Source organism: Zalophus californianus, chromosome 3 (genome assembly GCF_009762305.2).
Source record: "Zalophus californianus isolate mZalCal1 chromosome 3, mZalCal1.pri.v2, whole genome shotgun sequence".
In the NCBI taxonomy this organism is placed as follows: domain Eukaryota; kingdom Metazoa; phylum Chordata; class Mammalia; order Carnivora; family Otariidae; genus Zalophus; species Zalophus californianus.
The window spans coordinates 31,140,635-31,212,723 of record NC_045597.1 but is presented as its reverse complement, the minus strand read 5'-3'; positions in this window follow the sequence as shown (position 1 = coordinate 31,212,723).

Sequence of the window (72,089 nt, the reverse complement as noted above, 5' to 3'; positions counted from 1 at the left end):
AGAGTGGGAAGCTGATGCCATGTCCCCTGTGCAAGGCACTCCCCTTTCTGTGGTCTCTCTCCGTTGGCCTGGGCACTAGATCTGAGGCTGCATCACAAAGGACAGAGGGCTGGGCAGGTGCTCTGTGGCAGTTCCTTCCTTACACTGCACACTTGCTGCTGCATGAAGGCTGACACAGGTTCTGGGGTCATCACCTCCTCTTTGGCATTGTTCTGGTATTGCAGCCTAAGCTGGCTGTTCTCAAACTGGATCATGCATCAGAGTTACCTTCAAGGTTTGTTAAAACAGACTGCTGGTTCCCACCTTCAGAGATTCTCATTCAGTAGATCTGGGGTAGTTTCAGGAATTTGCATTTGTAATCAGTGCCTAGGAGATGCTGATACTTCAGGTCCAGACCTTTAAATATAGCATTTCTCACTTTGAAAATCACTGACCTAGTCCATAGCAGTGAGCTTGTCGTTCTCTTTGCTTCAGCTTAATGATCTTGCAGCTTGCTTCTGTTCCCTTCTGTTGGGGAGAAGGGAGAACAGTTGTGTGACTGTCACAGCAATCCAAGCCAACAAAGGTTGACAAGAGAAAAAATGGAAAGTGGTCACGATTAGGGGTATATTAGAGATAGTGCCCATAGGACTTACTAGGGAATTGAATGAAGAGTAGAGGGAAAAAGAAATTATGGATATAGGTCTGAGCAACAGTGAACGATGTTTGTTGAATTGAGGAGGTAAGTTAGGACAGTGGGGAGTGGAGGTTGGATATCAGTTCTGCTTTGATATTGAATCTGCGATGTCCCTTCAACATAAGAGTGGAGATCTCAAGTAGGGAGTGGATGTGTGAATCTTGAACTCAGGGAGGAGACATAACTTTAAGGATCAACAGAAATCAAATGATATTAATGCCATAGGTCTGGAAGAGACGTGTAGACTTGGAAAAATAAGGGGTGAGGAAATAGTTCTGGAGCACTCCAAGCACTGGCCCTTTGGCTTCATTATCTCATACAAAACCCTCAACATGCTCATATTTTAGATGAAAATAGAGATCTGGGAAAGAGGAAGCTTGACCTACAGTTTGTAATTGAGCAGGGTGAGAATCAGATCTCCAGTGCTGAAAAGTAGAAAAGGCTATAGTCTTAGCCACTATGCTACCATGGGAGTGTCGTTAATGTGATGGCTAAGTACTAATTAAAATCCTTTTTAGACCATCATATAAAAATATGTACAAAAAGTGTAATTGGAAACATAGACTAATGACTTAAACAGTGAGTACAGAGTGTTGTAATGTATTTTTACTTGATCCTTGGTAAGTCTGAGCAGTAATAAGGATTATGTCATTTAGATCTTAAAAGATTTATCTTAAGACTTTGATAAATGCCAAGTCCATGATTGCAGTTGTCTTAAAATAACTCACTCAATTAATTTTAAGTGTGTGTAGAGGGGGCAGGGTATAGAAATGGGATCACTGTATATGAATGATGGGTAGCTTTTGGCATGCTAACAAGAGCAATAAAGCAGGAATGGAGGATGTCAGCATGCACACTTACCAACACACAGCTGCCACTTGCAAATTGGAAAGAAAAATAATACCAGCCTAGTGTGAGCAAAGCTAAACCAGAATTTAAGAATTGCCAAAAGCCTAGAAAATCCTCAGAGAGAAAAAGAAGAAAGAAATGAACCAAGAACTAAATAATTGAGGGCGGCATTCTGCGAAAAACACAAAATGCCTTAAAATATTAATTTAAAATACCTAAAAAATGGAAATAAAATATTATTATAAAATACTGAGGTTAACTATTGAGGGTATCTGTTTGTCTCTGACAAAATCCAGACTCTAGACATGTCCCGTTATCATGTAACACATTCTAGCCAAAATTGTTCATTAAAAGCAGGGAAAGGTAGATTTCTGCAATAATCACATTTTATTATCTAATATATTTACAGCCTCTCCCTAATGCAAGATCATTCGTGAATTTATTCTAGACAGATGCCCTGGTTTCCATCTCTGCTCCCCCTGACCAGCTATGTAAACTTGGACAAAATAGTTAACCAAGCATCAGTTTCCACAAGTAAAAGGAGGTAATAGTGTGGCACCTGGGTGGCTCAGTCGTTAAGCATCTGCCTTCAGCTCAGGTCATGATCCCAGAGTCCTGGGATCGAGCCCCACATCCGGCTCCCTGCTCTGTGGGAAGCCTGCTTCTCCCTCTCCCACTCTCCCTGCTTGTGTCTCGCTCTCTGTCAAATAAATAAATAAAATCTTTAAAAAAATTTAAAAAAGGAGATAGTAGTAATATCACCTTGTCAGCCTGTTAAGAGGATAAAAAGAAATAATTCATGTGATCTGCTCTGCAACATGACTAGGCACTGAACAAATAATGGCTGTTGCTATTAGTCATAGATGCTGATCTCTAAGATATATGATCAAGTAGAAAGAAGATTAAACTCCACCTCTAATGTGAAGCAGAATAAGGTAAACGTCAAATGAGTATAAACAGTGATGTAGAAATTCAGACAAAGGAAGTAATCCCATTCATCATGGCACATAAGGGAAAGAAGGGGAAAGAACGATGTCTCTGTCTGGTCTGTAGTAGTTGGCCAAGACTGCCATTGAGTCACTCAAAGAAGTTGAAAGTCTATCATTCCTGGCATTCAAAATCCTGGCAGGGCTAGAGTAGAGGAGAGAACATAATTCATCCATGGTGTGATATGAGAAAGCTTTTGGAAAGTTTACTAGTTGGCATCATAGAAGCATTTCATAAAATCATTATTTGTTTCTCAAGATAAGAAGCAGGATTTTGTTCCAGGGCTCTGTAAAAGTATTCTCCTTAGGAGCACCAATTCCAATGATCATTTTTGGGATTTCTTTTTTTGAAATGCCTTCATACATTTTTGGAGTATTCCAGTTAGTACAATATCTTTAATCTTTGAGAGAAGATTGATTTTTTTCCTTGACCACAATCTACCTGAACTATATATTGAATTATATCAGCCATTAAAATAATTCTGGCTAAAAACTAAGTAGTTCTCTAATGACATGTGACATTAAAAAAAAAAAACAATTTGTACATTATATGTCAAGTCACTATGTGCATTTGACTGTGTATATTTTTGCATGTTAATTACCCATTTATTACCATTTCTTTATAGTCTTATCTTTATATATGTCTATGATGAGAAATTGTGATACAATTATTGGAGAAAAAATATATCTAGAATGATGCCTCCTATGATTATCATAGGGGACTGCTATGTGATTCAAGAACTTTCTTTTGCCAAAGCCACAAAAGATCCCCTACTTCCTTCAAAGAGATCAAGACCAAATTTATCACCGCCAATGTGATGTACCATCCATCTTTTTCAGGCACCTCATTTTCCCTGTTTTAGCAATCCTCCGCTAGCTCCTTGAAGACTATACTCCTGACAGCTCCCACAATTCACCAACACATCTGTTTCTGAGACAGTCTTGACATATTGATGCAACACCACACATAACCTATTTGATTTAAAATTTAAGATTTCAATATGAGGAAAGCTGTAACACCACAATTGCATTTAATTCCTTCAGCAACCAACAAATCTATTAACATATTTCAAAATCAAGGGAGGTTAAAATTAAAACAAATTGAATAAATTGTAAAGATGAGCAAGAATACTTTGGTTGAAATTGTTGAATATTTCTTTCACTTCTTCTAGTTCAGTGAGTCTAAGACTTACAGTGTGTGAGTATCACTACATATTATAGGTGATTTGAAGGATTTCCTAGGAGTAGATTTGAAGTAGATTTTATTTTGACCTTAGCTCTGATTTTAGAGCCAGTGCCTCTCTCCTTAATCCCCACCCCCCTGCATATGTACACACATAAGATTTACCTCCATCTTGACTTCAGGTCTTCATTCTGATGTGCCTTGGAAGTAGACCACATTCCTGGATCATTCCCTAAAAGCTTACTTCCCACTGTACCTTCTTGTGCCATTGTGGAACTGATACCTTTTTGGTCTGGTAACATTTTTTTCTCCTGTTAGTTCTGGGCCCCTGTCTAGTCCTGAGACCTGGTCTGAACCTCAATTAAGTGGACAGAGCCCTGCAGCATGGACTTAACCTTTGTCACTTTCCTTCTCTGAAACTAGAGCATTGACTCCACCACCCTGAGGGCCTCTCATTTGACTCTTTTTTTTAAATTTTATTTTATTATGTTATGTGTCCCCCTCCCCTCTAAAACCCTCAGTTTGTTTCTCAGAGTCCATAGTCTCTCATGGTTCATCTCTCCCTCCGATCTCCCCCCCTTCATTTTTCCCTTCCTTCTCCTAATGTCTTCCATGCTGTTCCTTACGTTCCACAAATAAGTGAAACCATATGATAATTGCCTTTCTCCACCTGATTTATTTCACTTAGCATCATCTCCTCTAGTCCCATCCATGTTGATGTAAAAGTTGGGTATTCATCCTTTCTGATGGCTGAGTAATATTCCATTGTATAACTCCTACCTCAGCTCTTTGCTGGGGTCCACCTCTATAGTAATATTCTGAACCAGCACTGACTTGCCTACTTTTTCAGTTATTATTGCCAACAGAATATGACTAGAGCCAGTTTTGTTTTCTGAGCTATTATAACCCCAGTGTTTATGTCTTACCCAAGAATCTAATTTCCTCCCTCTTCTCAGTTTTGTGGACTTTCAGAAAGAAAATAAAAACTGTATTGCTGAATCCATGGATAAAATATAGCTAAATTCTATATAATGGAAGACTTTTTGAGTGGTGTAGTAAAGAAGACAGTGGTTTGAGTTCTCCTACTGACTAGATTCTAACTTTACCACTAATTAGATTTATAATTGCGACGAGTAACCTATCTTCTCTCCCCTCAGTGTCCTCATCTGTCAGAGTTATTGTGATAATTAAATATGATCATGTATGCAAGGTGCCTGGCAGGGATTAGGATTATGTGGTTTATTTTCCAGTGTCAAAAAAACTTATCTCCCCTTCCTTCATTTCAGGATATGAAAAAGGGGAGGAGGTGGCTCACTTTTGTCTGGGGATCAGAATCCTCTTCCTAAGTATGGATTTCCCACTTGAAATAGAATATGAAAATTTTTAGAGCCCAGTTTGAGTCCAACTTGGTTAATTTAAGTTTTTGTTTTAACCTCTATAAAATTAGCCACTTACTGCTCTCCAGAAGTATTTTCTCCAGTGTTAAATCCCTCTGATCTTCTGGGTTGAAAGAGGAAAATAGAATTGTAGTAACTGTGTACAGGAGGAGGGCTTAGGCAGATGTAACTGATATGGTAAGTGAAAACTGCTGAGTTGAGCTAAAAAGCAAGACATGTGGAGTTCATTTGCAGATTAGTTATTATTTTAATACAAAAAGAAGTGATATGTATATTCTCCAGCTAAAAAATAAGTTCAGGATTTTAGGACAAAGTGGCCACTTAACTTTTATTGATTTTTTTCTTTTTCTGTCTTTTAGGAGAATCTGATATTTTCTTTGTGTTCCAGCACACAGTGATTTATGTCCTGACTTATAAATTAAGCACACAATAGATGGTATAGGTTTATATGTTAAATATCATTCTATATGTAGGGAGAAAGGTCTAAAAAGCCTATTGTGCACTAAGACTTCCTTTTTAAATTGAAAATTAAATTATTAGCAATGTTACAAAGAAGGTAGATAAATAGACACGACAGCTTTCCATTAGTCACACAGAGAACCACAGCAGAGCTGGAATCAAAACATGCATTTCTCAACCAAGGCAATGTAGGTAGCTGCCTACATGGTATAATTTGATGGTGAGATTTTCCTTCCCCAAAATACCTCTACTGAAATTTTAGTTACCAAACTTAAGTTAACCAAACTTCTTTTGGTTAACAAGCTAATCTTAGACAATGTAAATATTCTGGAAGGGTTACGACAGTAAGGAAGCTCACAGACCTTAATAAAAGCACAATCACAGAAATATAACAACTTACGGTTACAAGGGATCTTTCATGACATTTAGTTCAGTTCCTCACCCGATTCCTAAAGTTCCTCTTTTTCTGCCTGGTGGCCATCAAGGCAATATGCTCCCAGTAAGCTCCTCTCCTCAGAAAGCAGACCATTCCATGGGTGGCCATCTCTTTTCCTTTTTCAGCTTTTTTGAGATGTAATTCACATACGACATTGGTTCCATGTGAGGTAGACAACGTTTTGATTTGATATATGTATGTTTTCAAAATGATACAAGATGAGGATGATACCACTTTTTTAATTGCAAAGGATGCCTAGATTTGTCATGAAGTCAGAAACTTGGGCATCATCTTGATCCCTCCCTCTCCTCTACTTCTCATATCAAATGAGTTACAAAATCATGTTGATTTTGGTGGCCTTCTCTTATGTTGAGAAGACTTTTTCTTGCTTTGAGGCACAGTGACGAAGAGCAAAGTGCCAGGACTGTGGAGTTGAAAAGTCATGGTTATTAATCTTGGTTCTGTCCCTTTCTACCTCGTGTAAACTCGGCATGTATGGCAAATTTTTAGGACTTTAAATCATTCATCTAGGAAAAAAAGAGATAAAATGCCTACCTCATAAAGTTGTTGGGGCTGGTTGAAATAAATTATATAATTGCCCCTATGTAACACCTGGTAATGATTCAAACCTGAAATGTTGTTTTTTTCTCTTTACTCATCCAAAGTGTCCCTCATAGTAACTTCTCCTAATCAGTTTTAATTTTGTCTTCCGGATCCACAAATAATAGGTTTTGTTTCTCCCTTCATTTCTCTCTCCTTCCCTTCTTCTCTTTCCCCTTTTACTCCCCATTTTTCCTTACTTCCTATTTTTAACAAGGAGAATGCCAGTCTCTTTCTCTATTTACCAGTGTCATAACTATGTGAAAAAAAATGGTTATTTTAACATAACTTCTTCTACCTAAATTGCTATTAATACCCCTAATTACCAATATATTTTTTTCTTAGTACCCAAAATCCATCTGCTTGACCACTGATAACTAATCCAGACTTTTACCTGCTATTGAATGAGCTATTTTCCCTTAAAATTTCCTTTCTTCCTTTTCAAAATAAGGATAACATTTGCTCATATTCTTGTACTTGACACATTTACTTTAATATTGTCCGTAGATAAAGTTTGAAATGTAATGGCCTATTGATAAGGATTCATTCAAAATATCTAGAAAGTCTTATCATTTACTGTTTGGTTTTCTACTCTATTTTATTTGGTTTATTGTTTACAGTTTGAAGATTTTTCTCTTAGGTAGAGAAAAGTCGGATTGTTTTGTCTTCTTTTTATCATCTGTTAGCATTAGACCATCTGTTCCAAACACTGAAGCTATTCCTTTTTTATTCTTCTTCCCAAAGCATAAATAAAATTAAATAAAGCCCTTTTAGTTCTGTGCCATTCTTTTCAAGTCTGAGTTCATTCTGGGTTTTAACATTCTTCAGGCTGAGCTTGGGAGTATCATATTTCTGTTTATTTGTTCTTGGATGTGGACTTTTCCTTTTCATGTTTTGTACTTGTGCTTTTTTTTTATTTTTAAAGAGAGGGAGATGGGGGAGGGGCAGAGGGAGAAGGAGAGAGAGAATCTTAAGCAGGCTCCATGGGGGCCATGGTTGGGCCCTCCCAACGCCAAAATCAAGAGATGGTCGCTTAACCGACTAAGCCACCCAGGTGCCCCTGTACATGTGCTTTAAAAACCAACACACTTAATAGAAGGCCCTTAATGCTACTCTGGCTTTCTTTTTTTCTTCATTTGTATTTGTATACTCAGAATTTAATATTTAAAAATTAAAATTAAATCCTCTCTTGAGAATCATAGAGCCTTCTTAGGATCTGAACATGAGATCATACCTTGCTCTGATAGGCACCAAATTGTATGAATTAACTCCTAAGTAATTAGGATGGTCCTTTTGTACACATCTGTTTCTCACACTGGACTCAAACTTCTGAGGGCAGGAACCGCAACTCTTTTCTTAGCATAGTCTTTCTCAACAACGCACACAAGGCCTAGAACATAAAACGAATTCAGTGTGAACTCACTGAATGAGATTGTTTAATAAATATTAGCTTCAAGTGTATGCTGGTCTTCTGCTTTGCCCAGAGCTCAGATACTTGAGTCCTCTGAACAGACAAAAGGCTAAAACACAACACAATAGATGATGTTCCTGTTAGGAGTCAGAGGAAAGTCCAACAAGCTGACATGAGAATTGTTTTCTTTCTTTCACTCTTCCTCTGCTAAAAACTCTGCTACAACTTTCACACATGTCGGCTGTCAGACCAAGGGCACACAATACTTCCATTTCACTTACGTATTCATTTTTGCAACCCATGAATCATTTATTGCCAACCCAGCCCAAAGCAGCAACATGAAAAGCACATTTCAGCCTCACAGTCATTGTCTGACCCTTTTGTGTTGACCAGGTGGATACAGTCAAGGTTCAGTAAGACAGTGCCTCACACCCAGCTCACCGGATGTTGTGTGGAAAAGGTCCAGATGTCACTGACACATAATGATGAATTTGCAGCAGGCTGAGCAGGAGAAAAGAGCTGGAGTCACCATGACTGGTTAACTTGGAGAGACCACTTAAGTTTCTCTTCTTATATTTTTTCTGATTATCTTAAATCAGGAGTGTTTCCAAAACTAAGGGACCAAAAAAAAAAAAAAAAAGGTATGGCTGAATACAATTTAAAAGTATTTCAATAGATTTTGAATAACTTTATCCATGTGGAAGGAATTGACATTTAATGCAGTAGAATTTGAGGTGAAATAAAAACAAAACTCCTAACCTCTGAACTACAATAAATGGTTTTTCGAGTGTGATGTTGAGCTTACAACTATATTCAGGGATTGTCAAAACATGGCAAGCTGAGCTGAAGCTTCCTTCCAAAAATATTATATGGAATAAAATAATTAAAAATTGCACATTTTAGCTCCATAGGAAAGACATCCTCAGGAACCAGGGTAGGAGGAAACCGATGGCTCTGGGATGTAAGCTGGGAGTTTCTGACCTGGATTGAAGGTCCAGAGACCCATTCAGGGACGAGATTTGGGGTCTGTTATCCAATAGATGCTACTCTGTGTGTTATGCTCTCCTTATCTCTAAACCTTCAGTGAAGGAAGGGTCTTTTAAAAACCACAGACTGCTTTTTGCTCTGCTTTAGGGAATAGGGAGAACAGAGCTCCCTCCCTGAGGAAAGAGCAGGGCTTTGAGGCTCTCCAGCAGAGGACAGACAGTGCAGCACTGGGGTCAGCTAAGCTGTGACCATCTCAGGGGACTGAAGACTGAGGCATGCCACAGAGCAGGAAACTCACAGAGAGCCATGGGGCAGGTGTGTGAACTTTGCAGGAAGGGAAAATTCTTTTTATTTAACCACTTAGATCTCATGCCATAATAGTATAAGAATGGGGAAAAAAAAAACATTTCTTTATTTGGAAACCAAAAACAAGTAAGCCTTCTGATATGGGCGACACATAAACTAGAATGGAAGGAGCCTTAGCATCTTTCTACTTTATACATAGTGAAACTGAGTACCACAAAGATTCCTATGTGTTATGGAAAAGCTGATGCTAGGAGCTAGGATTCTAGCTTCTGGTCCATAGTCTTCCCTCCACACTGCACTTGCTTTGTGGCTGACTAATGGCAGGGATCATAAAGGGATGACCTAGGAAGCTAAAAGACAGGGTTCTGAAACCAGTGAGCCTTAGTGTGAATCCAGGCCCTACCCCTTCCTAGAAGGACCCTAGGCAAGTGACTTAACTTCCAGTGTCTCCGTTTCCTCAGCCGTAAAAACGGGATACTAATAATACTAAACTCATATTGATGTTGAGAAAGTTAAATGAGGCTGACACATGTACTTTAATGTAAATGTCCTCAAGTATTCAGAAAATCCTAGATATTACTAGGAGCTATGATTTGGCTCCAACCTGCCTTCCCTGCCTTATCTCTTCCACACTCCACTCCCCATAACACCAGTGTTTTGCTATGTTGACTTTCTTGTTCTTTCCAGAATGCCCATAGGCTATTCTCTCTGCCTGAAATGACTTTCTGTTTCCTTATACATATCTCAGTTCTGAGATAAAATCTTTTACTTCAAAATCTTCCTCCAAACGTCTTCCTCATTCTCACTTGCAAAGCTAAATGTTCTGTCCTATTGGCTCCCAGCTGCATTTCATAAATACTCCATCTAGTACTTTCCATACCAGATTATCATTATGGTGTTATGTCTTTGGTTTTTCATATGACTGTGATCTCCTTGAGGGTAGGTATATGGTTTAATCATCTTTTTAGTATTAATATCTTGCTCTTAATAGTCTCTCAGAAGTTGCTAATTTCAACATAATAAGTATATGCCTGCCCAGGCCACCCTTTTTAAATGAAAATACCTAACATACTCACATACACATGTGCAAGTGTGTGTGCACACGCACGCACATGCACACGCGCACACATGCGCGCACACAAAGCACACATGCGCACGCACACACACATGCATGCGCGCACGCACACACGCATACACACGCACGCACACACGCTCACATGCACACACGTGCGCACACACACACAGCACACAGGCACTATTCTGTCCTTGCCTGACTTCTCTGCTTAGCCTATATCACCATCTAACATACTATACATTTTATTTATGCACTTTATATATTGTAATAATTTATCTAAAATATTTAGAATTCTGTATGGCAAACATATGTCTTGCAAATGTTGCTCACTGTTGTTGTTAGTTGTTGATATCATTCATTATTGGTAGCTCTGCTATTCTGAATGGTGACAGCGTTATTTGTATTTACTATCATTATTATTGCCCAGCTCCTGTCATTCTAAATGGTAAAAGAGAGCAGACCCTTCCTTGTGCTTTATTAAATTCTGTTCTGTGCAAGCACAATTGATATATTTTGTTTGTAAACACAGTTAAGCCATTACATTTTTGCATAGAAATTTCTCATTTGCAAGTGAATAATTTGGAAAAATACCCGACTAGGAACCAAAGACCCAGATTTTACCAACTGTCTGACCTGAGGTGAGCTCCTTTATCTATCTTTAAAATAGGTGGTTGGGAAAATCAAGGGAAGCTAGTATGTTGACTCCACTCTCCTTTTCCAGTGGCAGCACTGCTCTTCCTATTGAGACTGGTTAGGGCCTTGAAGTCCTTGTCACACAGTCTTTCAGAGCAACAAGTTTCTCCCACTCAGAGTTAGAATGCAAGGTATGACTTGCCAGCCATCCCTAGATGACCCTCAATCCTTTCCTGTTTCATCATTCACTATTGGACAAGTGAGGAACACAAAGAATTATGTCCTCTCCCCACCAGATCCACAGGCTCCAACTCACAATTTTTAATCGGATTCTCCTAAAATATTTTTTAGCACAATCCACTCTCCTCTCTAAAATGACCTGTCTAGCATTTTCTAATCAGTGTGGTTCAGGACTAAGGGTAAAGGCCACATCTGTCTCCACTTCAAGGATATTATTCCCTAGAGGAAAACATGAAATTCTCTGTTCTTGTTTTTATAGATCCAGAGGCATACCAGTTCCCTCTGGGGCATGGTCAAGACAGTTTTCTCTGCAAAAAGAAGTGCTTGGGCTCCATCTTCCTTTAGAAAGTCAGGGAAGATAATAGCTTCTTTCATCAAACCTGTGTCATGGCGGTGTTGTGAGATTAATGAGCTAATGTTTATGAAGTGCCTTGAGGAAAAAAGATTAAAAAGAACAACTCACCAAAACCCCTTCATTTTAAGTAAACCTTTTCTGACTTGCTCATTAGAGCTCATTTCCAGCACTGAGATTCTTGAAAGCCTGTATGAACCACTTGCAGTTTACCAGAGGTTTTATTTTCATATTTGAGAACAGGGAATAGTGAGGTTTCTCTCTCTAGTTTTTTAATTTTGAATTTCTGCTTCCTTACAATATTTCTTCCTGTTTAGTGCAAATGGAGGATGGTAAAAGAAAATGATTGTTTTGAGAGTGATAGCATGGCCAGTCTGCAGGCCAGGAATCACTAACTGCCACTACCAACAATATAATAATAAGCCAACATCTTAATTAATTTCTTTTTCAACATGGAAGAATGATATTTCCCCATAAGTCTAGAAAAATACAGTGAGGGAAGCTTCTCTTGAAGAAACTTTGGTAGCTTTGCAGAAACCCCTCATTCAGTCATAAGCTATTCTACTGAATTCAGTGAATCCTCACTCTTCCCTCAAATTAAATTTCCTGAGTACACATCTGTTATATAATGTATTGTGATTACACATGACCGCTAAAATTGTTTACAGAGAGCTTTTTACATCTGTTCGAATGGCTGCCTCACAGAGAAACCATGTGAAGAATTAGTTACAGTTTATAAATGCTACAGCGACAGTAACTCATTAGTGTGATCATCATGGGTCTGGGATTGCCACTTGATTCTCTGTTGGGAAGCTTTCCAGAGGAAGTTTTGGCCCAAGAGGGAACCCGACCTAAGAATGTCTCTTTCCTTTACTACTTAATTCAACTGAGTCACAGGTAGCTCCTGGATCCCTCTTCTACCATATTTTCTCCTTCCCAATCTGGAAATACACACACACACACACACACACACACACACACACACACACACACACACAATCATTGGACTTTCAAAAGGCATTGTGATACTTGTAATAGAAGATTCAAACATTCCTGAAGGAAAAACTATCTTTAAGCTATAATTATCCTTATCCATAATGGTATTATATATGTACATAATACAAACATATAAAACTTATCCATTATATACAACAATTACATCATATAGGTATGTGCATATGACTTGATCAGTAGATGGATAAGTTGATTTACCCACCTTTTAGTGAACTCTAACAATGTCTCTAAAATAATCATCTGATAAATGTTGATAAGGAAAAGTAACATGGTTCATTCAACTCATACATGAATGTTTCCTTTGCTCATGGTATTTCTGTTATGACATGATGACTTAAAAGTTAGACTAATTAGAGTAAGTTTACATATCTAATAGTTTCCCAAAAAAGGAGGGGAAGGAACATATGCGCTTAACTAACAACATAGAGGATAACGTAACTGCAGACAGAGAACAAGACCTTCTGTGTAGGAGGACAGAGGTTGCTTTAGCTTGAAATGGAAAAGGGAAAGTTTCATGGAAGAGATATCATTGCACTGGATCTTGGATAAGGGTTAAAATTTTATGGTGGGAATGCAAGGAATGGGCATTCTAGCCAGAATGAACAGCAAGGGTGAAGGTATGGAAACACGAAACTTTCCATATTTATTTAGAACATGTTTAAGTGGAATATAAGGAGCAAGCAAAGAGATAGTGGAGGATAATGTAGAAACATTTTTTTAACCTAAACCATAGTGTTTTTTACCCATGAAATGGGCATAAAAATAGTTGTATCTATTTCATGAAATTGTATGAGTTGATGCAAGTGAATTTCTTAGTGCCAAACACATAGAAAGTACTTGATAAATGGTAGCAACTACTTCCATATTGCAAAGGTTTGTAAATGAATTTAAAAGAAAGTGTATTCTCTGTTTACACGGAACTATGGTCAATTTCTTTTTTTTTAAGATTTTTTAATTTTTATTTATTTGACAGAGAGAGGGACAGTGAGAGGGAACACAAGCAGGGGGAGTGGGAGAGGGAGAAGGAGGCTTCCCACAGAGCAGGGAGCCCGATGCGGGGCTCGATCCAAGTTTGGTCAATTTCTATCAATTAGATCAAAGATACTTTATTTTTCAGATCTGAACTGTGGCCTTCAAAGACTAAAATATTTACTATCTGGCCCTTTACAGAAAAAGTTTGTTGACCGTTGGTCTAGAGAGAGGCGAAATTTAAGTTTCTTGTTACTATTTTGTTTCTGAATTTCTTCTTGTACTTACAGCAATTTTTAGTATTTGTATTTGGTTCTGTGTTATCTGATGCTTAAATATTCTTCATGGTTTTTAATTTTTATCATCTTTTGAAGTCACTATTTGTCTAATTTATTTATGTTTTGCAATTAAATTTATCTGATGTGTACGTTATCAACTTCTGACATCCCCTTGTTTGCATCTATTGTCTCTTTGTTTGCATGGGTTTATCCTTTTATTTTTTTAAAAGATTTCATTTATTTATTTATTTATTTGAAAGAGAGAGAGAGAGAGTACAAGCATGGGGAGGAGCAGAGGGAGATGGACAAGCAGAGTCCATGCTGAGTGCTGTGCCCAACATGGGGCTCGATCCCACAAACCTGAGATCATGACCTGAGCCAAAATCAAGAGTCAGATACTTAACCAACCACTTGTGGCTGGTGCTTTTTCGTGGGACACATTGGTTCCATTGTGATCTCTGTCAGAAAAATGGATGCTTTGTACTTCACTTCTCTCTTTCTCACTTCCATGTTCAAATCTCAGTGAATGGGTATGTCTGGTGGATGCTCACACACATCTGGAACCCTAACATATGGAAGTCTGGGAAATGTTTGTCTCAGCTATCTGTTCTCTGTAATATAGAGAGACATTTAAAAATATATAAATGTTGAGCAAGCCAATCCACCATATTCATCGCCTGGTATTCTTTGCCACTTTAAATAATATGCATAGCTTTGAATAATATAGATGAGTTTAAATAATACATATACATTTCTGTTTCTTGATTTGTCCATATTAATTGGGACATATTGCCTCTCAAATATGAAAAATAAAGTATCCAACTCACTCTATTTCTCTGAAATATGAAAGATGAAGCAATAAGCTAACTTCCACTCCCATGTTTTTCTTCATCTTTTTCATACTTTTATGTTAATCATATTACTATTTTTAAGTGGTCAAGATTTATAGCATTTACATTCTGCCCTGTAACTGTAATTCATCCAGTGATTGGCATTAATTCTATACTTTTATAGCTTTAATTATACTGACAGTCTTTTCATACTATAGCATTTTCCCTTCTGACTTATTTAGCTTGGTATGTCTTATGCTTGGATGTATTTCATCAACAAGTTTGTCTACTTTATAGCATATTAGTAAAAATTTGAAATAATTGTATGTAGAATGACTGGTACCTAATCGATTCTCAATGGAAGGCTATTCCTATTGTTATTTTTTATTAATAAAGGAAAATAAATTGAAAGGACAAAACTGAGAATATAAATAATGGTAGAATACAATTCATGGCATAAGGTAAATAATGAATAAATTTTGAGCCCGTTTATTTCTGAGCATCAAGAATGCTAGATTTGAGTCTTTCCTGTGACACTAATCTATATCATGATATATATTAAACTAGAGAACTTGTCCAAGGCCACAGAGTCATTGATTTTCTGAAATATGACCCAAGAAATTTTAAAGAGTCATCTGTGACCTTAGGCAAGTTATCTAGTTTAATGGGCCTCAGTTCAGCCATCTATAAATTGAAACAGCAGTGTTGATAATCCCTTCAGCCTCTTACTACACTATATTGTATTTTCCTGACTCTTGGTGGATTGCCTGTAACTATTTTTAGAATCTAAGTTTGCCTTCTTCCAGGTGCTCTGAATGCTCCTTGACATATTTTCTGTGCTGTCAGTTGATGTGTGTGACAAGGAATGCCAACTAATTCTAATATTAATTTAAGAAACCTATCATTAAAGCAGAAATTCATGTCATGTTTATCAAAATCAGAGAGTAGAGATCTTTTGCTTATTTATTGCATGCTGGCCATGTTGTTGCAGGTCTTCTGTAATATGTAAAATAAAAATACAATTTTATTTGCATTCAAGTCCCAAATAGTATTTTTGGAAACTCTGAAACCATTTTGGATGTTTATTTTTTAAATGTCATTGGAATATATATATATATATATATATATATATATATATATATATATCCATTGGAATACATTTTTTTTTCTGATGGTTTCCAACAGACTGAAAGGCTCATTAAAATGAGGGATATTGCTGAAACTAAAATAAAATAAGACAAGAAATAAAGAAAAACCTCATGACCTCATAAATGACTTTGGTTATTTTATAACAATTGTATAGTGGTTACAGGCTTCTAAGGCTGTGGTCTGGAACATTCTATTGCAAACCCATAACTGGATACCATGATATTGGTTTTCTGAAATATGATCCAAGAAAATTTAAAAACACTTAAAAACTAACACAGCAATGATTTTTCAAAACACTCATATCATTGAAATTGGAGATGATAAGGAACAAATCAGTACAAGTAAAATATTAACATTTGGTAGGAAGACATTTTTTCAGTCTGCAACGTGGTTTGGAAATTTGATTAAGAGGTAACTTCACAGTGGCCAATCATAACCAAGGTTATTACAGAAAAGTTAAATTGTGTCTGCATATTTTCACTAAGTCTATGTTTAGTGTCTGGAATTCGTGTTAGTTCAAGTACCTATAAATAAAAAACTTGCTGCCACCCAGGCAGCTCTGACTTTGGAATCCCACAAAAGAAAGTGCTAACAAGAACCCATTTGCAAAATTTGAAAATGAATCCCGTATTTCTTGCAGCACAGTGAGTTTTATGAATTGTTTTAGCACAAAGATAGCACCATAAACAGTCATAGCAACCAGCTCAGAAAAGCCAAATCCCTGGACAACGGTTAAACCTCAAAGAATGTTAGGTTCCTCCTCCTCCTCCTCTTCCTTCTAAGTAGCATCTGTATAATATTGAATTTGGGAGGAAAACTCTAAATTATGTGTGTGTATGTTGGTATTGCACAAGTTCTTCCATCTATCAGCATGTGAATTTGGGGAAGTCATTTCATCTCCTTGAGCTACCTACTGTGATTATTTGAGATTTATTTATTTATTTATTTATTTATTTATTTATTTATTTATTAAGATTTTATTTATTTATTTGAGAGAGAGAGAATGAGAGACAGAGAGCATGAGCAGGGGGAGGGGCAGAGGGAGAAGCAGGCTCTTCGCTGAGCAGGGAGCCTGATGTGGGACTCGATCTCAGGACTCTGGGATCATGACCTGAGTCGAAGGCAGTTGCTTAACCATCTGAGCCACCCAGGTGCCCCATTATTTGAGATTTATAGGAGAAATTCATGGGAATGATAACAATCTATGTGGTTATAACATTATTACACAATTGCATTTTGAAAAGAGTGACATCACAAGTTATTTAAACACATATCAATTAGAAAAAAAGTTTTTTTAAGCAATATTTAAATCCAATGCAATACCTTATTACATGAGCATTAACAATTCTTATCACTGTTTTCTTAACTACAGTTAACTTTTAATTATCAGCAATGGATTACCTACATAGCAGTTTATCAGCAGTGAGAATTCATCCCCTCAACAGAAGCATTGTATTGGGATATAATTTGATTACTTATCAGTGGGATTTTAATTAAAATACAATGTGCAATGCTGGAGGTATCTGCAAGGTGAAACTGTTAGGTTTTCTCTCTATATTCCACTAAACCCAGGAAAGGATATTTAAGACATATTTCAGTTTTACCCAAATCTCAACATCCTACAGGTTATGAGAAAAGCCTCAATTGGAAAACTATTTAATAGTCATATCTTGAATATCTCCTGTTTGCAAGACATTGTGCGGTGGCCTTTGAATAGTAGTTCTCAACTTTGCTGTGCATTAAAATCACCTGGAATACTTACTAAAATACACACTGCTGGACCCCACTCTGTTTCTGATTCAGTAGATCTGGATCAAGGGTTAGAAATCTACATTTTTAACCAGTTCCCAGGTGATGTTGAGACAGCAGATCTGAGAACCACAAGTTGAGAACAACTATTTAGATAAAGAGACAAGGGATAAAAGGAATCAGATCTGAATTATTTATTTGTTTATTTATTTCTATTCATCCATCCATCCAGTCCAGTATAATTAGCATACCCTGTTATATTAGTTTCAGGTGTACAGTCTACAACATAATTATTCAACAGTTCTATACATTACCCAGTGCTTGTCACTGTAAGTATACTCTTAGTCCCGGTCAGCTATTTCACCCATCCCTCCACCCACCTTCCTTCTGGTAACCACCAGTTTGTTCTCTATATTTAAGAGTCTAAGTTTTTTGTTTTTCTCTTTTTTTCTTCGTTTGTTTTATTCCTTAAATTCCATGTATGACTGAAATCATATGGTATTTGTCTTTCTCTGACTGACTTATTTCACAGAACATTATACTCCCTAGATCCATCCATGTTGTTGCAAATGGCAGGATTCCGCTTTTTTATGGTTCAGTAATATTCCATTGTATATATACCACATCTTTATCCATTCACCTATCAGTGGACACGGGCTGCTTCCATAATTTGGTTATTTTAAATAATGCTGCAATAAACATAGAGGTGTATATATCATTTCATTGATCTGTTCTATTGTTTTTTTAGTTTCTATATAGTTTATTTCTGCTCTAATCTTTATTATTTCCTTCCTTCTACAGGTTTTGGGTTTCATTTGTCCTTTTTCTAGTTCCTTGAGGTATAATGTTAACTTGTTTATTTGAGATTTTTCATGCCTCTTGAGGTAGGCCCATATTGGTATAACCTGGTTCCCTCTTAGAACTGCTTTTGCTACATCCTAAAGATTTTGGATGATTGTGTTATCATTTTCATTTGTCTCCATGTATTTTTTATTTGGATTTTTAATTATGACTTGAATTCTTAATTATGCTTTGGTAACAGATAGCAATATGTCTGAGGTAAGTCATATAACCTCTCTAAGACTCTATTGGTTCATCAGGGTTAGGAATGCCATTTCTGCTCCAAATAAACCAGATTGTCCTGAGAGAGCCCTGTCTCCTTGGCTAGTGCAGGCAGACATAGACAAAGCTTACTTCACTGACTCATCTCAAGCTAACCACCTGCCCCTGTATGAGATAGTTCTTATTTATTATGTCTGTGCTTTCAGGTAGGGGTCATCCTGCTGTAACACACCCAGGTGCTGGCTCTTAAATGACTGCATTTCTCTTCTCTGTTCTTATCTATTATGTGGTGATTTCTTAGAGTGACATATTTCTCATCTTTCCAACTTCTTGAGTGCATTCCTCTCTATTATCCAAATATGATTCTCAGAACTTTTTCTTTTTTTAAAATATACTACCTTGTTTATGAGAAAAGACTAACTCCTCTGCTCTCTGTATTGGGTTAATTGAGACAATAAAATGAGATGAGCTCTGTCTAAAGGCTTATAAGCTACTATATAATGTCAGATAAAGACTCAAGAAAGGTATTTGTTAGTTATTTATGTGGTAGAACAAAAATCAAATGAGTTTGGCTTATGTCAAAGAGCTAATCTGGAACAACAACAACCAGGTAGATCCAGGGCCTGTGGCTAAGTGGGGCACTGAAGGTTAATATAAGCTGCATGTCCATTTGGCTGGACATGTCTTATAGCCCTTGGAGAATATCAGATTGAAAAGAGGGCTACTTTTATACAGATGAACCTGCACCTCTTGGTAATCCAAAAACCAACAGTGTTATTTCAGTAAATCTCTTTTTATTTTAAACACTTCTTATTGATGATAGATAAGACTGTGTCAACTACATTCTGTATTTCACAATGTGTTTACATTTTCAGTGGTGCACATGTATGATTATTGGTTGATAAGCTGATGTTAGCTCTTCACCCTTCTCTCTTCTCCCTCATATCCCAAGTCCCCTATTGACAACTGAAATTTCTGCAGGAAGGGTGCTCTTAACCGGAATCAAGGAAATGTGATAGAGGCAAATTAAAAATGATCCCAGAGAAATGAAAAGATTAAGAAGTAAAATGAGAATCTTCCCATCATGAAATAACCACTCATAGAGGGAAGACATTCTCCTCTCAAGGTTCTAGTTTCATAGGGTTGGATTAGGATGTTGGAACTCCGGGGAAACTACATGAAAGGGGCAAATCCTGGTGATTTTTGAAGTATGGAAGAGACCATTGGGTCATGTTTTTCTCTCTCTCTGTTTTCACTTATCCTGTGAGGTACTAAGAACTGGGGCTGGCTGTGCCTTATGGTTGAAAAATACTTTTACTCCTACAGGACTAAGGGGCCAGGATGACCCAGGAGAAATTTTGGACTGATACTTAGAAGAAAGGAGAATGGATTTGAGAGTCTAATTAGTCTTATTCAAGTCTTATCCAGCCTTATTCACTAAGGAAGAAAAGCTAAAGGAGACTCAGGGGGAAAAAATTCCTGTACCTTCCTAGAGTGGCCCCTCTGGTGTATCTTTCAGGAATTTAAGTTCATAGATGAAATTATATAATTCCTGAACTTGTTTCACAGCAATCCAGGGAGGTAGGAGGGATATGTGTGCATGGATATTCATGAAGCAGGTTTTGCCATGCATTGTTTATTGTGGAAACTGGGGAAAAGTTTCATTTTACTATTCTTTCTACTTTCAAATTCTATGTCAAATATGTCTAAAAATGAAAAAAAGAGAAATTATTAACTGATTTGATGACCTGTAGATCCAATGGAAGAAAAGAAAACCCTATACTTAATATGAAATAAATTTCATCCAGCTAGATTTTAAAATCATTTCCTTTAAGAAATTTTCAAAACATTATATAAACTCAGTATTCATTCAGATTGTAACACTGTAATTTTATGATACCAAAAATAGCTTCTCTCTATTATAGGAATAGCTAAAAGTTTGTATTTGATACTAACTTTTGAGCCACTATATGATTATTTGATGTCATTAGGACACTAAAGTTGTAAGTATAGGCTATCAGATGTGAAAATCACATCTAAAAATATAGCTTGTCATTTGGATGTTTCTAAACATTCCATTATTTGATAAAATATGTATAAATCTATATTTCTAGCAAATTTTTTAAAATCCATGGACTGTTTGAAAATATGAAGAAACATCTCTAGAAGATTTCTAGTGTAAATGACTAGACTGGCTTGTTGCATTTGCAAAGACAAGTGAAGAACTGACAATTAAACATATAATTTGAGAAATTGGGCTTTTCATATAAATTACCTAGATTGGATCTTTATGTTAACTGAATTCTCTAGATAAAATCAGCTCTTCACTTTCTTTTACCTTTATAAATACTGTCTCCCTTAATTTTATGTGATAGAGATAAAGTGAGCCTTTTCTAGCACTAAGCTTCAACTTAAAATAAGCACTAATTTCAAGTAAAAGTGTGGAGTAATTTGGGAACGTTTCTTCTGTGGCTTTAAATGTGTGCAGACTGATTACATAATTATAAAAGCAGTCAGGTGGCTTAATTGGATGCAAGAGTGCTCACTGGGGCAAAACTAGGAGTCTGTACATGTCTATAATACATTTCTACATTTTGTACAATATCCATACATCCTTCTAAAGTGAATATTTCATGATTATTTCGCAGAGCTTATTAGTCCCCAAACTTGCCCTGCACATTAGTATTTTCTGGACCAAACATACCTACCATACCCTGGCTGGCAACTAAAATTCAGGAAACATGGAACCAAAAGGAGCTGATGCTGCTTACGTATCTGACCTCATTCTGTTCAGTTTGAAACTAAAATATTCTACTTTAGGGTATTTGCATTGGCAATTCTCAATCACACGCTTGACTCCTAATTATCAGGTCTAAACTCAGTACTACTCTCTCAGAGAGGTCTTTTAGGACCATTTAATCTAAATGTCTATTTAATCTAATCTAAACCCAGCCTTTTCACCCAGTCCTTCCCCAGTGAATCACCTGGTGTCATTTTCTTCATTGCATTTATCACTAGTGAAAATTGTCTTGTTTGATTATTTCTGTTTATTTTCTACCTTCCTTCACCAGAATGTAAGCTCCATAAGAACATGGACTTTTTTTTTTTTTTTTTTACACCATGGTGTTTAGAACACTGCCTGACACATGACTGGTGTTCAAAAAGATTTGTTGAATAAATAAATGACTAACTAAATGAAGTTCATGTAGGACTTTTTTCTGAATCACAGAGTCAAATATTTGTGAGACATTGGTCATCAATAAAAAATGACCACACTTTCATTGGGATGAATAAATAAGGCCCTAGATTAAATCAATCATTGAAACAACGGCAAAGCTCTGTAATTTGTCACATAAACTTGAACTATTTACTACAACAGCAAAAGCTCAAGTGCTTGGTAATACACACAGTGCTTAGAATTTTGTCAGACAGTAGCAGTTCTGCGTTTGCCCTAGAGATCACCCCAGGAAGCTGCGGTGTTGGGGGAGGGCTGCAATTAGAACCTATTACAGTAAATGTGGAAGGATGGCATTCTAGACTTAACAGTGGATTGTAGGTAAGGAATGAGAACATGATGACTCCAGTGCTCAAAGATGGCGGATTCAAAAGGTGAGGATGCCCTTAGTGATGCAGAAGGTTAAACACTGCTAAAGAAAATCATAAGCTATATGCATGGGATCTACTCTAATTTATATTACCTTATGTGAACTAGCTCTCAGATCGGTTGTTATCTCTTTATAGGGAACTCCACTGGATACTTCAGAGATCCCTAACACTGGAGGTCTGTGACCTGCAGTTTCACAGACAAAGATGAGTGTGTCTTCTTTGGCCATGCTTACTGATTGCCTCCCAAACACCTTCCCTGCTCCACATAAATGTCTTTGTTAGTGGGTCTACTAAGGAGAAGGCATTGATCCAATATGATTAGCGTCCTTGTAAGAAGGAAACGCACCCTTATCTAAAACTTCTAATAGAATAGTAGCTATACATATAGTTTTGCTTTACTCTGCAAATAACTCTAAACAATATACTTAGAGAGCAGCAGTTGTCAAAAAGTATGAATAAGAAATGATAATTTGACATTTAAAAGAGTAAAAGTTTTACGCCATTAACCACAGAGAAATATGGGAGAATGAAACAATATCTATCAAAGGAAATATTTATGAAGTAGTTGGAGTTCAAGGACAACTACATTTAGCATGGAAAAAGAAGTTGGCTGTTTTTTTATACAGCTTTGCCAAAGATTGACTTTCACCCATTTTCCCTCAGAAAATGAGGGGCAGTTTGGCTATTTACAGGGTAGGATTCCAGGGATCCATTAAACCTTTCAAAATATCATTAATGGCGTAATCATACATTTTTATAAGAGGTAATCATTTCCTCAGGTGGATCTTGTTAGTGAATTTTCACACTCTATATTAGCGTCATTATTGAAAAGGATAACAAGGTAGATGCATCACCATTAGAGTATCAAGTGAACACCAGCATAGCAGTTTTATGAGTCACTGATCTGCTGTCAGCAGTAAGCAGTCTATCAGTGGGAAAGTACCCTTGAAATGAACTTCACTTTATCTGTAATGTTTCATTCATTATAGACTCCTTATAGTGTAAGGTATAAAATGTAGATGCCTTCGCTGAAAATATCATAAATAATTTCACATAGTATCATTTAGAAGCAAAAAAGTTCATTTGAAAATAATGAAGCATTTATTTTAACAGAAAGGAAGAATTTAGTCAGACTCTGTTAATTTAAACTTGATTTGTCTACTTTTATGGTTTTCTTGTCTGCTATATTTATATAGTAACCAGAGAGATGAAAATACAATGTCATTACATTTCAAGTTTTTAGACACATTTTAATGTACAAAAAGATGAAATTTGTCAACTGACTTAGATTAACCAAGTTCAGTTAAACCAAAAGTAACAGATTACATTGAGCTTTCAACATATTAGATCACTAGCACTCAATTACCTTTGAGCCAAGAAAGCAAAAGCTTTCTGTATCAGCATTAGCTGTCACATATAGCTGTAGACTCATAGATGTGTGTCTGACAGTAGCAAGAACACATGAACATGTGTTATAGTTTAGATGTATACACAAAAATACTTTAATAACTTATATTTCACATGGGCAGTATAACTATGAGAATAATCAATTAGATAATTCACAAATAAATTCAATGGGTATTTCAAGAATGTCATCTATTTGCCTATCGAATGGGTAGCACTCAAGAAGAAAATTATTATACCGCCACCTTTGTCTGAAATATTTTATAATTGAGGCAGGATGTTTGGGATTTGTTTTTCTCAGATTTATTTTTTATACTTGTAGTTCCCAACTTTATTTTGCATTTGTGGGCTCAGCCTGAGGCCAATCATAGTCTGGTAGTAACTATGGGTTATTAGACTATGTCTGTATGCACTGATTTTATTGAGCTGAAATGTTCCATCAGATCTAGTTATTATATTGAGGGTAAGATCCCTATATTATAGACATATTATTTAGGTGATGTAGTTTTTAATCCTTTGACGATTACATAATAAATAATAATTGAGTAGAATGAAATATGTATGATTCTTTGCTTATCTTTTTTTCTTAATCCGTTGTCTGCTAAAAAACACAAATATATTGGAAACTTCATGAACTGCTATTCTTAGGGGCCAAATAGTGAAAATATTTCAGGGAAGATAGTGTTGGTATTCTAGCAGTAAATTCTTGGCAATTCATTATGACTAAAATGGAACTGATTTCTCCACTCTGCCCCTCCCCCCAACAGAATATCATTTACTCCCTATCTCAGTTCATGAGTTCACCAATTACCCATTCTCCCAAGCTGGAAATCCTGTTGTCATCCTTGATAGCTCCTCCTTCCTCAAATTTTTTTCTCACCGATTTCTATCAATTCCATCTCTGCAATATCTTTCAAATTACTCAACTCCATTTTTTCTTCAATTTTAAATATATATTCATCTACAGGCTTCATAGGCGATTCCTGGGACATCATTTGTTATGGCATGAAGGAACATCATAATGCAAGGGTAGAAAGATGTTATTAGCATGGAGACAACATTGACTCCATTGCAATTAATTAAAATGAAATGTTTACTAAAATATATATCTCAAAATTGATTGTTGCACATCACTGGGTGTTGGCAGAATAGTTGAGAAATAAGATGCCCTAAAATATTCTGCACTCTATTTCCAATTGTTAAAAACAATTTTGATCATGTCAGTCTCTTTCATTCAAACTTTACAAGTTCTGCATTGCCTGTAGGATAAGGTTCAAACTCATTGATAAACCATACAAATTTTAGCAACACAATCTTTGTATATTATAGGATATCTATCCTCTGTGAGATAAATATATATATTATATATACACATACACACACACATGAATATAATGCACATATATACACACATACATACACTGTAAGATATATGCACACACTTAATATGTTTAATATATATACACTTAATCATTAAGTATACATATATGTCATGAAGTATCAATGTATTACAGTTGGTTTTACTGTCAATGATCTAATAATTATCAGAGGTCAGCATTGAAATGACTGCTGTCCATTTTAGTTAGGTCAGCACATTCCCAAGAAAATTGTGCCATGTCCACTTTAGTTCTTTTTCTATTGCATTGTGGGAATATATCTATCCACGAGGTAACTTATGAGATGTTTTACTTTCAATCTCAAGGTGTTTTGGTCCTTATAAATCCTAGTGTTACCTCAGAGCTTTTATATTTCATTAATTTTAATAAAATGAAAAAAAAAACTTGGAGACATCAACAACAAATAATGAAGTCAAGTTGAAAATCAGGGCAGACAGGGATGCAAGAGACATTATAGAAATATTATCTGTACCTCTGAAAGAAATAATGCAATATATATTAAGAAAAAAAACAGAAGAAGAAGATAGCAGGAGGGAAAGAATGAAGGGGGAAAATCAGAGGGGGAGACAAACCATGAGAGACGATGGACTCTGAAAAACAAACTGAGGGTTCTAGAGGGGAGGGGGTGGGGGGATGGGTTAGCCTGGTGATGGGTATTAAAGAGGGCATGTTCTGCATGGAGCACTGGGTGTTATGCACAAACAATGAATCATGGAACACTACATCAAAAACTAATGATGTAATGTATGGTGATTAACATAACAATAAAAATTAAAAAAAAAGAAATATTATCATTGTAATCCAAGGCATCCTGGCACTAGACCAAACTTGCTATTCTGTTTTATTTTCTTCCTGAATACTTTTTCCTGCCAAATATTTCCTCCAACTCTAATAAAATATTTCTTTTTAATAATGGAATATATTAAAAAGGTACATCATACCTAAAGTTAATTCAACGATTCAAATTAAAGAACATTTATTCGACATTTATTGTTAACAAAGCACTGTTCTCAGTGCTAACAATTATAACTTTCTAAGAACTCACATAATACTTAAAAATATATATATATATAAATATCTCTGTACAGACAGAAAGACTAGAGACAGAAAGACTCATTCTCTTCCTGTACTTTGAATTTTAACTGCTCAGGCATGCAAGTTATAAATCTGGAATATTATTTTACCTACTTCTTTCTATTTTCTACTTCAAAAACAGTCAACAACGCCAATGAACTCTATTTCCTACCCAAGTCCCTGCTGCTCCCTAGCATTCTCTACCTACCTACTTACCCTCCCAACTACATTCATGCATAAATAAATTCTTATTCCGGGCACCTGGGTGGCTCAGTTGGTTAGGGGACTGCCTTCGGCTCAGGTCGTGATCCTGGCATCCCCGGATCGAGTCCCACATTGGGCTCCCTGCTCAGCAGGGAGTCTGCTTCTCCCTCTGACCCTCTTCCCTCTCATGCTCTCTATCTCTCATTCTTTCTCTCTCAAATAAATAAATAAAATCTTTTAAAAATAAAAAAAAAATTCTTATTCCTTCATTCTCCTTATTTAACCCATCATCATGCTCATTAATTCTATCTCCAAAATAGTAAATGTGTCTCACCACTATGGCAATTGTCAACTCTACAGAATACCAGAATAGGATTCTAAAAAGTATATTGAATCATGTCCACTGCCAGCTTAAATGCAGACTTTTTGCCATTGTCTGTAAGAATCTGCATGCTCTTACCTCTACCATTACTCATCCAGTTAGCACATACTTGTTGAGAACTCACTGTACGTCTGGCTAGATGTTGAATATGCGGTGGTAAGACACATATACTTTCTTTCAACAATCTTATATTCTAGTGGAGAATATAGAAATAAGTATGTAAATAAATAAATAATTAAATTATAATGTATTTTGATGACTGATATAAAAGAAACAAATTTGATACTAAACCATAATGGGATGGAGGAACATCAATTTGAGACAGAGTATCCAAAGGAGCTGATAAGGGGCTGTTTAAAATAAAATGGCATTTTGAAATGGGAGGGGGATATGAACCATGAGAGACTGTGAACTCTGAGGAACAAACTGAGGGTTTTAGAGGGAAGGGGAGTTGGGGGACGGGTTAGCCTGGTGATGGGTATTAAGGAGGGCACGTATTGCATGGAGCACTGGGTGTTATATGCAAACAATGAATCATGGTACACTACATCAGAAACTAATGATGTACTGTATGGTGACTAACATAACAATAAAAAAAAAATTAAAAAAGATAAAGCAATTTCATAAAGCACATAATTGGAAATATGCAAATTATTTTTGTCAATTATATTTTGGGACATGTTTTAGATTTGTAGTGTGTATAATTAATAATGAATATTGAGTTAATATAATGAATAAATAATGAATGCATATCAAAAATAAATAAATAAATAAAATGGCATAAATTGAGATGGAGTCGGCCACAGGAAAAGTGATCCAAACAGAGGGATCTGCATGTGCAAAATTCCTGAAGTGAGGATCGGAAAAAGAGGGCCTGAGTGTCCAGATCTAAGTGATATAAGGGGAAAGGGTCAGAAAAAGTGGTAGAGAGTAGTTAAGGGCTTGTATTAATTTTCTATTGCTGCATAACCACAAAATTAGCAGCTTAAAATAACATATATGTATTATCTACTTCACAGTTTTCTAGGAATCAGGAGTCTGGATACAGCTTAGCTGTATCAGCTCAGGGTCTTAGTCTGAAAAGACTCCACTCATAATGCTGGCCTCCTTTTGGGGCTCAGCTCACATGGTTATTGGTAGATTTCAGTTCCTTGTGCCTGCAGGACTGAGGTCCCCATTTTCTTGCTACCAGGGACCACTCTCCGCTCCTAGATGCACCCAAAGTTCCTTGCAATAAGGCCTTTATACAGACTCTCTCATAACATGTTACCTGACTTTTTCAAGGTGAGAGTATCTTTCACTCCCCCATCTGCTATGATGGAGTCTTATATAATGTAATATAATTAGAGAGTGTCCTATTGTCGTTGCCAGATTCTGTTGGTTAGAAGCAAATCAGTTTCCACTGCGCTGCAAGGGAGAGGATGATACAAGTACAAGACTCATTGGCGATTATTGTGTTTCTGCCGCAGGGTTCAGTCACAGAAGTCATGGTAAGGAAGTTGGATTTATTTTAAGTGAGATGGGGTTTTATTGAAGGGAAGGAAGAAAGGCAGAAGGAAGGAGGATTAAATCCTATCCCAGGAAATTAAGACAAATGGAGGAGATGATTCTGTGTAGAGGCCTGGAGGTAATTACTTGGAGAAGGTGGCCCTGGGCTAACAGGCTGATGGATAAGTACAGAAAGAGACAGTATCAGAGGAAGACTGTATCTGTGCAAAACCTGCAGGTGGACAAGAGCAGGGTGTGGCTGAGGAAGAGCAAGAAGCACATAGGTGTGAAGTGCTCAGGATGGTAGGGTCAAAAGGAAATAGAAACCAAAAGGATTTTAATGTAGTGGGTGATTTGGGATGGTCTTAAAAGAGATCTATATTATCAGACATACCAGTTTGCCAGATAGCCTGGTGCTGACAATAGGGAGAATGAATTGGAGGAAGAACTTGAAATAGGTAAGGTGACTACTACGTCCAGTGAAATTTAAAAACATTTCTAATACATTTTGAAATCTTTGAACTGCACAACAAGCATCAGAACAATTTTATTTCTTTTTTTTCCTTTCTTTTTTAACTGCTTTATTGGGGTATGCTTGACATACAAAATAACTGTAGGAATTTAATGAGTACAACTTCATTTATTTGGAGGAAAGTGTGTGCCCATGAAACCGTTATCACTATCAATGCCATAAACTTATCCATCACCTCCAAAAGGTTCCTCCTACCAGGCCTCCTTTTTTTGAACAACTTTCTTTAAAAAGAGCTGCATCATAGTTAGTAATTGGAATAAAACTTTCCTTAGTTTGCTTTCAAAGATTCTTTTGAAGGATCATGGTTTTAAGGGCATCTCAAAAGAACTAGGTGCCCTACCTTTAATTGGCAATTTCCAGTTTCAGGTAAAAAGAATTAGGGTAAAGAACTAGGGCTTGCAATCTCTGTATCTTCTAACTAGAAGATTTTGAATTGCTTTGGGACTGGAAGTCTGGCTGCCCTGCTTATTTTTGCATCCTTAGTCCCTGACACATACTAAATGCTTCAAAAATATTTTTAAGTGGACAAATAAATGCATAAGTTGTCACATCAAATGATATTATTCCAGTTACTAGACCACTACCTTTTTCCACCCTGTCCTCTCTTCCCAGCCTTTCTTTTCTTTTTTTTAAATTTTATTTTATTATGTTATGTTAGTCACCATACATTACATCATTAGTTTGATGTAGTGTTCCGTGATTCATTGTTTGCATATAACACCCAGTGCTCCATTCAGTACGTGCCCTCTTTAATACCCATCACCAGGCTAACCCATCCCCCACCCCCCTCCCCTCTAGACCCTTCGGTTTGTTTCTCAGAGTCCATAGTCTCTCATGTTTGTCTCCCCCTCCGATTCCCCCCCTTTATTTTTTGCTTCCAATTTTTTTTTTTAACATATAATGTATTATTTGTTTCAGAGGTACAGGTCTGTGCTTCATCAGTCTTATACAATTCACAGCACTCACCATAGTACATACCCTCCTCAATGTCCATCACCCAGCCACCCCATCCCTCCCCCACCACTCCAGCAACCCTCAGTTTGTTTCCTGAGATTAAGAATTCCTCATATCAGTGAGATCATCTGATACTTGTCTTTCTCTGATTGACTTATTTCGCTTAGCATAATACCCTCTAGTTCCATCCACGTCAGTGCAAATGTCAAGATTTCGGTTTTTTTTTTATTATTCCAGCCTTTCTTTTCCTTCCTAATGTCCAAATTCATCATTAAGATTCAAGACATGTTTTGTCTCAAACTCTCGATGCATTCATTTTGATCTTGTTTTGTGTTAGAATGAAATTATGTAGACTGCCTTATCCACAGATACTATGTAATGTGTGAGATCACTCTCAGTATGGAAGGCAAGCTCATGCCAATTGCTTGAGTACTAGTGATGACTATACTCGAATTTGCACTTTGGAACTAACTTTAGATGATTTGTCATCTCAAGACCTCTATTTAATGCCAAACTGATCACTAAATTTTGGGTAATAGAAGAATATCCCCTAGGATATTGCTTCTGAGCTAATAAGTAATGATTGTGAGATAAGATAAAGGAGAAACCCATGTTTACCAGTGCATGATTAAAGATATGCTTGATATTTAATTCAACACAAATATTTAAATATTCTTTCTAGAATTTCCTCAATACATAGGATATTAGGATTTAGAATTATTTGGAATGTTTATGTGTACTTCTTAATTCATATTTATTAATATTAAAGAAGAACGAGTCTATTTTTTTCACCTAATAGAATTCTGGCAAATAAGATGTTTCTCTTCCATTAGCTCTGTGCTTGATACCTAGAAATCACTAATAAATGTTTGTTAAATAATTTTAATCTTAAAAACTCAAAGCTATATTTATCTGTCATTGTGGATTGAGTATATTACTTAGAATTAATAATATAAACTTTACATCAACTGCTTCACTCTAGGTAATTTTAATATTTAAATTAGTATTTTAAATACACAAATAAATATGTAATATTTAGTATTTGCTTTGATAAATTATTTCCTTTGTAAAAAAATGTTAAGATTATATGTGAGAAAGATTATCCAAATAGGCTTCAGTTAAAATATGGCACATTTGAAGTTTGAAAACCTCTGAGAATTTTCTAATGTAGGTTAGTGTACTAAGAGGTTTGCCATTGTAAATGATGTTTACAGTCTGAGTAAACCACAGAAAAGTAGAAGCAAACTCAGAGGCTGCCCGTGATACACAGCAGAGCTTTAGCAGATTCTGAATGTGTATGACATGTGTGAAGTCTGTTCTACTGAGAATGACCCACCATGCATAAATTTTTGTGATGATATGCTGTAATTCTTTTTATTAAAAATAATAATTTTCCATCACCAAAATAAGGTATTCTGATTATGATTAATTTGAACAGTTCAAAAAATAATAACAGAAAATCCATCTATGGCCTCATCATCCAGGAATAAGCACTCATAACATTGTTATCTTTCTTTTCAGTACTTCTATGCGTCATTTTTTACCTAGCGGTGCTTATATACTATGTGCATAAGTTTATAGTAATTTAGAGGGAAAGCTATAAAATTTGGAAAACACGGGAAGGATAAGGAAAACATCCAGAATTCCATGAACAGATATAGACTCTTAACATTTTAATGTGTTTTCTAATTTTCTTTCTTTCCTATGTATATTGACATCATCTTTTATATTCTATGAAGGGTAGTTATCAGGGGGATATTTTTTGATGGGAGAAGATATCTATTGGGGCTTGCTGAGAGGATATTTCTGTGATTAATTTGATTTATTAGTTTTTCTCAATGAACGAGAACAAGTAAGATTTAAAAATATGAAATATATTTTCTCAAGTTCTTTGATAATTTTCTACACAATTATGATTTTGCGACGAAAAACCCCTTAGTGTTGCAACTATTTTATTTTATTTTTAAGATTTTATTTATTTGTCAGAGAGAGAGAGAGCACAAGCAGAGGGAGCTGCAGGCAGAGGGAGAAGCAGGCTCCCCCTTGAGCAAGGATCCCCCCGAGAAAGGATCCCGTTGCAGAACTCGATTCCAGGACCCCGTGATCATGACCCGAGCCCAAGGCAGTCGCTCAACCAACTGAGCCACCCAGGCATCCCTGTCCCAACCATTTTAATGAAAGCAATAATATATAGGGTTTAGGATAAGATCCAGGTCTGTCCCTTAGAAGATGGGTAACCTTGGACAAGTTATTTACTCTCTCTATGCTTTGTGTTCACATTGATAAAGTGGGGATAGATGAATTAATATGTGTGAACTGCTTATCAGAGGGCCTATCACTTGGTAAATGCTATATAAGGTTAGCCATGACTAGTAAGTTCTGGAAAAGAACAATCAATATCTTCTTTACTATTTAAAGGGGTTATATGTGGCCATAGACATTGTATGAACTATGCAAACAGAAAGAGCTGAACCAGTTTCGACACCAGGATACAGTTAATTAATCTAAACCTGATGTTGCAGTTCAAACATAGCAAGGAAAAGCTTTAGTGTCGTGATTAAAATTGTGAGTTTAATTTCAAGCAAGATATTTATAAGCTGTAGCAATCTTCGGGATTGTTCTACCTCAGTGTATTCACTGTAAATAGACAAATAAAAATGTTTATGTGAAAGCTAGTAGTAAAGATGAGATAGTTCACATGTAGTACTGGGCACAAAATGAGCATCCAATAAATATTACCTGCTATTATTCTTAATTGTAACGGTAATAATAATAATAGTTCTTAATAATTCTAAAACTTTTTGTATCTTTTTTTAAGATTTTATTTATTTATTTGACAGAGAGAGACACAGCAAGAGAGGGAACACAAGCAGGGGGAGTGGGAGAGGGAGAAGCAGGCTTCCCACCGAGCAGGGAGCCCGATGCGGGGCTCGATCCCAGGACCCTGGGATCATGACCTGAGCTGAAGGCAGATGCTTAATGACTGAGCCACCCAGGCGCCCCTAAAACTTTCTGTATCTTTGAATTCTGAAATTTCTCTCACCTCTAAGTCATCTGGAGTCAGTAATGTGGTTGATGATGATGTTTTTGAGTTTTTATGTGCTTGAGAATTCATTTCTGTTTCTTTTGCTAATGAAAGATAATTTGAACGCATAAGCATTTTCTCTATTCCATCTCATTGTCTCAAAGGACTATAGCTTTGTCTCCACTCTCCCCTTTATGATAGGGAAGTCTGAGGTTTTGTTTCCATAAGGAACCTCTTTGTCTGCCTGGAACTGGTAGGATTTTTTTTTTTTTTTACATGTGTTTTTTGCCCTGGTAAGGCATCATCTCTTTTGACTAACTTCACCTGAAATATTATGATCCTGTTTTAGATCTCCTTAAATTTTTCCAGTTGAGATATTTTCTCTTCAGCTATGTCTTTTCATATTTCTTCTATTTCAAATGCTCATGTTCCTCACTCTTCTCAACCCTCCTCAGAAGCATGTCCTTTCCAACTTTTTCCTTTGTCTGCCCTTTTTATTTGCTTTTAGTGAGGACTTTTCAAGTTATTCGTCCGATTTGTGTATTTAGTTTTCCTTAATGCCATTGCAGATTCAAACTTTGTAAGATGTTATTAGCTTCCTTTTTGACTCTTCCTTATCTTACTCTTCTCCCTTTAAGTTCCATATTTTAATTTTAGCTTGTTATTTCCATATAACTTTCTATTCATTTTACACTGAAGGCATTATGTCTTCTCACTATCTAACGTGGACGTCAAACTCTACAGCTTCTTTCTTCTAAATAATATAGTTATTAATTTGAAATTTTCCTTTTTTTGCTTAATATGCTTCTTTATTGTTTTTTTATTGAAGTATAATTAATATACAGTGTTATATTAGTTTCAGGGGTCCAATGTAGTGATTCAACAATTCTGTACTTTACCCAGTGCTCATCGTGGTAAGTGTAGTCTAAATCCTCTATCTATTTCACCCAGCCCCCACATCCATCTCTCCTCTGGTGAACACCAATCTGCTCTTTGTATTTAAGAGTCTGGTTTTTTTGTTTGTCTTTTTTGGCTTTGTTCATTTGTTTTGTTTCTTTTCTTTTTAAGATTTTATTTATTTATTTGACAGGGAGAGACACAGCGAGAGAGGGAACACAAGCAGGGGGAGTGGGAGAGGGAGAAACAGGCTTCCCATGGAGCAAGGAGCCCGATGCAGGGCTCAATCCCAGGACCCTGGGATCATGACCTGAGCCGAAGGCAGACGCTCAACGACTGAGCCACCCAGGTGCCCCATTTGTTTTATTTCTTAAATTCCACATATGACTGAAATCATATGATATCTTTCTCTGTCTGATTTATTTCACTTAGCATTACACCTCTAGGTCCATCCATGTTGTTGCAAATGTCAAGATCTCATTCTTTTTTATGGTTCAGTAATATTCCAATAGATAAATAGAGAGATCACATCTAATTTGTAGCTTTTTTCTAAATAATGTAGTTACATTGATTCTGATTCGAAAGGATGGGTTTTCTTTTCCTTTTTTTAATTGAAGGAATTTTTTTACAGGTCTTATTTTATTCTTTCTGTCTCTCCATAAATTTTTCAATAAATGGAATTCTATCCAGGTTTAGCATTGCCAACAGACAGAAACCATGGATTGATTTTGGCCCCACCCTCTATTTATTCAAAAGATGGTCACATTGAACCAGAAGATAAGCTGATGTGCATGGTTTCACACCAGTCCTCGCTGTGTGAAGCTGTTCATTTGGGCATGCAGTGCCCCCACCAACAGAAGATCTGCTAGCTCAGCAGGACAGCCCATATCCTCATGGTCTGTCTGTCACTATGAATATATGGTGCACATGAAAAAATGTAATCTTAATCTCTCTTGCCTCCTTCCTTCTGCTTTCACCTAAAACACTTACCTCCTTTTCTCTATTCTCTTCCCGTTGTTCATACTACCAGTCCAATTGACCCCATTTCTCTTTCCTTTTGGAGATAAGGTAAAAAAGAAGGAGGAAGAGGAGGAGAATTGGAATTGAATTTTTTTAGCCTCCTCTTTTTGTTTTCATTTCAAACCTGAAAATGATAAGGGAAAAGCTATAGGATGACCCTTTTAGATCCTACAGATGAGTAAGTCTTGGCGTGAACAAGCCCCGGTGCCACAGAATGAGGTATTCCATGATATGTTTGAGTAGGAGTAAATTAAGAATATATATTACAATCTCTTTCATTTATTTTGGATTCAAAGGGGACAAAATTTGCTTTGCATTACTTGATATGTGTAAAGAAATTTGTTTTTGTAAATCCGTAATGATCCTTTGTAGATCTTTATATAAGCCTTCACTATGACCTCATTTCTGTATTTTTGTTAGTTTATTTGAGAAGCGTGTCTTGCCTTTTTTTGTACTGAGGTGTTAGTTCATGGTGACTCTGTCAAGACCAATTATTAGTGATCCATATGAATAAGTTTGATCGACAGAAATTGTATCTGCTTTCCAGTAGTCATGGACTGAAGCCATAGCATGTGTAGATGCTAATTAAGCGAGGATACTTTGGAACAGCTCTGTATCAGACATATCTCCTGTGTATATGCTGAATAATGTATGTTTAGAATTTTTGGAACAGGACATTTTCAAACGTATAGAGCTCTAGCTTAGCAGTTTAATCATAGTTTGTGACAGGTAACATCATGTGCATTTTTCCTTTGTCCATGGCAACTACATGAAATTTGAGAAATAAGAGGGATAAGAGAGAGGCTACCAGGATTGGATTACACCAGTGAAATTAAACATTTTTTAAGAGATGTTTCACCTTCACACTTCCTTTGTGCTAGACAGTGTGCCAGACCCAGGCTATATAGAAATTATCAAAATAAGCAACCCCTTGGGGAAAGCATAAAAAAATAAATAATCCCACCAAATTCATTAGTATCATGCCAAATGCTATAAAGCAAAATGTAGGATATTGAAGCAGAAAGAAATTATTTTAGAGAGAACTGATCTAGGTGGATCAGAAATGCTCACCCTTGAAACAGTGGCATTTAAGATGAGAAATGAAGGAAGAGATGGACATAGAGTCAGCATGTTAATGAGGTGGTTTGATGGTGAAGTGTGGGAAGGTCCTGAGGTGGGAAAGATGACCAGTATATTTGAATGAAGTACTAGATAGGAATGTGGTGAAAATGAGACACATTTCTGATATGGTCCAGATGATACTATCTCTTAGGTCTCTGAGGTTATGTGAAGGCTTTTGAACTTGAAACCTAAGAGCAATGGGATTCCACTTCAGGTAAAAGGACCATTCAGGAGTTGAGGGTAAGGTATAGCTAGAGTCATAAACACGTTCAGAGCAGAAATTTGTTGCAGTAATTTAACGAAGAGATGATGGAGACTTGGACTTAGTTGGTGGCAACCAGAGAAGAGGAAAGAACGTAAAATTAAAAAGTTGATATCAGCAAGATGTAAACCTGTCTCATAACTGTCCCATTTGTAGATATAAATGTAGAATTGCTCAATGCTAGAAGTCAGAAGTCCTGGTTATCGTAAGATCTTTCCTTTTCATTTTACGAATAAAAACCAAGTTTCCCAGATACTATGGGAGTTTGAAGACAGAATTGGGGGAAAAAATCTAAAATTTAGATTGTGCTTATTTTACAATTCTAAAATCATCCTAATATTTATATTTTAGCCTTATGAAGGACTGCAGTAGACATGGGTATTTTCTGCTGCATTATTGTAGAGAAGTCAAGATCTTAATATTCTGCTGTATTTTTCCAACAACAGGCTGCCTCAAGTCAGAGACAGGATATAGGACACAGTGAGTCTTAGGCTTTGTGGGAATCAAGATGTCAGTATTAAAATGCTTGTCTCCTTCCACTCACTTTTTAATTATCTCAAACAGGTTGAACTTGAGGATTGTAAAAGTATAAGTTGACTAAATTTTCTCCTCACATAGCTGCTGGAGAGATGGCTGGGGGATCTTAGAGATTAGTTGGAGACTTACACTTTTCACCCTTGTTTTAAAATTTAATTAGCCAGCATATCTGCTGAACTGATGTGATGAAACTCAAGAATTCGGAGCCCACTTGAGTCTGGCCTGTGGAAAGAGTCTCTGTAGGTAAATGGATTCATTTGACTTGAACTTCTCTCTTACTTCTAGAAATGAGCCTCACTAAATAGAAATAGAATTCGCAAAATGTGCTGAATAATGGTGACTGTGTATAAAACTATTACCTGCCAAGGAAGACCCTGTAATTAAATTAGTAGAAGTGACTGAATCTGTGGAGCTAAAATTTAAGCAATTTCTGTGTGCACAGCCTGCCAACCTCAGCACACTGGTTGGGCATCTTGCCTATTGGTCTTTGACCTAGGATGGCAGCATAAAAATTACCTCATCATTCAATTTGAAAAATCTGATTGACCTATTCCTTTATATAAGATGACTCCTGCCTTAGAATTAACCATGGATCTCTCTTCTAAATGAGTTTTGACTTGGGTATCACCTTTAATTCATATTTTTTTTCATACTACATTTAAGTTTTTTGGGCAAAAGGATTCAGAATCTATACATGACTAAATTTTTTAAAGGCTAAACATTGCCACAGGCCTGTGGCACTCAAATTTCTAAGTGAAAAACAGAAGTTAGAGACTCACACTTCACAGATTTTTCTCTGACAGCTCTGAATTTTATAACTGTTCAGACCCTCTGCTCTGAATGGGTCCTGGCTCTAACTTGGCTAGTCAGTACCATCTGTAGTGACCATTGTCAGACCCAACATCACCATCACTGACAGCATGCATATGTATGGAAAGCATAGGAACTATTGCATTATCCAGCAGGGGCAGTGGTAATTGCTGACCTCTGGTTACTAACTTGAATTGTTACTTGATTCCATAGTGGAGATGTAGGCTGGGAGTTCCATATGGCTGATAGGAGACAGGCAGCAAGAAGACAAATCCATGAACATTCTCCCTTCTCTACTAAATCATCCTGAAACTTTTATGGAAGCCAATGGTGAATATACTATTGGTTGCATTTCATACTTCAGGGGTATCTGCAGTTGTTTTCAATTTTTGCATTCTCTTTGGTAAGAAGGTTGGAGTAACCATAATTATCATACCTCCATCTTTTCTTGAGTGGGTTAATATCAGAGACCAAGGCCGGATATAAAGGTAGAGCTGGGAAGAGACCTTAAAATGTAATCTTTGGCAGAGAACCTTAGCTGTCCTGGGTAATCCATTTATATGATACCAGGAAAAAAACTCCTGAGGTACAACTCATAGGGGGCTTACATCCAGAGGAAATAAGTGTGACCAACTTCACTGCTCTCCTCCATGTCTAATAATCCAGTTAAATACAGACCCAACATGGCACACAGTGGATCTTGAAAAATTGAGGCAATTCACAAGAGCTGATAAATGTGGTGCTAGCAGTTTCCCTGACTCTGACAACTCAGGGCAACTAAGAGAGGTTACTTCCCATTTCTCAATACCACACATATCTCTTCATTTAGCAAGATGAAGAAAAGAGTGGATATAATCACAGTATTCTTCGAAAGGTCATTAGGGTTTGACCATGAAAATGCAGCCAATCTATTCTCCACACTTTCATGGTTTTTGTATGTTTGTTATTTTTCCCCAACTTTTATAGGTTATTTTTATCTAGGATTGCTAGGAAATAGATTTGGTAGAGAGCAAGAGGAAAGCACTATGTGCAGAATATTATAGGGTAAAGAATGATGGAGCTTAGAGACTTGAGTCTACATTAACCAAAACTGTGACCCAGGACAAAAACCCTTTACCACCTGATACCCCAAGGTCTCCATCTGTCAAATGTTTTGGCTAGGGAATAACTATAGTCACTGATGCCTTCAAAAATACAATTCTATGCTTGCAGCTTTGTTTTTCAAATAGCTTATTTTATTTCCTTCATGGAGATATTAATGATGGTTTTTACGGGCTTAATAGTGTTTATTAAAAGTGGCTTTAACAAAAACATAAAGAAAAAAAAGTATAGTAATAGTAGATGCTGTCTACACCCAAACCTCCTCCAGGAGTGAAGGACATGTTGATCCAACTGCTGTGTGTGCCACCAGCATCCAGATCTCAGTGATCAGTCTTCTGAAGAATTGCCTCATTGAGATGAACCACTTGGCCCAAAGTCATGCCCCCTTGACATGGAAATGTAAAGGCTCAGCCTCCTGACCTGAATTCTTAAAAACATAAAGGGTCATCCTTGATTCAGAGCTCCCCGTACAGCTGGCTAAGGCCTACCTTGTGACTGTATCACAGCCCAACATGTTCCCCTGTCAAATTCTGGCTTCCTTCCCTCCTCCCTTCCCTTCTGTGGGTGCTGATCTCAGGAGCACGCCCTAATAATCCTCCCCCAATCTCCATCTTACAATCTGCTTCTTTGATTACCTAGACTGTAGCAGAGGGTGTATAATACCTCTTCCTAATTATCCTTTATTATCTCCTATATTATAATAATAATATTATTATTATTAAAGCCTTGCTTTACTTATCTAAGCTTCTAGGACAGGGTTCTTTCTGATTTCCAATAATAAAAGTCATCTGTGTTGGGGGAGTAGTCTTCTTCTAGGGACGCATGTTATGATGTCTTTCTCCTGTGCAGTATAACCCAGTAAAATACCTTGTCTACACTTTGCAGATTCATTAAATGCATTAAATGCATTCAAGAAAATTGAACTTGTTATTTACGTCTTCCTTAGATAAATGCATTTTTAAAAATTCAATGTTTGTAAATAATTTGAGCTTACTAGGAGTTTGACAGGTTATTTAACAGGACATTGAATGTTGTGAGAAGATGGCATTATTTCAATTCCTTGATGTTTTAGCCAACCTTATGAAGTCTCCTTATTCATGGAAACAGCATAATTTTAAGCATATTATATTTTATCTTAAAAAAAGCACATCATTAAATAGAAAATTTGCAATTGCACTATTTTTAGTTGGAAAAGAAAAACTGAAGCCAAGTTATGAAAAGAAGGATAGTGAGAGACATTTTGAATGACTTTAACTTACATTATTCAACATTAAATGAAAAATATGTAAACAAGAACTGCAAAAGGATAGACTCTAAAGCAAAGGTATATTTTCTCATTGACAGTCTCTGAGGAACACTTCAGAGTAGATTTAACTCAATGGAATCTCAATGAGAAAAGGGGAAAAAATGGACCAGTGAGACATTTGTTATGAAAAACATCACAATGTAGACATAGAAATATTTCTATAAAGAAAATATACTTAACATTTTATTATTTATATAGTGAAAGAATACAAACCAAGGATCAATTATCTAAACTAGAGGTAGGTTTTGTTTTGTTTTTAACAAGAACACTAATATTGAGGCAGCTTCCTCTCCTTACCCCTGTCCCCACCTCCAATTTCTGGAAACCTTACATGATTTTTTGGTATCAATTCTATTTATCTCGATGGTCCAGAGAGCAGGACGGTTTTCCTAGTTTGGCATTTATAAGTTACAGAGTAGCATAAGGATAAAGCAAGCATAAATGAGACTAACTTCCTGGGCCACCGACATTATTTTGTTGCATTGAGATTTTGCATAGAAAGTATGTTGTCCTGCATAACATTCCTATGCTTCAGGAGCATATGAAAATTTGTTATAAACCCAGTGAGGAGAGAAATCATCTGAATGCAAACAGGAAAGGATAATGGAAACTAACATGTGTTGCCTATCTGTATCTGGCACCATTCTAGACACTTTTATCTCAATCTCCATAGAACCCATGAGAGGCTTGAATTATTGAGCACATTTTACAGTGAGAAGTTAGTAACTTAGCTAACATCACACAGTTAAGAAAAGGAGTCAGGATTCAAAGCAAGGTCAGTGAACTGCCAAAACCCATACAGAATCTTTCCATTATATCAGCAGGAATAATTATGTGCACCTGTGCACTATCCTGAGCCCTTCAGAACACTTAATCTCCCCTACCACTTCCTCCCCTTCTTCTCCTTCTTTTCCTCCTGCTCTTATTTTTTTATATCTGATTTGCTTGTCTATTTAATGAGGGCTTAGAATGTTAAGTATGAATTACAAGGATGTTTGAGGTAAGAAAGATGTAAACGTTAATTGTGATCTAATGTTGGAATAATAGCATAATGAAAAATACAGCTTCAACTAACCTGAGCTCACCTCTCCTCTTCATAGAGGAAATAATCAAGCCACAGAGGACTTTTTAAATTAAAATAAGCAAAGGATGAATTCATCACATTGGCTTAGTATGTTTGTACAAAACAAACCTATCACTAATAAAGTCATTTACCACATTTCTGGGATGAATGTGTTATGAAAAGAATGTGCAGTTTTAAAGAGACTTAAAATTATTTTTAACAATTCAAAAATAAATCAGATGCACCTAGGTGAGTGGTTTTTAACCAAGTGACTTTGTCCCCTGTGGAAAATTTGGCAATGTCTGGAAACATTTTTGGTTGTCACAGCTGAAGGATGTGCTTTTATTATCCAATAAGTAGAGTCCAGGGATGTTGCTAAATATCCTACAATGTATGGAAAGCCCTTCACTTAAAAGAATTTTCTAGCCCCAAATATCAATAGTGATGCTATTGAGAAACACTGGGTGAGGTGATGTGCAATTTTTTTTAAATGGGGCCAATTTTTCTCTTGCCAGATTTCATACAGTCAAAAGTTGTAGGATATTTTCCTGCCTCAAACACTAATGTCTTTATTTAAAATTTTGATATTTTATTTATCTGGATATTTTTGAATTTATATTTATTTAAAAAGATATTTCATCAAAATATTATTTATTTTGACTATTGAGTGTTTTGATACCCCGTTGAGTTTTGTGCCCAGGACATATATCTTACCCACTCCACCCTAATCCTGGCTCTGTCAGGATGTAAAAAAGGAAACATAATATAGCATAGTGGCGAAGAATGAGGCTCTAGGGTCTAAATGTCTGGCTCAAGTTATAGTTTTAGTACGTCCTAACTCTGTGTCCTTATCACTTTATTTCCTTCTCCATCTGTAAAATGGGTAAAGTAGTACCTATGTACGTTGGTTGTTTCAAGGGGTAAATTTATCAGTTAGCAAAAAACTTGGCACAGAGTCAGTGCACCACAAACACTGGCAATTAAAACATAGCAATGAACTGGATGTACTTTCTGGTGTCATGAGGATGGATGAAGGAGAATGACTCTGTGTGTTGGCTGGTCAAAATTTTTAAGGAATGACACCATCCAACCCATCTCTTTTTCTGTGCCTATTTTTAAGCTAAGGGCCACACTCAAGTTCTCTCTTTTTGGTGGTCTTACCCCTATGTGGCTATAGAGATAGTAACTTTTAATTACCTAAAACAAGAATCAATTTTTCCCTTCTATGACAATAACAGAACTCTGAATAATAATAGAATATTAAAGCCAAAAGCCAAGTCAATAACTTGAATAACAAGTGGAAAATAAGACAAAAATTATGGAAATTAAGGTTCTGTATAAGTTGGGAGAGTTTGCATTGTATGAATGGAGGTCTCAGTTCTTGGATTCCTCACAAAAGATATACCTGAGGATTCATGCTCAAATAAAGATGGCCAGAAGGAAGATAGCAAGCACAGAGCAGTTTATTAAGGACAGTACACTCTCAAGATGGGAGGGTGGGCAGGCCCAGGGGTGGCAACTGCCTTGAGGCTACAGGGGTCTTATCTTTTTATGTAAGCAGGGTCTTGGGGTCATGGATAGGATGGTCTCTAATGGAGGCTGCTTCTGATCAGTTGGGGGGACTCCTCCCACTGGTCGGGAGGGGGAGTTTTTGACTCTACAGGGTTTGTATCAGAACCATTAAGGCAGCCTTCCCCATGGAGGGCAGCCCAAATTTCAATGCAAATGCATTATAATGAGTCTAGGGGTTACCCTGCAGCAGAGGTGGAAGAGGAGAGCTCATGTTCTGCACCTGTGGCTCTTGGTCTGTTAGCCCCGATGTCTTGGAAGCTACAAGGCCAAGATGTTGAGGGGTCTTGGAAGCCCTTAGGACAAAGTCAAATGTTTTGCCCCCAGGCTTCTAATGTATAACCTATTTATCATCACCCATGCCTCCAGCTTATGTCTAACTACCTGCCTACTCTATCAGTTCTAATAAGCTGTTTCTAAATTAAGCAAGTCTGGTATACATATAAACCCTGGTTACAGTTCAGTCCTGGTCTTTGCTACCTGGCATAAGGAAACAAACAAAGAATGAGAGTTCCAGATTCCCTTGTAGCTACCTGTGGTCATGTGATAAGTAATGTTGACCAGAGTGGAAACATATTGAAGGGTTTGAAATTCTAGGAAGACTGTTTATGGATTTAAATTATTTAGCAGGGAGATTTTTTTTTTTTTACTTTGGGTTGCATCTAGCCTGCACCAAAGTGATGGCTGGAGCTCCAGCAGTTACTCTGAAGCATGAGAACATATTGGGAATAGCAGACATATGTTAGAATGCTGAATTGGCATCAGGATTCCTGATAACAACATGGAACTACCACAGCAGTCCTAACCTGCCCACCTCTAGACCTCTTTTAAATGAGAAATAAAAATAACAATCTCCTATTTCCCTTGAGCCTCCATACTTATGTCTGTTGTAGCCAAACATAATCTTAACTGATACAATTGCCTTTCCATGTGTCATTTTGAAACCCGGAAAGCTAACCAGCTTTCTTCTACCATGCCCACTGTAACCAGGATTTGTATGTATACCCAACATGCTTAATTTAGAAACAACTTTTTAAAACCTTAATCTCCATTATTTTTTCCTTATTTCCACTTATTTCTCAAGTTATTGACTTGGTTTTCAACATTAATATTCTGTAACTCAGGTTTTACTAATTGTATATGCAGATAAGCTGCCCTTATTTTTTTGACTCACTCCCAGGAAAGACTGTTTGCTTAGCCATGAAACATATTTTGTTTTTCACATGTAACTTCTCTGACCATTAACTGGAAAGTCAGATGTCCTTGCTTTTTCAAGCTGCTTGGTAACCATTACTCTGATCTTAATAGATTGAGACTATTTTAGGATTTAAGAAAACACATATTGTGTTTCAGATTTCAAGTTGTATAGCTTGTTTCCAGCTATAATTGCCAAAGTAAATCACTGAAAATTTCTCATAGGAGAGAGTAAAGATGTGGTAATACAAATATGGCAAATGGCAAATGAGTAAAACCAAAATTCAAAAAGTTGATAGAAAAACCTTCTGCTTGGAGATTTCAGGCTTACCAAATGTGAATCTGCACTATGTGATTGTTCCAATCTAGGGAGGAAGACAAAAGAGAATGAATGAATGAATGAATGAATGATAAATAAAATATGTAGTTGCTTCTTTTCTCTTCAGGTTTTTGTCTGATGCTTGAAAAAGTCTAACAGTAGAATATTATTTGATAAGGTTGTCAAATTCCACCTAACCTTATTCTTTTTCAAAAATATACTATGTCACCTTAAACACAGTTATTGTAACAGATACTATAGTGCCCCTACTGTTATAGGCCTTACCAATTCAGAGAATTTTCTCTGGTCCCCAGATTCTGCCCTGCCCTCAAATAGGACAGGTCAGAAATGCCAAGGAACTAACATCCCTCTGGGGATAGCCCTCAACTAATGACTGATGATGGAAGTTGGTGTATAAATACCCTAGCTCCCTCTCCTGTTGAGTGGGATAACTCTGACACCCATCTTTTACACCTGCTCCCAGAGTTCCCCAGTTTGATTAAGCTTAATAACCATACTTGTGCTGGCTTAGTAGTACATGATTTTAATGAATGATGATAATTTGTTGCTATATAAGTCCAGCATTATCTAATTTCAGGCACTGGACCTACAATTACTAGCTTGATTGGAAAGGAGCTCAAGTGAGTCCAAATGATTGCTTTAATTATATATCTCCACAAGGATCTGTCACGTACATTGCCTGACCTCCAGCTGCTTGACAGGGAGAAAATCCTGAAATGCTTGAGAGGAACAATATTTGTAGAAATTCCTGAAAATCAAGCGTTCATTTAACATTGAGCAAATGTTTGCATGCTTGCTGTGTGCTTGCTACTTTGCTGGACCTGGGGATGCAAAGTTGTCTATATACTCATGAAGCTTATAGCCTAGAATGAGATGAAAGACTTAGTTATAAAATATGTTAAGTTCTAAGAAAAAAGTGCCATGAAAAGTATACTTATTGCCTGTGCATCCCCTTTGCAATAAAATCTATCTCTGAATTAAGCCAGACTCTCAGAGAGAACTCTCTGTGGACTGTAATATACAGTCCCTGGGCGAAATGGTTTTTACTGAACTGTGCTTTGTTGTAATGTCATCAGCTCACATAAAAGTATGTTATATAGAAGCAGTACAATTACACATCTCACTGTGTTTATTTGAAGGATGATATGAGGGGTATTTGTTAAATAAATCTCATGGTATCTCTCGATATGGACCCAGAGAGTAATTTCTCTTTTTTTCTCATTATAAGGAATATTTGTGCTTGTCCTAATCAACTGGTTTGCCCTTAACTTATGGATACTGCGATTCTATGTTTTCCAGTTCCTGTTAACTGCTAGAAAACATGGGACATGGATCAGTGTTCTGGCCCATCTCCCATGAGTGTATATAGGGTTTTATTGCCTGTATTATTTGTGGCTATCGCTCTGGGATTCATTTTATTAGTCTGCTCTTATTTTTCCCTTATTACATTTCTTTCACTTTTTAATAAAAATTTATCTTTCTAGATTCCCTACATCTTTTTTTTATTATGTTATGTTAATCACCATACATCATTAGTTTTTGATGTAGTGCTTCATGATTCATTGTTTGCATATAACACCCAGTGCTCCATGCAGAACGTGCCCTCTTTAATACCCATCATCATGCTAACCCATCCCCCCACCCCCCTCCCCTCTAGAACCCTCAGTTTGTTTTTCAGAGTCCGTAGTCTCTCATGGTTTGTCTCCCCCTCCGATTCCCCCCCACTTCATTCTTCCCCTCTTGCTATCTTCTTTTTTTTTTTTTTAACATATAATGTATTATTTGCTTCAGAGGTACAGGTCTGTGATTCAACACTCTTGCACATTGCCTACATCTTTTTAACCTGCCTAAAATCATTCCAGAATAAGACTGGGCAAAATAAACCATTGAAAATATAAAATAATTAAAATCTCACAAAATAAAATTACCCAATTTCATCAGTGTAAACTGACATTTATTTATTTCACTGTAGTTCTTTCTCTCAAGCAGTAATTAGAAAACCCATATCATAAGTAATAAACACATTTTTGTTAAACTTGAATAATTTTTAATGTATTTCAAATAAAAAAGAAACACTTTTATGTGGTGTGGATGGGAAGGAATAAAAAGAAAACAGTAAGGATTTCTATTTTTACACTGAAAAGATTCATTTCTTTTGTCCTTCACATGCCAACCTTCTAGTGATAGAATTTTCAGGGGGAACTTTTCTTTAGTTCTCAAAAAAGTTTTTTGATGGAAATGTTCAGAGTTGCAAGACATCTGCACTTAACTTTGAGGAAAATAAAAATCATCTAGCAGTTGAGAGACTATGCAGAGGACAGCCCAGAAGCGCAGGGTGTTACATGGCCCTGAAATACAGGCATGCCTCAATCTTTTACGTTCTCATCAAGCAAAGTCCTGAGATTGAACAACCTTGGAAATTTGGGTTTATAAAATTACCCAGCCCCTTTTGTGGAAAGATGGTCACTCTCAACTTTATATCCTTTGTTTGTAGACCATTTATGACTGTAACAATTTTTTGAGTTATTTAGCTTTTGAAATATCAACCTGAGATCATTTAAATGTAGTAGTCCAGATTAGTCAGATTGAACCTGTATGTTCGATAGGTTGTTGGCTTTTTTTTTTTTTAAGCTTGGTTCTTATCTAATCAAATTCTTGGAAGGGCACAAATAGCAGAACTGATTGACCCATTTGTTTTTCCAGAAACAGCAGAATGTTCTTTTTTGAAAATACAAAAAGACAAATATATAAAGGCTAAGGGCAATAACAAAGTCTTTACTTTTTCTAAATATTTTATTTGATGCTTCACATGTACATAATTTCCATATAAATGTCTCAGAATTATTTATACTAATCTTTTCATTATTCCTGTTCTTTTCCTATTAAAGACTTTTTTTTAACAAGACCACCATTGAGAACTGAGTTATATTAACTTCTTCATTTTTTAAAATTTTTTTATTATGTTAGTCGCCATACAGTACATCATTAATTTTTGATGTAGTGTTCCATGATTCAGTTTGTGTATAATTAACTTCTTTTAAAATGCTACCCTGATTATCAGTTCTACGACTTTGAATTCCCTCACTTCTCTCAGTTTATAAGAAAAAAATAGTCTTAAAAATAACTACAGCAACAGAAATGTTCTGCCTTTCCATACAATTCCTCCTATATCATAACAATTCAAACTGATGGATACCAAAAACTGAGTGGTAGTTCATTAAATGAATAAAGAAGACAGCCAGGGGTAGGGAGTGGTGAGGGACTGGTGGAGGACATAACTCGTTGACTGTGAAAGTCCCTTCATTCAAGGTGGAGAATGGAAGCTCCTGGGAATTCAGTTTCTTGGTGGGCCTTTGTGGTCAGGCAAGTCTGTTCTTTTATTCAGTGTCCTGAAACGATGAGAGATTTTATTCTCCAAGCCTGTCATTCTTGTACTTTTCACAGGCAAGTAATTGAATTTCCAAAAGCCTAGTACTGGAAGAGCCAAGCTCAACATCCTCTCTTGGCTTCCATTCTATGGCTTTTATTTCTGCTGAATAAGGCCCGCCGAGAATGACTAGATTGTAGTTTATTATGTTGTCCTGATTATGAATCAGTGCAATTTACGAATGTTTTGCATTTGAAACCTGGAGTTGTTTTAGGCTCATTTGCTGACATATGTGAATTTGCTAGAAAGGGGCAGGATCAAATGACATCCACCATCTGTGGAGGGTATTATGTCTGGAGCTAAGAACTGGAAACATGAATGAGGTTTGCAAAGTGAATTGAACCCACTTGAGTCCAAAACAAAAGCAAAATGCAAAATATATCCAAAATCATTCTTCACAGTAGAATTATGTCTACTCTCACATTTAAAAGATTATTATAATGCATATATTAATGTCAACTTTTAAATCATGAAGAATATTAAGAGTAAAATTTGGATCTGAGGGTAAATTTCTGTAAAGGAAAAATTATTAGAAATGGTGAAATAAAAAAATTAAAAAAACCCAACTTGTCTTTTGTTCCCAAATAACCCCTCTTTATTATCATATATAAAACTTAAGTTTAAGTTTTATATTTTCTCCAAAACCTATATTCAAACATGGTCTCTTCTTATACTCCTTGTGAATATAAGTTAAAGTCAATAACTTTCCCAAGGTTAAATATTGTTTTCAAACTTAAAATTAAAGGATTGGTCCCTTTCCAGGGTATTTTGTTGGCAGGGGTAGTAGAGATTGGGAGGCAGAGAAGGATAGGTTTATTTGAAATCACTTCTAATAGTGGACAGAATCCATTACCTATAACAGGTCATTCCCGTTTTTTAGCAACTTATTTTAAGGGTATTTTTGTTAGCAAAACTAAATGGGTACCACATTTTATGGTGATGAGTCTCATAGTAGTGTATAAACACCAGTAGAATAGGAAGGGAGCACATGTGGAATGTAGGACACCCATATAATGAACAACATCTCAAATCATAAGACTCATTATCTCCTCTTCTTGGTGTTAAAATGACTTATCTTTCATTGACTTATTTATTTAGCAAATATTAAATAAATGTCTATTATATACAAGCACTGATACCAAATTTGGGTCTAAAATAATGAACAATCAATAAAACAGACAAAACCTTTATTGTAATGACTCCTACATTTTCATAAGGAAAACAGCAAATAAACAACTAGATGTCTATGTCAGATGGTAGTAAATGCAACAAAGAATAATCAACCAGGGTAAGGGAAAAGAAAATGATTTAGATTGCATACTAGGTCATCAGCAAAGAACTCTCTGAGGAGATAACATTTGACCAGAACTTGAAGTAGGGAATGATTAATACAAATAAACTGGGAAGAGCAGAACTAGTGCAAAAACCCCATGGCAGGAATACACCAAGTGTATTTGGAGAATACTAAAAATGCCCGTGTGTTTGTTATGGAATATGCAAGGGAGAGAGTAGTAAGAAAGCACTGGGCCTTATGTGCCAAACTAAGGACTTTGGTATTTTTTTTTATCATGGTAAAAAGCACATAAAATTAACCATTTAACCATAAGATGGTACAGATGTACAATTTAAATGTATGCATCAATAGTATTAAGTATATTTACATGGTCGTAAAAATATCTTTCAAACTTTTCATCTTGCTAATCTGAAACTCTAGACCTATTAAGCTATGCCCTTTTCACTCTCCCCCCAGCCCTTGGTAGCACCATTTTACTTTTTGTTTCTGTGAATTTGACTTCTTTAGAAACCTCACATAATTGGAATCAGATAGTATTTGTCTTTCTGGAACTGACTTATTTCATGTAACATGACATCCTCAAGGTTCATGTTGTAGTGTATGATAGGATTTATTTCCTTTTTAAAAAGAAATAATATTACATTTTATGTATATACCACATTTTGTTTATCTATTCATTTGTCTATGGATGTAAACTCTTAGAGTTATTCTTGACTCCTCTTTTTGTATCACACCATACATCCATCTGTATTTTGCAGGCATTTGAAAACATTTTATTTTATAAATATTACTCTTTGGTCATTTCCCTTTTCCATTCAAAACTTTATCGTCTTTTTCCCTCTTCTAAAATAAGTTCTGTCTGATCTAATCTTGCTCCTGCCACTGTTGTTGCCATGGTGTCTTCATTATACTCTGTTTCATTACTGGCACTCACCACAGCTAACATAAATTAGTATTTTAATAACTGTTTCTTTTGTACCTTTCTTATTCAGCTACCAATGAGCACTGGACAAATCTTTGAATATATAGTGTTTTTTCCCTTAACACTCTGTCTTTCTATCCTTGTCTGTTTTTGATAATGCAGTGTTTGAAATTTTATTTATGTTGCCAAGAAACAACTTGGGATATGTGTAACTCTAAACACCCAGAACTAATAAAATTACATTGATCTGTAGCACATCAAAATCATATGACAAAGCACTATCCAAAGTAATTCCAGCTACTTTCGCCAATTTAGCTGTAATTAGGTCTAGGGAGGCTGGGGAGTCCTGTGTTCCAAGCATATCTAGAAGATTATACTTTCACCACCAAGCTTCCAATTATATTTTGAAGATTGTTTTCATTACCATCCCAGGAAAGAGGCTGTGTAACCTTGTTTTCCCCCCATTGTTCCAACCAGAATAAATCTGGCTTTATTTAAAGAAAAACAAACTGACAACTACCCCAGATACCTCAGACCGGAATATTTTATCTTTGTTTCTGGCATGAAAATGATGGTTGCTAAGAGATCCAGAGAAGTGAAAAGAAAAATGAGACAAAGGAGGCTGAAATAATGTTTGCCTGGTTACTCAGAACACCACGCAGGTACTTTGGCTGTCTTTGCCTTCTTCTTTCTACTTTTTAATGAACTGGCTACGTTTTTTAAACATCCTAGTGAATATAAGTATCACCATTGTGCTACTGACCTATTTAGATCCCTTGGATATTTCTAATTGAATAATGACATTCAAAACATATTAAATTTTAAATGTTTCCAATATCAGCAAGAAGATATTCTCTTGCTTTCTTTTTTAAAAAGCTGCCACTTGGAAAAGGTACCTTGGCATCACTATTAGAAACCTCCCATAAGGACGTCTCATGAAGGCAAATAAAGGAACTGGTCAAAAATCTGATTCTTCTTTGGGGATTAGTGCATGTTGTATGTAATAATTACTGAGTTACAGCTGCAAGCATGTACAGTGTCTAGTAACAATGGTTTAGTAATATAATAAATATTTACTAGTTACAGGTTTGGAAAAAATTGTAAAGGGCTCCTTTGAGTGCATAGTCTCTTATGTGCAAGAGTAGTGGGGACCCCTAAGGGTGTCTTGACTGTCACTCAAGATCATGGCATCTTTCAGTTTGAATATTTTAGATATATACAAACAGGTGATTAGATCAAATAATTGCTTTTATCAGAGTCCAAGCATTTGGAAATCAAGCCATTTGTCCAATTATCCAAGAGACTTTCTTCAAATCAAGAGAAAAGTTATTTCATTTTTTTAAGTCAGGGGCCCTTTAAATATTTGGGGGCCCTTTAAAGCTAAAAGTAGTATTTAGGTTTTGCAACTCATATATGCCCTACCCAGCTTCTTACAGTGTATTTACCTTATAACATGGGCATCATAGAGCTGACCACACCGGTAGAGACAATTCTACATTTTTTCTTTTAAATGGGATTTCACAAACCACAAATTTAGAAAGAAACATTGTCTATTGCTGACCAGCCAAATATTATTCTTTATTGGTTAAAAGCAAAACAGATAGATTATCTGCATGGTTGTTTTAAAGGTGGACTTAACATCAAACTGTATTTTTAGAAAGATAAGTGTTTAAGAATCAGGGTAATAAACAAACTCCTATTTAATAAAACTAATACTGCTATAAATTTTATTCTCCATACCAGCTTCCTGTGCTCCCTTCATAGTGTTTCTTCAAGGACTTAGGGTCTCTCTATATTAGTTTACTCCGATCTTTATCAATGGTTTTGGTAATTGGCTAACTTGATGTAGCTGGAAAATGACCTTTAAAAGACTGGAGAAACCAATTTAACTGTAATTTAGCTGAACATTTAACTATTTCAGCTATATCCTGGAGAAACAGACTTGAGGGCTGACAGAAAATCTCTCATAAGAATGTACTGATCCCTGGCCCTTCTCACCTGTGCAAGGACAAATACCCAGTCCAAGGTAAAATGGGCCAATGTCAACATTTTTGCCATTACTTCCCGTGCACTACCCCATGTGGTATAGAATTTATTGAAACTTCCCTGGGACAAGCATCAATATTTAGAAAGCCCTAAGTGCCATTGGAGTATAAGTTTCTTGAGCGCTACAACTGTAATCATCACTGGATGATCCCTAGTTTCCCCTGTATCACACAGCCTAGCACACATAGGCACCCAACACATACTGGGGAATGAATGAATGATTTATGAGAAATTGAGAAACTTAGATATTTCTCATATCTTCTCTACATACGTCTTATTAGCAGAGCCTAATTAAAATTTGAACCATCTTGGGCTTCTGTCTTCATTGCAAAGGCCCATCTGGGCTCATCAATCTCACCCTCTTCACCAACCAACTCGAGTCACAGAGCATATGTTTAGTAATTTATCACCTTTGAAAAAAAAAAGAAAACTCTGCTCGGGAGTAATTGCAGTCCAGAAAATCTCATTAGTGTAGTACAGCAAGTCCAATCCTCCTACCTAACTTTTCAACAGTGCAAAAGAACAAATGTATGCCCAAATTCAAGAAATGATATTGCAGTGTGATTTTGGAATAGTTCAGTTCACAGAGCCATGCAAATTGTTCAAGAGCTGATGGAATCATTCAAAGTAAGACTAAACTGCTCAGTGCTGTTTCCAAATATATATTTAAAAAAGAAATTTTGAGTGCCAAATGTAAGAGGTTATTTTTAATTATATTCACAGCCATAATAATTCTGCTGCATAAAATATTTGAATATATAACTGTTTCATGGAGCCTTGACCCTTATACCTACTAGAAAAATCTATTTAGGCAATAACCTTAAATGCTGAATGACTTGATATTCTTAATATTTTACTTAGGAATACTTGACAATGTGATATCATTTTTTTAACCCTTGGAGTGAAATATCTTCAAATCCTATGCAAGTGTGTATTCTGAACGTGTCCAGCAGAACACAGTTGAGTCTCTCAGAAGCTGTATGCAGTGGTGATAGCAAAAATGCTTGACCACAGAGTGCCCAAGGCCTGTGGGAAACAGTAGAATCACAGGTGATAAGTATGTGTTTGAGCCGCAGACTTTTGAATCCTGATTTCTCTAACTCTAGAACTTCATCTAAGTTTCTGTTTCCATCCACCACACAGGGATAGTAGGTTACTCAGAGGGTTCTTATGGGATTCATTGACCTGATGCCTGAAAAGCGTTTATGCAGAGCGAGGCACTTCTTGAAAGCACAATAAATCTCACCTACTATCACCCTGCCTCATCATTTTTGTTTGAGCAAGGACAAGTAACATTAACTCTCTGGCAACATTTTCTCATCTATAAAAAGGAGTATTAATCATACCTGTCTGTATGGTAGTGAGGATCTGATGGTACAGTGGAAAACTGTGTAAACCGTGGCTAATATTTAGTAGTTACACTTAGTATTATTAGTTGAATGCTCAAAAATGAACTGTTAGCTATTCATTTACCTTAATATTTGTTCACTCTGCATATGTCACCCTTCATGTGTGTGAGAGGTGGGTCCCTTCCAATAGTATATTTCAATAAGTAAGTTAATGCTATAATATTCACTGAACAGAAATTCTATATTACCATATATGCACTTATTAATTCATTGAAAAGCTGAGTTTTGACCTGAGCTGAGCACAGTTCTAGATGCAGAGGATATGGCAATGAGTAATACTGTTGGATTTCCCATTCTCATGAAGATTACTTTGAAGAGAGACAGGCAAGAAAAAAATTGATGTGTCAAGTGATGAATATCTATGATCAAAAATAAGGTAAGGGGCCTAGAAAGTGATGGGGGTCAGAAAAGTCCTCTTCTAAGAAGATGGCATTTAACCAGAGATCTGGTAGGGAAGACAAGTAAATCATGCAGAGCAAAGAACAGGTGCAAAGTTCCTCAGATAGGCAATTGTTTCTCATATTAAACAGACAATAAAGGAGCCAGTGTGTCCAGAGAGGTGTGAGCAAGAGGAAGAAAGATGGAGAGTCTTCAGTTACACTCTGAGTGATATGGGAGATTTGAATGGAGGACTAATGTGGTTTAACTTGTAATTTTTAAAAATTTATTTATTATTTGTTTTTTAAAAGATTTTATTTATTTATTTGACAGAGAGAGATAGCAAGAGCAGGAACACAAGCAGGGGGAGTGGAAGAGGGAGAAGCAGGCTCCCACCGAGCAGGGAGACCAATGTAGGGCTCGATCCCCTGAGCCAAAGGCAGATGCTTAATGACTGAGCAACCCAGGCACCCCTATTATTTGTTTTTAACTTAAATTCAATTAATTAACATATAATGTATTATTGGTTTCAGAGGTAGAGGTCAGTGATTCATCAGTCTTATATAATGCCCAGTGCTCATTAAATCACATGCCCTTCTTAATGTCCATCACCCAGTTAACCCATCCTGCAACCCCTCGTGCAGCAACCCCCAGTTTGTTTCCTATGATTAAGAGTCTCTTATGGTTTGTCTCCCTCTCTTATTTTGTCTTGTTTTTTTTTCCTCTCTTCCCCCATCTCTGTTTTGCTTCTTAAATTTCACATATGAGTGAGATCATATGATGATTATCTTTCTCTGATTGACTTATTTCACTTAGCATAATACTCTCTAGTTCCAATCATGTCATTGCAAATGGCAAGGTTTTATTCTTTTTGATGGGTGAGTAGTATTCCTGTGTGTGTGTGTGTGTGTGTGTGTGTGTGTGTGTGTGTGTGTATGTACCACATCTTCTTTATCCATTCATCTGTTGATGGGCATCTGGGTTCTTTCCATAGTTTGGCTATTGTGGACATGGCTGCTATATACATTGGGGTGTAGGTGCCCCTGCAGATCACTACATGTGTATCTTTGGGGTAAATACCCCATAGTGCAATTGCTGGGTGGTAGGGTAGCTCTATTTTCAACTTTTTGAGGAACCTCCATACTATTTTTTCCAGAAGGGCTGTACCAGCTTACATTCCCACTAACAGTGTTAAGAGGGTTCTTCTTTCTCCACATCCTAGCCAACATCTGTCATTTCCTGACTTGTTAATTTTAGCCATTCTGACTGGTGTGAGGTGGTATCTCATTGTGGTTTTGATTTGTATTTCTCTGATGCCGAGTAATGTTGAGCGTTTTTTCATGTGTCTGTTGGCCATTTGTATGTCTTCTTTGGAGAAATGTCTGTTCATATATTTTGCCCATTTCTTGATTGGATTATTTGTTCTTTGGGTGTTCTTTATAGATTTTGGATAGTAGCCCTTTATCTGATAAGTCATTTGCAAATATCTTCTCCCATTCTGTCAGTTGTCTTTTGGTTTTGTCGAATATTTCCTTTGCTGTGCAAAAGCTTTTTATCTTGATGAAGTCCCAATAGTTCATTTATGTCTTTGTTTCCCTTGCCTTTGGAGACATATCTAGCAAGAAGTTGCTGCGGCCAAGGTCACAGAGGTTGCTGCTTGTGTTCTCCTCTAGGATTTTGATGGATTCCTGCTCACATTTAGGTCTTTCATCCATTTTGAGTCTATTTTTGTGTGTGGTGTAAGGAAATGGTCCAGTTTCATTCTTCTGCATGTGGCTGTCCAATTTTCCCAACACCATTTGTTGAAGAGACTGTCTTTTCTCCATTGGATATTCTTTCCTGTTTTGTGAAAGATTAGTTGACCATATTGTTGAGGTCGATTTCTGGGCTCTCTATTCTGTTTCATTGAGGTATGTGTCTGTTTTTGGCCAGTACCATACTGTCTTGATGATGACAGATTTGTAATAGAGCTTGAAGTCCGGAATTGTGATGCCACCAGCTTTGCTTTTTTTTTTTTTTCAACATTCCTTTGGCTATTCAGGGTGTTTTCTGGTTCCATACAAATTTTAGGATTATTTGTTCTAGCTCTGTGAAAAAAGTTGATGATATCTTGGTAGGAATTGCATTGAATATAGAGTGCTCTAGGTAGCATAGACATTTTAACAATATTTGTTCTTCCAATCCATGAGCATGGAACGGTTTTTCCATTTCTTTGTGTCTTCCTCAATTTCTTTCATGAGTGTTCTATAATTTTCTGAGTACAGATCCTTTGCCTCTTTGGTTACATTTATTCCTGGGTATCTTATGGTTTTGGGTGCAATTGTAAATGGGATTGACTCCTTAATTTCTCTTTCTTCTATCTCATTGTTATGTATAGAAACGCAACTGATTTCTGTGTATTGATTTTATATCCTGCCAATTTGCTGAGTTCCTGTATGAGTTCTAGCAGTTTTAGGGTGGAATCCTTTGGGTTTTCAACATAGACTATCATGTCATCTGCAAAGAGTGATAATTTGACTTCTTTGCCAATTTGGATGCCTTTTATTTCTTTTTGTTGTCTGATTACTGAGGCTAGGACTTCTAGTACTATGTTGAACAGCAGTGGTGATAGTGGACATCCCTGCAGTGTTTCTGACCTTAGGGGAAAAGCTCTCAGTTTTTCCCCATTGAGAAATGATACTCACTGTGGGCTTTTCATATATGGTTTTTATGATATTGGTATATGTTCCTCTCTATCCCTACACTGTGAAGAGTTTTAATCAAGAAAGAATGCTATACCTTGTCAAATGCTTTTTTTGTATCTATTGAAAGGATCGTATGGTTCTTGTCCTTTCTTTTATTTATGTATTTTATCATATTGATTGATTTGCAGATGTTGAACCATGCTTGCAGCTCAGGAATAAATCCCACTTGGTCAAGGTGAATAATCCTTTTAATGTACTGTTCGATCCTATTGGCTAGTATTTTGGTGAGAATTTTTGCATTCATGTTCATCAGGGATATTGGTATGTAATTCTCCTTTTTGGGGGGTCTTTGATTTTGGGATCAAGGTAATGCTGGCCTCATAGAGTTTGAAAGTTTTCCTTCTATTTCTATTTTTTGAAACAGCTTGAGAAGAATAGGTATTAATTCTTCTTTAACTATTTGGTAAAATTCCCCAGGGAGGCCATCTGGCCCTGGACTCTTTTTGTTTTTTGGGATATTTTTGTTATTGCTTCAATTTCCATCCTGGTTATGGGTCTGTTCAGGTTTTCTATTTCTTCCTGGTTCAGTTTTGGTAGTTTATACATTTCTAGGAATGCATCCATTTCTTACAGATTGCCTAATTTGTTAGCATATAGTTGCTCATAATATGTTCTTATAATTGTATTTCTTTGGTATTGGTTGTGATCTCTCCTCTTTCATTCATGATTTCATTTATTTGGGTCCTTTCTCTTTCCTTTTGGATAAGTCTGGCTAGGGCTTTATCAGTCTCATTAACTCTTTCAAAGAACCAGCTCCTAGTTTCATTGATCTGTTCTACAGATGAGAGTACTGTGGCCCATAACAGGGCAGCTTAGCTTCAGTCTGTCACACATACAATTCACTTTTAACAAAACTATGGTTATGTTTATACATTTACTCTGATGAATATGGGAGTTACTGAGATGACTTAATCAGAGGTTAAGCCATATCGTACTTAAGATATCTATTTCAGCCACAAAGGCAAATATTACAAAAACATGGATGATCTAACATCTAAAGGAATTCTCATCATCTAGAAATTCATGGTACCAAATTTTAAGAAAAATAAAAAAGCTTCTTTAATTTCCATATAATTAATGAGTTCTCTTTCTTGTTTTTCCCACACAGGCATTTAAGGATTAAAGGTTTTGTTTAACTGTTGTTTTTTTTTTTCTTTTATGCATTTAAACTTAAGGCAATATTATGGTAACGGTTCCTAAAATCTGTTCAGTAAAATGTTAATGGTGTTGTGGTTAATTTGGGACCAGTTTAGATCTGCTTGCTTGTTAACAGTTCATGCGTTATAAAGAAAATGATTTAAGATGTAAAAAACAGACAAAAACCAGTTTGCTATTGCTCACCCCAATATATCCCAGATGTATTTGATCAAAACAACTATTTTTTTGAAGAATTATATGTCTAAAGATCAGTTACTATTCCTCAGAACCCAATCTTACATTAAACTTGGTTCAGAAAACTGTCTGCAGCACAACAGGTATAGAAGTCCAAAGTAGTTTAGCAATCCGCATACGGATAACCAGCCCGAGAGAAGCAATGGTGAGCTAGGTGATTAGTCTAAAAGAGGCTCCTTAGAGCAGGTGAGTCTCGGCAATAAGGAAGGATGTGTTGGTAGAAAAGACATGACAAGGCAGAAGGGAATCAGAATCAGCTGAGATGAACTTGTATTTAGAGTCTGGGAATACAGTGAAAGGAAGATTTTTGTTTGTTTGTTTCAGAAATTACTTATATCATCAAAACTCAAGTTTAGGAATTGAGATATGTGTTTCCCTGAGAAGTGTTGAGAAAGATTTTTCATCAGAGTGATATTCTTGCTGACATTGGAGGTGAGAACTGAGGGATTGCTCCAAAATAATGTAGCCCTTGTTGCGTACCAACCACCCTAAAACTCAGCAGTTTAGAGCAGTAGTCATTTAATTATATCATGATCCTGGGAGTCAGGAATTTGGGCCAGGTGCAGCTGAGTGAGTCTCCAGCTTTGGAAGACTCTTCATGTGTCTGTGTTTGGTGGCTGTTCAACTGGATGGCTCTCCTTCTGAGTTTTTACCAACTGTCTGGTGGAGCAGTGAAGTCTCATTGGCCACATCGCTGTCATCATCCCGAAGGTTAGCCTGAGCTTGGTCATGTACTTCACAGGATATCATTAGCAGCAGGAGAGGAAGGTCTCTAGAAGTGTAGGCTACAAATATGCATCACACCACTGTCACTGAATGCTATCAGTCAAGGAAAGCACAAGACAGCCCTGACATAGGGATGCGGGAAATATTGATGGTGGAAGCTAAAAACTACTGTGTTCTTTTTTGCAATCTACCATAGCAGGTGTTACAGACTGCATTGTGGAGATATCTTGTGAAACAGCAAGGAAAACAGAAAAGAAAGAGTCCGCTGGAAGGGGCACAGGCAGCAAGGGGAGTAAAGTAATATATGGTCATATAGACTGTCAGGAGTTGGTCTGGTTACCTTGTAGCTCTCTCTCAGATCCAGCCTCTGTAGACTGAGAAGTAACAATTAATACTCTGGCAAGTTTACCAAGGCTTTCTTTAAACCTTATCTCTTTAAGCTTTATCTTCTTGAACCTGTGTCTAGAATGATTCCAGATCATATGCTCCCCAGGTACTTACGTTCCAACAGGGCTGCTCTCACACTTGATAGTAGCAACTGCAATCAGGGGTAATTATGTTCTATAGATTCACTCTTCTGAATTATAGACCTGGCATTTTACAAAATTTAAACATGTAGCCTTTGCTAACATGAGGCATAATGTTCTAAGTGTTTTTAATTTAAAGTTAATAACATTCTAGGGGCACCTGGGTGGCTCAGTCAGCTATCTGTCCAACTCTTGGTTTGGGCTCAGGTCATGTGAGATTGAGCCCCACGTCAGGCTCTGAGTTCAGTGCAGAGTCAGCTTGGGATTCTCTCTCCCCCTCCCTCTGCTCTTCCTCTCTGTTTGCATGCTCTCTCTTTCTCTCTCTAAAATAAGTAAATAAATAAATTCTTTTTTAAAAAATTAATAACATTCTAGAGCTGAAATTCCAGATACTTTAAACAAATCCTGGGAAGTGGGAAATGGAGAAGATGAGTATAAGCAAGCTTAAAATTTTATATAATTTTTAGAGGGAGTTTATAGATACAGATTTGTTCTTTTAAAATATCTCCTTTAACAGGTAATACATATACAACAAGCAAAATTAAAAGTTCCAAAGATTATATGATGAAAAGTTATCCTTCTCATTGCAGTTCCCTGGTCCATTAATTCCTCTCACTGGGTGAACCACAGCTACAGATTTCTTCTTTATTCTTATAGAACTAAATGCATTTTTTTTCTTTCCACCTTTATCTTCCTTTTTTACTTAACAGATAGTCGGCTACATCTCCTGTCCTACACTTTTCCCTAGTTAACAAGTTATTCACAGATTATTTTATAATTCAGTCTGTTGGTAAACACCGAATTGCCTCATTGTTTTGAACTGCTGAATTTGTCTCCAATTATGTACCAAAATTGAATTGGTCTTTTATTGAAGGACAATTACACTCCAATAATTTGCATCCATAAGCCATGCTAAAATGAATGTTCACCTTTAATGACACATTTAAATGAATGATACATTCAAAAATGTACAATTTCTTACACATGCCAGTGTATCTGTGGAAAGAATCCTAGGACTAGAGTTGCTGGTGTAAAAAAAAGGGTGTGTACATTTGTCACTTTGAAAAGCATTGCCAAATTGCTGTCGATCAAGACCTTTTGCTCTGTGCAATTTTTAATCTCACATTTCTTTCTGGAATTTTGATGTCTTATTACTTTATTTACTTGTATTATATACACTAATTTGCTATTTTAATTATTTAATCTGCCTTTATTTTGTGTAAAGTACAATGTATAAATCCAATTTTTATTGCAGATAAAATCCATTTATTGACTAGTGTATCCTTTGATTAGTGTGTCATCCTGATGAATTGTTGTTGTTGTTTTCTTTCTTATCTCTTGTCTATTAATGGATGCCTCCTCTATATGTACTAAATATAAAACATGAGTTTTGCACAGGAATCTGCAGCTAAGTAGAAGAAGCAGGTGTCACAGTTTGGAAAGGTCGATGAGGAACAGTCTGAATATGAATTTGCCACTGAAAGAAGAAGAGCAATGAACCCAGAGAAATAAGGAAAGCAGTATTTAAAGGGAGCTAGACAAAGAAAGTTATAAGTATCTGTCTAGATGATATCATAATAGATACCTACAAGTGCATACACATATAATGGGAAAGGAAAACAAGAAAAACCATAATCTTTGTGGGAAAGGAAATGTAGGGATTTATGAGTAGCATAAAATCCATAAAAGCCCAGAGGGATAGAAATTAAGATGAGATTTATGCTTGGTATTGGGATCTGTAGTGGCCACAATCAATAGCATGTCATTTCTCTACTCAGGTTATGTTACAAAGTTTATTATTATTATTATTATTATTACTAATAGAGGCAAGAATAGAAGACATGGCTTTAGAGTTGTTAAGAAAGGGTTTGCTAATCCTGAACTGCAGAATTCTTTAGGCTTAACCACCTAGTCGAGATAGTACAAGCCTGTGGAGGCTTCCCTGGAAGAGAACCACATCTCCCTGGGGTAGCTGCAAAATTAACACTTATTGCAGGCATCTTGCTCCCTAGAGGAATAAGGGTAGAGCAGAACAAAGCTTGTCCAGTTGTTTCCAAACAGACGCATTGCTCCAGATAAGCAGAAGTAGAATGAATAAAGGGGCAGAGAAAGGCAAAAACAGTATCCAAATCCCTCCTTTAGGAAACTAGGAAGAGGAAAAAGTGTTCCCTCTAACATTAGACTTGTAGGCCTAATGGATGATGAGAGAAATGATCCCTGAAATAGAACAAGGCATCAGTTACAGCATGCTAAACAATTAAATGTCTGATCATATGGGTAAAGGAGTGCAGGGCGATCAGCTGGATGCTGTTAGGAATTGTATAATGAGCCAAGGTTTTGGTGTTAATGGAAACAGGGAACTGTTCACTTAGAATTTCTAGGAATAAGTAGGTAAAAACAAAGTTTAATGTGGATGACAATAAAGAAGAAAAGCATGATAAACACTTTGTTATATGGTTGTATCAAAAAAATCTACAATGATTATGTTAATAATGCATCTTTAGAGATTAACATTGTGTCCTTACTATGGACAGTTCTCACCCAGACACACACACACACACACACACACACACACACACACACACACACACACACACACACACACACACACTGTCCTTTTACTGACCTAACTCTGTACCCTATAAGATAATCACCATTATTCTTAATACGGATATAGTATTTCTGGAAATCTTGGAAGCTTACTAGGCTTCAAATATGTAATAGACTACTTGCAATAGTATTTGAATGGTTGATTCCAGAAGTTAAAAGAAAAGAAAAAGAATAACTTAGCCACAGAATTCTGGAGCTGGAAATTCACACAGTGGTCTCCAGGAGCTGGAAATGCGCACAGTGGTCTCCTGGAGCTGGAAATGCGCACAGTGGTCTCCAGGAGCTGGAAATGCGCACAGTGGTCTCCAGGAGCTGGAAATGCGCACAGTGGTCTCCAGGAGCTGGAAATGCGCACAGTGGTCTCCAGGAGCTGGAAATGCGCACAGTGGTCTCCAGGAGCTGGAAATGCGCACAGTGGTCTCCAGGAGCTGGAAATGCGCACAGTGGTCTCCAGGAGCTGGAAATATGCACAGTGGTCTCCAGGAGCACCATTTTCTGCCTTTCTAACTGTGCTGCCTATGCAAATTCTGACTTCTTTGAGCCTCTATTTACATGATTTAAAAATGTATGTATATGTAAAACATATGGTCCATCACTGTCTGGATCCACCTTATGCCCTACCTCTTCATCAGAACTCCCTACTCAGTGTACAGTTTTATAATAGTATTTTTAATCTTAAAAATTTCCAAATAATGATATAAGAAGTAACAAGTGATATACCTGATTTCATTCTCATTTTGTATCACCCACCAGTTAGTTTCATAAAAATAAGATTGAATAATACTAAACTGAAGGATCAGTTGGCTTAACTATAATCGTGGATTAAAAAATGACTTCATTCTATTCTAATCTTTGGAATTCATGTATTCATTAATTTAAAGTATAAAATATGCAAAAACTATAGGAGGAAGTTAGTTTGTAGTGGTATCATCATATCACATATTTTATCGTGTCATAAATCAATAGAACTGTGTAAATTACAAGACAAATACACTTTCTGGATGTCTGCCTCAAAGATGCTTGTGCATATGCTGCCCAAACCAACAGCATCAGCCCCACCTTGGATACTTGGAAGTGCAAAATTGGGCTCTACTCCAAGACCTGCTGAGTGAGATATTCTCAGGTTTGGGACACAGAAATCTGTGTCATAGCTAGTTCTCCAGGTGATTATGATGATGCATGCTCAAGTTTGAGAACCACAGCTCTATGGGAATCCATCCAGTCTATTCTAAAATTCTCTCCCTAAATAAGAGAAGCTGAAATTGGGCTACAATAAAACAGATAATGCATCCCAGAGACATGGAAGTAGTGAATTATAGTGTTGTATATCATGTCTCTTTAGGTAAATAAATATTTTGATGGGAATTTTTGTCCTTTTCTTGGTCTGGCAAAGATAGGTTTAGGATTCAGATGTATATATAATACAGAATGAAAGGATGTCCATACAATTTACTACTTTACAGCACAACTAAAGGACATAGTTACATCTCTTCGAATCCACTGAATATGATTTTTACATATTGTTCTTTCAATAAAAAATGATTCTCATTCTCCAAAGATAAATTAGCTCACCAGTACTTTTTAGAGGAATCTTTGCAGGATTATTTTGCCTTGGGCCCTTAGGGCAACCAAAGGAGCAAAGATGGAACTCACCAAAAAGCCCCTTTAAGCTTTGCCCAAAGCATTTTACCTTAAAGTAAGCACCAAGTAGTTCTCTTTGTGTGGATAAGACAACACTTAGGTTGTGTAGATAAGACAATACCGAGGTTGTCAGGTTGCTAAAGATTCTGCCAATTTATATAGCTTCTTGGGAATTAACACTGTAGAGCTAATCTAATATTGTTCATAGGATTGAGTTCTGTTGGTCTTTCTTTTTCCTTAATGGCTACTAGTAGTTTCTTATAAACATATAATAATTTAGTCAATCAATTTCCTATTGTTTACATCATTTGGGATATTATGAACATTGTTAAAAATCCTTATACTTAGATCTTTGGTGAATTTTCTCTCAAGATATATTTCTTTCAGTAGCATCTTTGTGCCTAAAGGCCTGTATATTTTTAAAGCATTTGATACATATTGTTTTACTGCCCCAGACACTTGTTACTAATTAGCAATTCAATTTTCAAGGCATGCTTTTATTTATATGCATGTCAACAATAGATAGCAATACTATTTTTCTTCTTTGCCAATCTAGTTATTTTATTACATGTACATATTATATTTTTAAATAAGGTTTTCTTTGATTAATAGTGAGGTTCGGCATTTTTAAAATTTCTTACTAGCCAATAGTATTTTTTCTTTTATTTATTTTATTCACCAAACTTTCTATTGGATATTTATCTATCTTACCAATTATAAGAGTTCTTTGTATAGTCATGATGTTAATCCCTTAATGATATTAATGATACACTACAATTATTTCTCCAAGTATTTTTCTTTTTTTCTTTTTTCCCTGGTTTTAGTGAGATAAACTGACATATAATATTAGGTGAGTTTAAAGTGTACAACATGTTGATTTGATCATTTATATATTATGAAATTATTTCCACCATAGCATTAGCTAACACCTCGATACCATCACATATCCAACTTATACTTTGTGTTAAGTTTAGTATTTTGTCATGTCTTACACAGAAAATATATCAATCTTTTCCCTATATGTTTCTGTTACTTCATGTGACAAGCTTAAACAATGTTATCTATCCCAAAATTATGTGGAGTCATATGTATTTTCTTACAGTATTTTTCTTTTTTGATTTAAATTTATAATACATCTGGAATTAGTTCTGATGTAAGTGTAAGTTAAGAGTCTTTTCTTCTAAAGAGCTTCCTATTTCAAGATAATACAAAATCTGAAACCTTTCTGAACCTCTCAATACTAAATGACTAGATGAAAATTTAGAAAAAGGCTGTCATCTAATCTATTACTTCTCTATAATTTGTTTAATGGCATTTGTCATTGTGTTTCTTTATTGAATTGACCGGCAATTTACTAGTTGGTCTGAGGTAGAAGAACAAATGGTTCACTAAATCTCAGCTTTCTTCCAGTTAACTAGCTCCTTCTCAGATTTTTATCTGAGTTTAAGAACATGGCAGCAAGATTTTCTTCCGATGATGATCCCACTGAGCTATTTGTTTCAAAGCATAGCTGTAATTATTCTGGAAAGTTGCAGCTCCAAACATAAAAAAGCTTTGTTCCCTTAGTCCCTCTCTATTTACTCTTTGTTGTAAGCTGATATAATATAAGGTCTATTACTAAAGCCAATGGCTGATTTTCTACAGTATGTGTCTCCTTTCAGGGGAAACTGAATCATGTCTTTCATCCATGGAGGTCTGAGGCAAAGATAGCATTTCAGTGCCTCATGGACTCATACATTCCATTTAGCTTTCAAAGTAGCTTTGAGCTGATCTTTTCTTATCAGACTTAAGCATTCCTCAGGGTGCCCTTCTGTAATCATAGAGCGGTGTGTTGGGTATACTGCAGACAATTCTGGCCTGGTGGACTCCAAATAGAATTGCCCAACAGAGATTCAGTTCTAATTCTTACTATACAATTCAGTAGCTTTCAGTTCCTACTAAAGCTCTTTAATCTTATAGTATTTCAAATTTTGCATCTGCAACGAGTGATAATAATGCTGATATATTCTACCAGGAGGTTGTTAGGATTAACTAATTAATGGTCACAAAGAGCCTTTTAAATAGAACGTACCAAATGCCTTTCCTGGCATAAAGCAAAATCATTTGCTTGTCTTTTTATCTAGCCTTTGTGGTCATCTGTCTTCTATCCTCTACTTTCAGAGTGCTTAGGCCCATCTACTTTTCAATTCAATTCCTTCCAAAAGACTTTTAAATACAATCAAAACTACTTTAATTCCCAATTATGGGTAAGAGATCCTGCTTTTATTGCTTAGTGCCTGGGGGATATGAATTATAAGGTTCTTCTGATTCACTGGCACTGGAATGTTTAAAATGTCCAAAACAAAAGGCCCAATACATAGCATAAGGAAATTTCATGGGATCGGAACCCAAATTACCAGAAACCTAAGTTAACTAGAAAGCATTTTCCTGACAATTCAGCTTTCATGAAACAAAGAGATCATACATTTTATTTTAAAAATATACACACAAATTCAAGGATGTGTCACACTTTGATCAGTCTTCTCTAGAGATATATCTGTAGACTAGATGGCCACATAATTTATCATTCAAACAAAAACCCTCTGAGAGCAAAAGAGTGATTCTGCCAGATCAGGCTTATATCAGAACCATTGCACACTAACCAGGATGTATGGTCATCCTGTCCATACGTCTACTGAATCATAATCATTGGCATTCAGTTTGATGATACCGATTGATTCAGCCAAGATTTTGAGTTTCTGTTTTTGACAAAAATAGGAACACGGAAAGGTTTTCTGTTTAAGCCTGTGTTAATTAATTTAATTAGAAATTTCTGTTTCCTAATCATTCTAGCAACATTGAATCCTCATAATTCAGAGAGGTACCAGGGCAGTAATTAAATAAAGCAACTGTCTGTTTTCAGGGCATCAATTTTATGCTTTCTGTTTTGTAATGGCCCATCTTATGCATGCCTATTCCAAACTCCTGCCCTCTAGGGATGTGTGTTGGAAGGGATTTTGAGCTGTAAAGGGGAACAGAATATGACACCCCAAAATGTGCCATATTCACATATAGATTATTTTGAGCTGAAGGCAGTCAAGACCCAGGGGACTTAGGAAAAGCTTTTTACCTCCCCATTATCTGCCTAAAAGAATTTAGAATGCAGGCCTGCAGCAGGAAGAGAGTTTCTGAGATTTATCTGTGTGGCAAGCAAACATTTATTTACCAAACATTTCCTCTTTTCAACTTCTTGTGAATTGTCTTCCTCCCCTTTGAAGCTCCAGACTCGTGTCCCTTTCCTTAGCTCAGGGTGCTATATAAAGCCTCAATTGCCTGAATGACTTTGAATCTCATATCTTTGTAGGGCTCCCACATGTACACATATGCATATATAATCAAAGTTGTTTGATTTTCTCTTGTTAATCTATTATTATGGGGCAGGGTGTTCTCAGACAAGAATCTAGAAAGGTAGAGGAAAAATTATTTTTCCTCCGCAACAGCTGGTGAGGTACTAAGCAGAGCCTCAGAGCTCTTTGACCTTGTCCAGGACTGCATTATCTTAGCAAAGAATCACTCACAGCAGGACTCATACTAGCATGTACTGGCTCCTCACTAACTTGCTATGGCTCTAACCACTTCAGCTATGAGCTCAAGAGCTGAGAAAAAAGTTTTTCTTCTGATTTTAGTGTGAGTAAAAATCACTAGTTTGTTTGCCTAAAACAGAAGTTCTTAGGCCCCATTCTCAGAGATGCAGATGTAGTGGGCTTGCCAAGGGACTCAGGATCTACATTATTTAAAACATCCCAGGTTATTCTGAGACTAGTGGCCATGGACCTTTTTTCCCAAGAAAATTGTTTCCAAAATTTAAGCACCAAAGTTTGGATCATACCCCATCTATGGTCCATAAATATGTTTTTTCCTGTAGTTACACTGTAGCAGTCTGGACAATGATGGCTACAACTTGAGAGGCTAAACAAGTCTAATATTTCCTATAAAATAAGGAGCAATTAGGAAAGCTTACTTTTCTTATGAATAATTTACTTTAAATGTTAAATCATTTAAAACTGGAAGCTTAATTTAAGAACCCTTTCCCCCAAAACTATACTTCTTCAAATGCCTCAGGTTATTCTGAAGCAAATGGCCAATGGGCATCACACAAACTCAGAAACACTGTTATTAAAAGCTAAAGATCAGCCTAACTGACCATAACAGGGCTTTATATTTCATGACAGTGATTGTGTAGATATGTAAAATGGATCCTACACCGTTAGGGTATCATTTTTTTTTTAATCTGACAAATCATAAGCAAACATAATAGTATCTTGGAGTGTTTTATAATTTAGTAGGGAAAATGGGTCAAGTGCACAAAACATATATGGCCATTCAAAGTACATTTTATTTACCTGACTGTTTAGAAAATGTTTGGATATCTGTATATGTTTCTGAACTTAATCCATCTGCCCCATTAGGTTGAAAACCTTCCATAACATAAGTTATTATTATATTGGCTAATAATAATAATTGCAGCCAACAGTTATGGTAGTTATATGCTAAGTGATATACACATAAAGTCATTTAGAAAGAGTTTATCCATGCTTATCAATTAGTCCCATAACTATTTAGTTGCCTTCTATGAAATGGGACATATTATGTAAGATGCTATTGATAGTGATGGACATAGTGGACAATAATAGGGCTCTTCAAACCTCAATATTGACATTTAAAAGACAACTTACTAAGAATTGTAAATTGATCAAATTAGATATTGATTGGAAAGAAACATACCATAACTCAATGCCTTTTTTCATAGGTTCATTTTTCTAGCTAAATCCTCATAAAATGCAGTAAAACAAAAGACCCATGTGGTAGATGTTTTGATATTGATGAGGAATAGTTTCAAGAATTTTTTTCTGAAATTGGAAAAACTAGAGTTCTCTCTATGTTCAATTATTGGAATTCTCCAAAGGCCGAATATGAAAGCCATTACAAATTTTTGCAATAAGCCAAAAATAAAAGTATATTTTAGAACACCAAAACAAAGATACAAGAGAATAACTGTAAAGATAAAGATAAATCTTTAACATTCACTATCTCTGAGCTAAATTTTAACTAAAATTAAACAACCATAGCCATGGAAAGTTTCCTGATAAAACCCTAATTCAAGTCAGAGAATTTGGCTATTTACTGGTTATGAGCCATCATAACTGAGTAACTGAACTAAACCCCCCTTGGTTCATCTATAACATGAAAGAACATGATACTTATTTCACAGGGTTGTTCTGAGTATTAAAGAGGTAATAAATTTCAAGTATTTAGCCCTGTGCTTGGCACATAGTAAATGCTCAAGAAATATTAGCTATTAATTTACTCTAAGTCAAATCATCTAATTCATTATTTCTCAATTCTGTTTTATAATATGAGCACAATATTATATAATTCTAGGGGTCATGATGATTTCATGGACAGTTAAATCTCATAAGATGTTATCTTTAGATCTGAAGTACAAAAGTTATATAACTAAGGCATTTTTCAAAATATAAGCAGAAGACCATCTTGTTCCTTAAAAATCACAATTCTAACTATGCCTGATGCCACAGGTTTGAAGACAACTCTCTTCTTTTATTTTAATCTGGGGTTGCATATTAAGCATTCCTTTCCTCAGGTTCTGCACCTTCTAGGAGTATAGTTGAGAGGCCTTCAATTACCCAGAAAAGAACTGATGAATTGTTAAGCCATTCCCCTTGTGGGAATAATGTCTCTGACTCAATACAAACACAAATTACATTGAGAACAAGCTTGACAACTGTTTCTGAGTTTCATTATGCAGAACTTCTCGCAACCCCCACAACTCCACCCACCTCTGTATTTTTTCCTTTATTACCTTGTCATTTTATTACATATTTATAAGAGCTCTCAAAAAATTCTTTGGGAAACTCAAGGAAAACTTTAAGTGTTTATGGTAGATTAGATTGTGCTTTTCAAAGGCACAAATTTTGGTATGTGAGAAATTTGGTTTGTAAGACTGATGTTAAAGCTTGTCTACTTTTTGAGGCAACTCCCAAATGCCACTCTCCTCACCTGAGCACGTTAAGGAGCCCTTCAACATCTTCTGGATGGCTCTTGATCTCCATCTTGACCAACTGGAATCAAACTGATTACTTCCCAGAACCAACTGTAGGAACTATAGCTAGGGACTATGCAAGTACCTACCCTGGCTTTTCTATCATGGAAATACTTGATTCTTCCTCATTTTTAGCCACATATATACTGAAATATCAACATTTGTTTTTCTATTTCCCACCAAAATCTTAAAGATTTCTATTAGGGATAATATTTAGTCACCCTCTAGTTAGGTGGAAATACTTGCTAATGATAATGCTTCATTATTTGCCATCATTAGAATAACCAGAACAGACTGCAGTATTCAATTTTATCCTTAATGATTGATATGGAAAAGAAAACCATTGATTCTATCATCAAACAGGCAGAGGAGTAAATGGGGTGGTTACAAATGTCTTTACTTGCTTCTACCCTTTGTGAGCACGTACAAACTCAAAATTTCATATTTTCCATTTTATTCCAATGACAAGGCAGTCATACTCAAATAAATAGTGGCCAGTTCTTAGAATGGGAAAAGTAGAGTGCAACAAAAGACTTTTTTTGATAGCTGACACTCTCGATACATTTGAGTTCACACAGTTACACCAGAAAGAGTGGTGTGTGTGTGTGTGTGTGTGTGTGTGTGTGTGTGTGTGTGTGTGTGTGTGTTACAGCTATGTACATGTAAGTAGGGGTAGCTCGTATTTGGTTCACTTCAGAGTGATTTTCCTACAGGAATTTTTTCTTTTTTCTTTTTTTTTTAGGGAGTGAGGGGTAGAGAAAGAGAGAGAATCTTAAGCAGGCTCCACACCCAGTGCAGAGCCTGATGCTGGCTTGATCTCACAACCCTGAGATCATGACCTGAGCTGAAATCGAGTTGGATGCTTAACTGACTGAGCCACCCAGGTGCCCTCCTACAGGATATCTTTAAAAGGAAATTGTAGGTGTGAAGAAATGATGCAGTCATTATTCTCAGAGTTAACATTTTCAGATATGCATGAATCTCATACATCCCTTTTTTTTTTATTTTCGACCCAAGATTTAAGAGTATCTTGTACTAGTATCTCTCTTCCCATGTCATACATGATCCAAGATTGAAGTTTGAGGTCAAAAAAATAAACAAAATTACATGAAATACTCGGGGAAACTCTCTCTCTTTTTGCCTCCCTTCATTCCTCCCTTGTGTTCTCCCTTCCTCTTCCCTTTGTCTTTTCTTCTCTTTTTGGCATTTTAAAACTATTTTAGATTGTAATTTATACCATCCCACAGTTAAGTTAAAAAGCCATTCTTCACACAGGTAACCATAGACTTTTATTACCATTTCACTCACCTTTCTGTTTCTCTTTAAGATTGTTTCACGGACATCTAAGTATATACAGTAGAGAATTTACCACTAATAAAGATTTTGTCCCTTGATGTACCTTTCAAACTATGAAGGTGACGTGTTTTGAAAGAGTACCCAGTATTGGTGAGCATAAATTGAAAAATGGCAGTCTTGCAAACAAATGATTAAACTGTATAGTGTATACCATTAGGGAAGGCAATTTGGCAATACTCTCAAAAGCATTAAAAATACACATAAATTGTGATCCAATAACTACATTTCTAGGAATCTATGCTAATAAGATAATCAAACATGTACACAAATGTTTTTAAGCAGTGTTGCTTGTTATTCAGAATGTTAGAATATGAGAAATTTCTTGAGCATCCAACAATGCTTAATCATAAATGGAGGGGCACCTGGGTGACTCAGTTAAGCATTCAATTCTTGATTTCTGCTCAGGTCATAATCTCAGGGTCATGAGATGGAGCTCCACATCAGGCTCCACACTGAGCATGGAGCCTGCTTATTTAAGATTCTCTCTCCCTCTCCCTCTGCCCTTCCCCCTGCTCACTCGCTGTCTCTCCTATCTCTCAAAAAAATTTAATCATAAATGGAATATTCTGCTAGCACTAAAATCATGTTTTCAAAGGAAAAGTATGCTATCTCTGTGTATTTCAAAAAGATTTTTAAAATATGCCTAGGAAATAATACTAAATTAGGGGAAAAAAGATTTTAAAAGTGTGAATCGTGTCTGATTATAATTCTGAAACTGTATATATATATATATATATGAAATATATATATGAAAATAATAGAATGCACCAAAATTTTGACGTTCTATTCAGTTACCACTACATGGTGATATTATCAGAGGTTTTAATTCTTCATTAGACTTCTCAGTGTTATCTACAATGAGCAAGTGTAATTGCTTCAATCTGGAATAAGTTTATTTTTAAAATATCAAATCATTTTCCATCTGTTCCACTGTTCACAATGCACTAATTCTTACTGCTATTAATTTTGCTACTATCTTCAAAATATACCTTCTCTGCACTCTACACATTTAAGCTTCCCAAGTGCTCCCATTAATTTTTTTAAATTATCATTAATTAATAAAAATGAGTGCTGCAAAATATAAAATATTTACCTAGATTGATTTAGTGAAAAAGATGGCCTCATTTATATTTCCAGGATGGATATACAATTAATAGAGAATGTGATTCAAAGAAATTGAGAATCTTAAATGCATATGAACCTTTTAACAAGATGTTAGCAATAATAATATTCAAGGAGTCATTACAAATTAGTGAGATCTTATTATTGGCCTGTTTGTATTACAGCTCTCTGATGGCAAGATTCATAGGAATTTTCTAATGCAATGGTTTATACATCATGTCTTATCCAGAGCAATTTATTATTTATTTCATGAGGTTTGATCCAAATTTTACAAACTCACTATTACGCTTTTCTGAATGTTGTCAAGCTACTGTGTGGAAGTGCATCATATCAACTTAATTTCAAAAGGCACTCTTTTATGAAAAACATTAAATTTAATGTTCCAAATACGCTTTAATTTCAGGTAATTGTCACTATTATTATATATTACAATCTTATATAAGTGTTAATGACATATTGGCATGCTG